Below are 72,089 nucleotides of genomic sequence, written 5' to 3'. Positions count from 1 at the left end.
GTTGTCGCATCGAGCGGAAGCTTCACGCATCGTGGAGAAGAGCGTCGCTGCTGGAGCTGTTGCCATCGCATCGTAAGGGTGTCGCCGCTGTAGTCCATGCATCGAACCGAGAGTTCTCGCATCCCCGAGAAGTGTGCTGCATCGGGAAGATCTTCACGTCTTTATTTCTTTGCACCTGACTTTGCCGCATTTCCCATCGCTGCGACATTGCTTGTTGTGGAAGGGCAACGTAACTTAAGGTATATTGACGCAGAGTGTTTCATCTAAGAACTGGACTGAACTAAGCTTAAATCTACCATCTTAAAGTAATCATAGTGTGTATTTTTGTCGTTTGTGGTCTTGTGGTAACTCTATATAAATAGACTCTTGATTAATTATTTGCAGAGTGCAGTACCAAACTAAGTATAACATCGCTCAAACCTACACAATATCCCTTTAGTATCCTTCCTTCAAGAACTTCTTTTATATCGGTTATAGGTTTTGTTCAATAACCAAATTCACCCTGCAAGTTCAAAGGAACACTGAATGGCAGTCTACACTGCGGACAGCACAGGTCACAATTTGAACTATAATGTCCCTGAAACCTACATATTTCGACAATGTATTCCATACATGTTTCGTCTTTTATTTGAATCATGATTACAGATGATGCAGTCCAGTAGGCAACAGACAATGCTTCCAGTGCAGCCCGTTCGGACCACGCATCATCGCAAGGTGAGCATACGCTGAGCACCAGACGTACCACTAACTTAGTACACCATACATAATCGCCATGTGGCCTTATTAAGGCAAAATTCAGTAGGGAAAAGACATTATTACCAGTGCGGCCTGCCTGGACCATGCATCATCGCAGGCTCCACACAAACCGCCCCTACCTCAGTGCACCACAACCATTGAATCCTTTACGATAGAATCTTCTGTGTATTATTTCACATGTAGTGCTCCTACCTTAGTACAGCAGAAGTCAAAAACCATTTAAGATGGAATATCTGTGTATAATATGATGAATACTATTGTACTTGTTACCAACAGCAACGCAATAAAATGGAGTCGAGCGCACGTGCCTGTACCCACTTCAAATATCTATCTGTGTCTGTGTATTCATTAGGTTTGTAAAATGCTGCCCCTGGGTCCCACCACATTACATTGTGCTGTAAACAGCGTATGCAACCATATTACCTCTGGCTTTAAGAAAAACTTTGGTTATATAACTTTCTCTCGCTCATTCTACAAATACAAACGTAGAAACTGGATCATTACAGTACTGCAAGCAAAGTGTATAGTAAATTTATAAGTGTGTGTGATTGCTCTAGTTTTTTTTTTTGGTAGCATATTTATATAGCGGGAAGTCGACACAAAACTATTTCAGCGGTTTACATGACCACTGTATTTACAGAAAATTTTCAGGCACGCTTAGATTACATGATTTGTCTACAATAACAGGAGGTGGACGCGACTCCGAGGCTCGAACACTGATTTCCAGCACCAAGTTCGACAGTATACCCAAATGACCACATAAGTGTATATATATAGGCTGCCCTTCATGTGCCAAAAACTGCAACCTAAAGCTTTCATAGCCCTGTATTGCTACAGCTACAACACTGCACTGAATGTACAACAAACATTCATATTCGCAGAAATGCGTCATGTCCACCATCTGTTATGTGTGAAACTATGGATGAATATAGGGTCAGTGATACCCCGTACCTTCCATGTTGTGGGACTTCACAGACATAGTGACACATTTGCGTTTAAGATCATGGTGACAGCATAACTACAACACAGACACCGGAATCAGTTGATTTCTCAAATAGCTCACAACTGACCACGCTCATACCTCCGAATTCATTGTTCACAGCTTCGCGCAGCACTGGCATACGTCAGGGCAACACACTCCACTAACGCTTACAGGAAAACACAACAATGCTACATTGCCCAGATTTTCATTGTAGTGATCTGCTAGTTACAAGTCTAGTAGTCAGAACAGTGCACACACTCCCTCATGGCTGGTATACACCCACACCACACCCATCCAGCACAGGCGCCACAAGACACGTGACCCTATCAATAAAAAAAGACCAGGCACACGTGCTCTACGCCATTTTAGAGTAGCTCCCATCGCAAGCGCTGTGATGGCCGGTCCTGGTGGTTCGTACGCCTCATGTAGGCCCGAACCACCGAGCAGGTGGGCCCTACACTACGTGCGTGGCCTCTTTGGTCACTGAGTTAGTGGTACCGCAAGGACTGAGCGGGTGAGGAACCTGCGATGATGATGGGTGCACGAGTATGTCCTTAGCCATGGCTATATCAAGACTCAGCACCATATATGAGACTTCTCGTGGCAGAGCGGGACTGCATGATGTAGAAGGTGCCCTGTCGGCGAAAAGGTGAGCAGTGAGGCCTGGGTGCGCAGCGAAAGGAGTAGATGGGATGCAGCAGACTGGATACAAAAAGACGACGCAGCGTTTTAGGCATACGCTGTTCTATATCCCTATGCTTTCCTGTTTTCAGTTTCTATTTTTGGTAAATTCTGGTGTTTTTTTTCAGTGTTTACCAGTGATTTCAACACCTTAGAAAAACAGTGGTTATCAGTGGTTACACATTTGCGCGCCATTAAAACAACAGGAACAGTGTTTTTCCAGTGTTTATCGAACTTTTTGCTTTTATTATTGCTTGTTTTCTGCACTGATAGTGCATGGTGTATAGACAGTTTACGTACAGTGTATGAGGTCCAAATGTATTTTTACAAATCAAACTTTTTTTAAAAATGTTTTATTTTATTTTAACAGTAAGACAAGAGCAGGCAATACAGATATCAGGTGTTTCGCAGTAAAATACAGAACAGGGCCAGGCGGGGGAAATATACAAACAATAATCACTGTAAGAAGTAAGAGGCCCATCACGGGTGCACATAACGGAAATAGGAAATAAGCAATCTATTAAGCAATCAAAGCAATCCCACCCGCGTGACCTCGTCCACAATGTTACAGGATAATTAAGCCAGCGAAGACACCCGGACAATAAAGGATTCGTGAAAAATAAACAGCCCATCTCTCGTGGAAGGAAAAAGAAAAGACAAAAGGGGCCATAGAACAAAAGAAGGCAAAATAAAAAAAAACCACCCCTAACCCCCCACTCTGCACCCCTGCAATGGCTACGGCCTAACCCCACTAGCAGCGTGCCTGTCACCCAAGAACTACCCTAAAGGAAGGGAAAAGAGAAAGCGGAGGAGGAGAAAGCAAACACACTCCCGGTCTCCCGTACCCCCGCCAACAGCGACCACATGGTAAAATCAATATTTAGCAATTATACAAACCAGTCAGGGGAGGATAAACAACAACCACCCAATTCTCGTCACAATATAGGCACAACCCCGGCATCGCTAAAAGCTATTTTATCGGAACCCGGCGATAAAGTTCAGCCCTGGCAAGTACGGTCCGTCATAAGAGTCTTTGCCACTCGAGCCGCCATTTTGAAGGAAAAGGCAAAGCGTCCACAAAAGGCCTTGTCAGCACAGGAGGATCGAATACAGGATAAAAGTTCACGGCTCGAACGAGGAAAGGTGTCCAAAAACAGCGAGTATCCCAAACCATCACCAAGGAACTCGTAGCCACATGGAAGACCGTCTATAGATGCGTTAGGCGGCAGCAGGATCAGGCAAGAGACGCTAGCGAGAAGCACGGGCTGGCTTGTCGGTAATAGGAGACCGTCAAGGTTCATGAACTCCGGGTTATGCACGGGGACCTCGACCTCTGATGTGCAATGCACCGCTGGTACCATCTCTAGCTGGAAACCAATCGAGGTGTCGTCCTCAGGTTCCAGGATACCGTCCACTTTCACCATCAGTGTCCGGAACACAGCGACTGTGTGCGAATGGAGCGCCCCAATGGCGGCCACAATGGCCTGCAGCGATGGCGCGCCTTCCGTCCGCTCCATCCCCTCTCGATAGGCGACAGAGCTGGACTTGAACCCCGGAGGCCGGCTGCTCCGGAGTCGCAGGCCACGCAAATCTGATATCAAGTAATGGGCGCTCCTCGTCTTACAGAACACACCTTCGCCGTCAGAGAGGGCCCCAGCCCGTCGACCCCGGGAGGGCAGCAAGGTCTCCGGGCACCGGACCCCTACCACAGCAGCTGGCGTGGCACGCTGGTGTGTCCTCGGTGTAGATCGTTCAAAGGATCGTCACAAAAAGTCAACAATTCAGGCACTCTTCGGGAGACCGGGCTCAGTCCAGGTCTCACGGCCGATGTTGTTCAACTCTGACCCGGATAGTCTAGAAATCGAGGCCCCGGCTTCCACACGTTGTTAGGCCGAGAATGGAAACACGGCGTATCTTCGGCAGCCGATGAGGTAGAAATCTCGGGATTGCACCTTTAGAAGCAGTAGACCTTCATAAACAAGAAAATCAGGTGTAAGGTCAGGATTGAAGACAGGATAATCGAGCTGCTGGCGGAGGTCAGCGGAGCCGGGAGCTTACGCGGCCATCTTGATTCGTAGCGTAGCTCCTCCTACAAATCAAACTTATTGTAGTACATCATACAATACTTCATTGAGTCTTTGGCCATGCAGGCTCGCTCTTTCCTTCTCATATAAACTTTTATCTGTGAAAAGGCCCTCTCAACATTGGCACTTGAGACAGGCAACACCAAAATAGCCAGTACACAATTTGCTAACTCTGGCCACTGGCATAGCTTTCCATGCAAATACTGATGCACCTGAAGATTGTGATTCTCTGTGACCGGTTCTGCAACATATACGTTGAACTGGGCACATATGCCCTCAGAGTTATTGAAGCGGTCATAAATGAGGCAGCACTTTTGAAACTCCGGAGAAAATTTCCCTTTTCGGAAGGAATCTATAACTTGTGCAGAGTACCATGGTGAGGCTGCATTGACTTCAAATGCCATGGTTGGTGAAGGGCTATTTCTCATACATTGTAAAATAAAAGTTCCTGAATTGCCACTTAACATTTCTTTGCTTACCAAGTGGCAAGCACTCTAACATGGAACATGTTGCAGTGCCAAAGTCACTAAATGTGTCACCCCGCTACCGCTCTCAAGGAGATGTTTCAGATCTACACGAATTATGCTGAACACTTGGCAGACAAGGGTATTTTCAGACTCTAGTTTTTTTTATCATGTCCACTACAGCAGTCATGCTTTCCTGTAAAAATCCAAGAATGCAGTAGAGTGTACTTTTTTTCAAATTACCATCATTATGGATCCAAAGACCCTCACATTTCTTGCCGTTTGCATCATCACTCAGCAAAAGTTCTGTAAACGGTTGCCACGTGGATAATATAGCATTCATGGCCTCTAGGGCTGGGAACTACCAGCTAAGTGACAGTTGACGGAGTGGTGTGGCTCACTGGTTAGAGGCGGCAGACCCGGAAGCAGTAGTCGGCCCGGGACCAGGGTTCAATTCCCGACAGGGCAGGGTCGTGGACCAGGGTCAGCGGACTCGATAATTCTCGCCTCGGTGCCTACTCTAACCAGGGGTCCCACTCGGCAACTTTGGGCATTAGCTTGCCTAATCTCCACAACGGCCCCATCAACGCCGGGGATGCCTGGCTTCACCTTGGGGACTCCCAGTAGGGACCATCCCACAGGGAAAGCCAGGACGGGTTCCCCAGTGGTATACCGCGCCAGGATAGGTAGTAATTGAGCGCGTTACAAAACAGCTTATAACATAACATAACATAACATAACATTATAACATAACAGTTGGGATGGCTCTTTCTTTGAAGCCACACAAAGCACAAAATGAGAAATATTTGTATTTTAGTTCCCACGCATAACAAAACAGTGCACCAGAATGGACTAAAAAGACAATAGCATTCTTCATTAACTCTGAAGATTGTAAAGATGCTTTCAGATTCTCATCTAACATGTGGCAAGGATCTCTTACAGGGAAGCACTACAGCTCAGATATCGATTTTGACAGGTCATCACACAACTTTTTCATATACGTGGCTGAATCACTGTAAATACAAACAATAGCACTCCAATCTTTGTTGAACTTGGTAAGAACTTTTTGCAGCAACATTCCAAGTGATGCTGCATTCCATCTTTTCCAAAAGTATGGTGTCATGTTTTCACCAGTATCCCAGATGCTTTGTGACTGCACTCTTTTCACATATGCCTGTCACTATACCTTACATTGAATGTATAAAGCCTGGGGCGTTTGGCAATACACCTACTATCAATACTGACTCACTAGAAAAGGGGGGTGATGTATCAGAGGTTTTTATCCATTCTCTGTGTAAACGTGAGGGTACATATTGGGAAAGATTCTTGTGAAAGCTACATTTTACCTATCAGTGAAACACTCAAACATAGCCAAAAAATCAAATATGATTTAGGTATTTCCTGATTCTCTACAGTTTATAAAATAAATAAACACCAAAAACATGCTTCTAACCCCTGCATCTTCAGCCCAAAGACCACAAAACTGAAAAAAGGATGAAGAAACAATATTTTAGTGACATCCCTAAACAACAAAACTCAAGCAGAATAATGTTAGCCCACTCTTTCTTACTGCTACCTTATATAACAGTTACATTGTATTGGCCCATTCAGGAAAAAATAAAAATGACTTTCACTCTCCTTTTCCTTTCTTTGAATGGCATTCAGTTTGTGGTTGTGCAGGTGTTTTTTCAGTGTTTATATGTTTACACTGGGGAGGGCTATTTCCCTTCCGGTGGGGTTTTATTGGTTATAATAGGTTTAAACCTAAAACCGGACAGCCTATATATACCCTGTCTTTTTGCATTTGGATTTCTTTTTCCAATAGCAGGAAAGTTTTTATAGTCGGTCAAATGTCCATCGCTCCTACATGTGTAGCAAAGTACATGAGTATTTCTTTTTTTATACTATGTACCCTTAAATTTACCATCTAATTTTGACAACCTTTCCTTTCTCAATTCATTTAGGAGTCGCGCCTCCGTTGCTGTACGTAGTACAGCTTGTACCTTCGTTGTAGTGCACACCACTGTCCACGCAGCGCGAGACATTTCCTAAGTAAAAAAACGGGGATATGAATCTAACCTACGAATCATAGATACTTGTGCGTGTCAGTTTCCTTCCGTGCTACCCCATTGGCCTTTGCGTGCGACTTATTCTAAAAGACTGCACGCAATTGGTCAGAGGCGGGCGCATTGCTCCCCCGCATTGCTGCGCGTAATAGACTCCAATAGGACAAAGGGTTTCAATTATCGTGCACAGACACGGGCATGATGATTGAAACCACGTGTATGGCTGTGCACCACTTGTTTTCTATAACCGGATGGAAAACATTACTACTCTACTAATTGTTGATAAATCGAAGCCCATTAAACAAGTTAGAACCGTACAAATGGTTGTATTTTTAATGGGGGAGGGGATGTGTGAGAGGGCGTTGTTATTCTACCCCACATTAAGATAGTGGCAATTATCAATCATAACATCTTTCTTCTACTAACGAGCTTCAGGGTGCACGATGTCCTGGCATGTGGTAGGAAACACACCGGTGATAAAAAGGTGAGCTGCGAATATTCTTTTCAGTGTCACTCTCTATCCTCCTCTCTCCTTTGATGAACAAATGACGCACAATCTTATCTTCCTTTTTATCTAACAGATTGTGCTTCACGAATTGGCGTCCCTCACCACCTACCCCCCCCCCCAACACCACCAAAGCTCAACGTCTGAGTAATCTGCGATAATGCGTGGCCACCCTAACAACGCCTGAGAAGGTTGCTTCGGCACACGGTGGACAGTCTCTGAAACACGCCGGTGGCACAAGGTGAGCAGAGAAGCTTCTTTCCGCAGCAGTGAGAAGTCACCTCTGGGTGGTGAGAGTGGATAGTGTGCAGCAACCTGAGTGTGTAGGAATGGGCAATAACCTCCGAGCAGTGGAAGTGGATAGGGTGCAGCAGTCTGTGTGCGCAGGAACGGGCACTCACTTTCGGGCACTGGGAGTGGATGGGGTGCAGCAGTCTGGGTGCCCAGTAATGACAAGTCACCGCTGTGCAGTGGGAGTGCATGGGGTACAGCACCCTGGGAAGAAAAGAGCGCACAGACACCTCCTTGCAGTGGGAGTTGATGGAATACAGCAGGCTGGGTGTGCATAGGCGTAACACAGAAAAATAAGTGTGCAGTTGTATGTACTCTGCAATTACTAATTGTATACTATCTTCCAGATCACTAAATTTGAGGGTGCACTATAACCCGGCACGTATTTGGACACACACCGGTGGCAAAAAAGTGAGCTGTGAAGATTTTCTCCATTGTCAACCCTCCCTATCCTGCTCCATCTCTTCCTTTCTCTCTCTCACACTTTCAATGTCTTTCTTTCTCTCTTCCTCTCTCTCTCTCTCATTCCTCTTTTCTCTCTCTTCACTCTTTCTCTGTCTTCCTCTCTCTCACACTGTTTCTCTTTCTCTTTTCAAGTTATGAACCCTGATGTCCATAGTGCAGATTAATAAATCAAGGCAAAAATCAACGCTGTCCGCAGTATAGATCCAAAGCAGAATTCAAGTTGTGACCTCTGCTAAAAGTAGTGTTTGCAACAGGTAAGCAGAGCGGCCTAGATGCACAAGGCCTCCAATTAAATGCGGTGCAAAAAAACTGTATTGTCCTGCATAATGATGTGATCTCTCACATTATTCAGTCTCATCTCTAAATCATTTTAAAGACCTGCTGGACCATACTGTAGATCTCAGCCAGCGGGCACTTACCTACAGACACCTCTTCAGCGCGAGCCTGCGAGCGGGGTGGGATGCATAAGGCAGACTGCACACATGCGAATAACCAATATTGCCAAGTGTTATGTTAATTTGTGATCTTCACCTCATTCAGTCACATCTCTGTCGCATTTTAAATACCATCTGTACCATAAGATAGGCCCAAGCCTACGGGCAGCGCTGCCCTACAGACTCCTGTTGAGGGTGATTCTGCGGGAGGGGTGCGGTGTACTACCCTGAGTGTGCATGTGAGAAAAAGCGATGTTGCCGTCTTTAATCATGTAATCTCTCACCTCATTCAATCACATTGATCTAATTTTAAGGACCTTCTGCACCGTAGTATAGACCTCAGCCAGCATCAAGCGCTGCTCTACAGACACATGTCGTTGGCTTTTAGGAACACAGTGTAGTTAGCTCCTTACTGAGTGTACATGCACACAGGCTCCCGCCACTGCATTACACGTGAACATTAAGTTTATAGCATACGCTCTATTTCTATGTATATAAACATTAGCATGATATATTATTATTTAACCTTGTGTTTTCTCGTGCACTCCAACTCCTCTTTGAACCACGATTATCAGTAACGATTGATCGTACTTCAAAAACGAGGGATGCACTGAACTCCTATCTTTCATCAAGCTTAAAATAAAGATTTATTTACCTCCACACATTTCCACCATTAAATTACTTCTCTCTTTACAGATTGGCTGAAAGGGGCTGAGCAGGACCTCTCACCTGCAATGATGCCCTGAGCAGTCTAACAACTACCATTGCAGTGTCAAGACACCGTTCCATTGTGGAGACCTGCTCTTCTATACAAATGTACCCCGGACTCGGAGCTTGCACTAACATGTCGTAGGACACCAGTGGTGGCAGGTGAGCTATAAAGCCTCAGTGTGTAAGACCTACAATTGAACACATTGCGAGGTAGGAACTGGGATGCAACACTCTGGTGCACAGGTGTAAACAAGCGATTTTACAGTAAGTACTAATGTACAACTATATTATCAAACAACGGCAATATCATTATCACCACTTTAGCGACAGGAAACTGCCTGTAAAGCGACTATAAAGTATTGATAATATGCCCTTGTAAATTCCCATAGAATTCCAGGTTCACATCAAAACCTGAGCTTCTAAGAAAATTCACAACACCATATTATAAACCCCTTATTGCCGCTTTAGCGGCGGTTTGCTGCCGCTAAAACTGCGATAATGTTATCGCCCTTCCTTCATAATATGGCCCAAAATATCTGGCTTCATATATTTTAAAGACTTCTTAAACCACACTTTATATTGCAGATCCATGCGTCATAGACAAACGACTGACGAACAGTAAACACTAAGGACTGAGTGCAATAAGACGACACTCTATCTCCTCCTGCCTCTCTACTTTTAACTCTCCCTCCCCTTCTCACTTCCACCCACTACCCTCCCTTCCATTTTCACTATGATCCTTTAATTCGAACTAGCTTTTTTTACCTCTTCCACATAGCACACATACTTATGTTTCATTTTTGTCTCGCAGCTTACCTACGCTGCTACCACTGGAGTCCATCCCACGTTTTGTTTATTATACTGTTCTATTAAAGTTACGTTTCTATTTATTTATTTCTGTTTTAATAAAGGATCATTAAAAAAATAACTGAGTGTATACGTCTTCTTTTTCTGACAACATTTGACTATTATTTAGTGTGATAATCATCTGCTTAGAGAAGATTTTAAAGTCAAAACTATTTAACATTACAGTGCACCTACAAAAAATAACGTAAGTAACTCTTAGGCACATAAATCCTGAGTAATTATACAACTACAAGAGTTCTATGAGTGTATCACTTTCTAACACCATAAGTACTGCCCGTGTGATTACAAAACAAATAAGGCACTGCCTAGCACCACTGAGGCTTCAGAGACTGCCGAGGCACACCCTGCATATTAAAATAAAGATCCTGAGTATGACAATCCCCGGACTTAAATTGCCTCGAACTCCTCAAACAATTAGTAAATAATTCTCGGGATGGTGGCTGTCTCCTAGACTACAAAACGTCTCTGTACCCTTCCGCGCACAATTCACATGTGACATTAACAAAGTATTTAAGGACATATTTACAAAGAAGCCGTTAAAATTATACCCCTTAATTTGTAAAAGAATAACTGATGGAGCTCAAACCTTTACTAAGAAAAGAATGGTGTTTATAACTGGAAGTGTAATTCCCGGGCTGACTCTTTACCAGCTCTTCTACCTTTTCAATAAGAGGCTGTAGCTGCGATTAACGGTTCCTATGGAAAATTTTGAAAAGTCAAGCACACTTGCTGTTTGGATTAGCAACATTGTGTGCTGAACTTGTGACCTGTGTGCTCAGTTGAGCGTTCCATGAACGGTTACTATGGTAACAAGCAGTAAGCAGTTTGTGGGTAGGGTTCAAAGTTGCTGGCTGTACAGAAGCCGTTATATTCACCCAGCATCCTTTACATGACAGAGGGGTAAGCAAACAGAGACAACAGAACACTGTGTACATTATGAGCAAAAGTACACAACTCTTCGAATTAACCTCAAGAGAGGGCGCGAGCAATAGCCACTGCCGTTACAAAACCCCATGTACAATTTGCCTACTCTATACTCAACATTGGGCAATTCTTTATCGATCCCAATCAGACACTGCTGTTTCACGTTTCACAGTGTGCACTTCACTAAATACTTCGTGGCTATTTAAATGGGAGACGCGATTGTCGACAATCCAAAACTTAGGGGCATATTTACAAGGACGACATTAAAATTATCGCCGCTTTAGCGGCAGCAAACTGCTGCTAAGGGCGATAATGGACTTGAAAATCCTTTGTTGTCTTACCGGAAGATTTTTTCTACACTGCTGTTTGCTATGGCAGGGTGTGATCCGAGGCTCCCGCCCTGCCATAGCAAACTTGGTTTGGATTTTGAAAGAGATAGCAGGGAAACCTGCTCTCTCTTTCAAAATGCAAAGCAGATTGCTTTTCCCCACGGGTAGCTGCATATTAGCAGGTCCCGTGTGCAAAAGTAATGGCAGCTTCCGAAGGATGCGGGAGCTGGCTGGGACCATAGGGATATTGGGGCTCTACCCATGGTCCCCAATGTTGTATATACGTCCATTGGATGGGATCCCGGGGAAGAATAAAAATTAGTAGAAGGTGACAATTTTTTTTACAGTAAAATTAGGAGTCTATAATGGGCATATTTACAAGGATAGCGTTAAAATGTTCTGGTGTAAACCTGGGCTTCTATTGGAATTCTCAGGAATTCTCAAGAGCCTATTATTAAGCCCATTATCGCCGCTTTAGCGGCACTTTCCTGACGCTAAAGCGACGATTATTTTAACGCTGTCCTTGTAAATATGCCCCCAATATCACGAGAAATACAGCGATAATTCATGTTCGCAGCTGTAAAGCTTGTTAATATAAGACTGTGGACTTAACATATCAATCCACCTCGCATATTAAACATACTTAAGTCTACTTCAGAGCAGATGTTAGGATCCGGCATATGGCGCAATTAGCGAGAGTTTTGCTATCGCTCCTCAAGTCCAGCACCGCCTTCTAAACACAACGCTGTTGTCGTACCTCCCTCTTCCATGTTCTATTGTCATAGGAACACCTACCATGCCTCTGGGAACGCCTACATTGCGCCCCCCCACCAATTTTTTTGAAAGCCCCGGAGAGTAGCGGTCCCCAGGGCTGGAGGTAGCCTTTAAGCCCCCCACCCAAGTATTTTACTGGGAGAGTAGCCTTTGAGCCCCCCCACCCGTTTATTTTCTAGCACCGAGGGATGACCGTCCGCGAGCTAAAGGGCCCCTCTGGATCCCCATCAAATTTCACATTTTAGACCCCAGGATTTGGTCCCCCCGGGGGCTAATTTTTAAACAAGCGTGGGAGGCCGTGCTTTGATTTTATGGTTTTTTTTTACGGCGGATCCGCGCACCATGCGCACATCTTTTCGTTTTTCCAACAAAAAAAATACATTTTTTTTTGGGCCCTAGGGGTCCTTGTGGGACCCCCTAAGCAGGTCTAGATGGTCAGGATATTTCTACCCTGCCCCCTTTATACGTTTTGCACACTTGTTCCACTGATTTCTTGAGCCTCGCTTCTACCGAGGCACAAAATGGCTGCCAACACTTCCTGGTTTGGAATGTTGACAAACAGTTGACAGCCAATTAGCATGCAGCTTGTGATCGTAAGGGTGCACTCATGGTGAGCTCAGGATGCGCGGATCCACTGCGTCCATAGATATATCTATGATTTTACTTTTGATTTTCTCAGCAACTACTGAACGAATTTACACCATTTAACCAAAAGTCACAAGTCTGAATCAAGGTCTACCTCTTTGCCAAATTTGGTGTAATTCCGTTCAGCAGTGCGGGCTGTAGCCGCGATTAACGGTTCCTATGGAAAATTGCATGGGGAACACACGTTTTGAGACCCCCCTTTTTTCTCAGCCCTCGCTTGACAAATCACCCCAAGACTTTCAGGATAGGAGTGGACCGGAGCGGGCCACCAGTTTTGAAAATTTCGCGAAGGTTCGTCAACCGGCACCAAAGTTATTCCAAATAGAATGTTGCGGATTTCCTATGGATAATAGGTCTTAACTATAACTACCTACTGGCAACCACCAGAAGGTAATTAATATATATATATATACACACAAACACACACACACACACACACACACACACACATATACACATCCCATGCTGGTGCTCCACTGCTGTCTTGGTAAGGTTCACAATATAAAATAGTGTTTTTACATAGCATTCTCCTACTCCTTGTGAGGCCCAAAACACTCTAGTACCACTACTTACTAAGATGCAGGATGCACTAATATACTATCAATCAAATAGCAAAGTTGAATTGGGATTTTTCGATAAATTGCTTCCTGTCATGCGGTCATTAGATCAAATTTTTTATTTGAACTCCGAACTGCAGTAGTCTTTTTTTGCTTTTTGTGTGGTCATTATGAAAAAGCTGTCCGAACTTGCTGTTACCAGGGAATCCAAAGTGTCTTGGATCAGCACTGTATGAATTTCACATTAAAGGCCACAGCAGTGATTCTATAGCAGGACCGGAGGCTTCTGATTATGCTTTCTCTATTTCTTTACTGCAAACACAGCAGCCAATGAAAGTAAAACTACAATAAAAAACATCAATACCCATGAGCCTTTAAACCACGCCTCCTTTATCACAGCCAATCACTGCATTATCAAGTATACAAAGTAGAGAGATACTAATCTGTCTTCCTCTTTCTTTGCTGCTCTGCAGCCCAGATAAGTGCCTCTCTACTCTGTATACTTGCACTGTACTGTATTTTGCATACCTCTATATATTCATGCTGTTTTTTGATTGCCATATGTATAAGCTTGCTAACGCTTTGCTTGTGCTTAGCTTACTTGGGGCTTTGTGCTTGGTGCGCGCTGTTCGCGAAGAGCTGTCCCGCCTTCCTTCACCGCTCGGAGTGCGGCTTTCCCTCCCGCTCCGTTGGTTAGGCAGCCCCCGTTACAAGCGCGTGTTGCGCTTTAGCAGCTCCCCGTGCAAGTTTTATAGCTGTCTGCAGCTCCGGATGCTTCTGATCGCCGTACGCGATCAGAAGGGACTTGGCCCCTTCGCAGGGAGTGAGGCGCACGCTGAGGCCTTCGCGGGCTCCCGGCATGCGTCTCCGGGGCTCGCACGTGTCTCAGCATGAGCGTAGCCCCGTTCAGTGCCACCAAAGACGCTCTGCCCCGAGCTGAAGAGGGGATTTGTCAGGCAGCTGGCCAGAAGCCGATTTGGGCCGTTTTCTCGACATTATTAAGGCAGCATTAAGGTCGATTTTGGATCTTCTCCTCCTTCATGCTTGTGGCAGAATTTAACCCCTGACTGACCAGGGTTCTTCAAGCCACAATTTTTGGGACCCCAAACTGTTCTCCAGATAGGGGTTTATACCTCCATTAGTCCTAGAAAGGGACTATTTACTGTTTGAGTGACTTTGGTGACTTTAGTATTGTTTTTTGACTGGCTCCTGCGCCTGGCACTGCTCCCAACTGACGCCCTTATTTTTGGGCTGATAATTAAGCTTCCCTCTGGGGATTTTGACTGGATTTTTCAAATCTGTTGATGAGAATGGCAGAGTACGACTGCTATCAAGAGGAGGTTGCTGCGTGCAACGATCAGGGCCATGAAGAGTATTATGAGGAAGAGTCCATGGAGGACCTCATTGACAAAAAGCTAGACGCAAAATTAGATAAGGCCCTTTCTTCAGCCCTGCCACCCCTCGCTAAGAAGTTAGAGTTGTTGGTCCCTGATTAGCTCAAACCACGTTCATCCACTGTTCCTGGCCCGGCCCCTCCCCCCCTGGCAAATGTTCCCGCAGGTTCCTCTTGGCCCCATGTACTCTCCTATGCTAAACTGTACAAATCTAAAGAAGATTCCAAAGGTGAGGCCCCTGCCCTTCCTCAGTCATCTCTTATCCCGGTGCATGATAGCACCACTGATACTGATACCGACACTGATTCCTCAAATGCTTCCAAGCCTCGAAAGTGCGCAAAAAAGCGTAAGCACGCTTCCTCCCTTGTTAATCCTTCCCCCTTCATGTTCGACCCCATAGACATTATCCACCCTAGATCCTCTGATTGGGTTCCTCCACCTGCGGTGGCTGAGTATTTGCAGACCCACCTGCGTAAAGGTTTTGACAAAGCAGTTAGGGCCCGTTTGAAGTCAGAATGTCCACGCCCATACCTAGCCCATAAGGTAGCCCTTACCCCGGACATAGATACCTCGATGACTACTTTTTTAAAGAAGTATAAAAAGGATCCCAAGAAGGGGATTGATCGCGCCCTCTGTGCGTGCTAAGATAAGGTCCTGGACCTTTCGGGCCCGTTCGCTAAGATTCTGGAATTGGCCCTCCAAGCTCAGGAGACGGGTGACGCTATCCACCCTGAGGTCCTGGCTGGGTGGGCTCAAAGGGCAATCTGCATGCTAGGAAATGCTAACTGCGCCTTGGCTTCGGAAAGACGAAAGTCTGTCTTGCTAAGGATTGATCCACAGTTGGTGAAATTGACCTCATCAGAACCAGGCCCTTTGGCAGAGGGCCAGCTCTTTGGTGACAAATTTATAAAAGACATCGCCAAGTTCGTTAGCACGTTCGCTTCCCTCAACAAATCTCAAGCTTCATTGAAAAGAGTACTACACCAGGTCTCAGGTAGGGCCGGGCATGGCAGAGGACGCTCGACTGGCCGCTACTCGAATACAAGTCCTCAGCAAGGATATGCCCCAAGACGCGGCAGAGGTTACACCCAAGAGCCCGAGCAGGCAGGTTTCTATCCCTCCGGCTACAGAGGCCACTTCAACCGGAGTGTTAACCGAGGGTATAAGTCCTCTGGTAAGTCGGGGCAGATTGTTACATTTTGTGGTCAGTTGGACAAGTCTCACCTCAGATGTGTGGGTTCTTCAAACCGTACAGGGTTACCAGATAGAACTGTTGGACTGTCCCCTTCAAGTGTTCCCCCCCCTCTCCTTTTTTCCCTTCAAGAACAGAGTTTTATAGACTCAGAACTAGAAGAGCTTTTGGCCAAACGGGCCATTGCCGTAGGACCCTTCATTCCCGAAGGATTTTGCAGCAACGTCTTTTTGGTTCAAAAGAAAGGCGGTGGTCAACGCCTGGTTTTGAATTTGAGAGATTTCAACCCTTATGTAGTTCATCGACATTTCAAGATGGAGGGCATCCATCTTTTGAGGGATCTCCTGCTAGAGGGAGACTGGATGGTCCGGCTGGACCTGAAGGATGCTTACCTGACGGTACCAGTTTGCCCCTCACATAAACAATTCTTGCAATTTCAATGGAAAGGGTGATGGTACCGATATCAGACTCTCCCCTTTGGCCAGTCATCAGCTCCGTGGGTCTTCACCAAACTCCTGAAACCCGTGGTCTCCCATCTCCGGGAGATAGGGGTGCGCCTCATTGTGTACTTAGACGACATGAGAATTCTGCCGCAAGATCGGAATCTTCTCCTCGCTCATTTGGAGTGGACAACGTCCCTGTTACAGAATCTGGGGTTTGTTATCTACACCAAGAAATCATTGCTGATTCCGAGTCAACAGATGGAGTTTTTGGGCTTCCTGATGGATTCCATCTCAGCCCAGCTCCTCCTTCCGGTAAGCAAGATCAGATCCATAAAGAGGGAGATCAGATCCACCCTGTCCAAGCAATTGATTTCTCTGAGAGTTCTGGCAAGAATAGTAGGGCTTCTTGCGTCATCGATTCAAGCCATTTTTCCGGGCCCCTTGCATTACAGGGCCCTTCAGAGACTCAAGATTTACTAGATTCAAAAGAGGTTTCATTACGATCATCTTATTCCCTTATCCCTGGAAGCTCGAGAGGAGCTTCAATGGTGGTTGGAGCACATGATGGACTGGAACGGCCGACCAATTTTCAGCGCCGCCCCAGACGTGGTTGTCGAATCCGGCACCAGCCAATGGGGCTGGGGCGCTCGCTGTGGGGAATTTACCACAGGAGGAAGGTGGTCAGCCGAAGAATTAGAATTGTACATACACTGCCTAGAGTTGCTGGCTGGCTCCTTTGCCATCAGATCTATCTCACCCCTGAAGAGCAATTGCTGTATCCTGCTTCGAATGGACAATGTCTCAGCTGTGAGATACATCAATCGATTAGGGGGGACGAAATCCCGCATGCTTGTGAACATAGTGAAATAATTCTGGCATTTTTGCCTGGACCGCAAGATCTCGGTTGTGGCGGAATATCTTCCGGGGAAACTCAACCAAGTGGCAGACTGGAACTCCAGCTTTCTCCGAGATTTCAGCGATTGGAGACTTCTCCCCTCGCTGTTTGCTCAGATCACGGATATGCGAGGCCCTTGCCAGATAGATCTGTTTGCCTCTCGCCTCAATGCCCAACTTCCCCTCTTCTACAGTTGGAGACCGGAGCCGATGGCAATGGGAACGGACGCGTTCCTTCACCATTGGGGGCATCAGAGGAATTATGCTTTTCCTCAAGTTTGCCCTGATCCAGAGAGTGGCGGCCTTTGTCCGTCGACAAGAGAGCTTCATTAGTGTTGGTGACACCTTTGTGGAAGAAAAAATGAAAGTGTTCCCTCTATCTAGGGAGCGACCCTCTGGGCACGGCTGTTGTGGATCGGCAATGCGATCTCTCAAATGTTAAAGAACTCGTAGAGACACTGTATATCAACTAGATTTGAACTGCATGTTTATATTTTGATATGTGATGACAGTTTTATTAAGTTGTGGACCCTTATACAGATATATTATTTTCACAGATTCCCCTGACGAAGTGCCTGTTATGGGCACGAAATGCATTGGGAAGATGCTTTCATAAGTGTTTTCATGGATTTAAGAACATAATTATTTCTATGATGTGAATTACAACACTGGAAATTTATGAATACGATTTCATTGAAATTCAAAATTGATGAACTTTATTGATGAATGCCTTGACAAGTTAATGACAAACACAGATCTTTAACATTTGAGAGATCGCATTGCCGATCCACAACAGCAGTGCCCAGAGGGTCGCTCCCTAGATAGAGGGAACGCTTTCATTTTTTGTTCAAATTCACACCTAAAGTCCGACTAGGTGATACATCCGAGGAACGCGACAACTTACATTTTTGGATTAAAAATAGAGCTTGTGCCCAGTCACGCTTCAACAAGTACCTTTGTGGAAGACTCAGTCGTGGTTTCCCACACTATTGGAGTTATCTGTGGATCTTCCGTTCAGACTTCCTGTGTTCCCGACTCTCCTCCAGGACCCAGTAGGGCCAGGCCACCCACTGGTCCTTCAGAATCAGTTAATACTGATGGTATGGACGCTCTCGGGAGACACAAGAGCATTGCAGGACTTTCACAGGCGGCTGCCAGCTTTATGCAACAAGCGTGGGCTCTTTCCACCCGAAAACGATATTCAGCTTCATGGAAGAGATGGGTGGGTTGGTGCCTTCAAAGGCAGGTGGATCCCATGGGATCAAATGTAACTGAGATTTTGAATTTCCTGTCGGAATGTGCAGAATCAGGCCTTGCTTACAGGTCAGTTAATAATTTCAGGTCTGCTATTTCTGCTGGGCATGATCAGTGTCCGTGTGGCTAACCCTCCTCTGCCCAGGTATTCCACTTTATAGGATGTTTCTAAAGTTCTCTCCCTTCTGGAATCCTGGCCGGATAATGTTGACTTGTCTTTAAAATAGCTTTCTGCCAAGCTTACCATGGTACTAGGCCTCATTTCATGTCGAAGAGTGTCGGATGTTCGAGCCTTAGACCTCGCTGGTAGGATGTTCTCTCCACAGGGTGTCTCTTTTGTGATCACTCGACGGACTAAGACCACGTCTCGTTCAGTGGAGTATCCTTCCTTTCCTCATAATAACAAGTTAGGTGTAGTACTATGTTTGAAGTGTTATGAAGAACGTACTATTGCACACAGGTCTGATTCTTTGGGTCAATTGATAATTTCTGTCCAGAAGCCATTCGAACCAGTCTCTGCTGCTACCTTAGCTAGGTGGGTTCGTTGGGTGATGTCGGAGGCAGGTATTGATATTTCTGTTAATGGTGCCCACTCTGCCAGAGGGGCTATGGCCTCCAAAGCCTATTTGTTAGGTTCCCGTTTGGAAGACATCCTCAAAGCAGCGGACTGGTCTTCTGATTCTATGATTAAAGTTTTTTATTATAAACCTATTCCTCATGTTTCTGATGCTGTGATTGATGAGCTTTGAACCAGCATAATCAAAAGCCTCTGGTCCTGCTATAGAATACAACATTTTCTAGCTATCGCGACAAGAATTTTAGATTCTATTAAGGACACGGAGGCGAAGATTATCCCAACCGTTGGGACAGTTTATGCAACTGTGAAGTTGTTTGATGTTATGTTGTGCTAACAACTTTTTGTGCCCACCCGATGAGAAATGAAGTTGTGGGTTCCGTTTCTCAACCTTGTTTTCTGTTTTAGGAAGAGTTGATTGGCTACTCCGGATAGAGCTACTTGCCTTCCTGACAGAAGCGGATGTCTTAGTTTGCTGTGGATTATTCTCCGTTGAGAATTCTTAAAGGAACTGTTCATCTCTCCGTTGAGAGTTTAAGACTTTGGGTTTGTTCTTATTGGACTGAGTTCACGCAAAGAAAAGAGGAAGACAGATTAGTGTCTCTCTACTTTGTATACTTGATAATGCAGTGATTGGCTGTGATAAAGGAGGCGTGGTTCAAAGCCTCATGGGTATTGATGTTTTTTATTGTTGTAGTTTTACTTTCATTGGCTGCTATGTTTGCAGTAAAGAAATAGAGAAAGCATAATCCTCGCCTCCGTGTCCTTAATAGAATCTAAAATTCTTGTTGTGATAGCTAGAAAATTTTGAATTCTGAAACATAGTCGCAGGAAAAGGCTGACATTATTACCCACTCCAGGCTCCCTGGGTCAATGAACTTTTCCACTGCAGATGAGCAATGAGCTCAGCCCACTACTAGTCTGGGAGCACATCACATCCAAAAATGATTTCTTGTTGTAGTTCATTACAATGCATGCCTCGCAAAGCGAGCAGCGCATGCGCTGCAACGCTAAGCGAGACCTAAAAAGTAGAAAAAGTTCTCCAATATTTTTCTATAAGGTATAACTGACACATGATTGGGGTCCTTGACACTACATGAAAATAAACGATATTAAACAAATATTTTGCTCTCGAGTTATCAGATACCCTGTTGAAAGAAATTATGTTTCCACCATCTATTTAGTAAATTCTTAAATCTCAAATATCAAAGCTATGCGGCTCCTACATTCTTGCTGTAATTTACCACAGCAAATATGATAAAATGTGGCGAAATCCTGAAGGTTCGTGGCAGAAAATATATAGTTGCTGAGGTGCAGTTACAGCTGAAGATGGCGCTCGCAATCCATTAATCTGGGAAATAGTGTAAAAGGAGGCTGCATTTTCCTGATGACGTCAAAGGGAACAGCCCTAAATCTACAAATGTGAAGGAAGGCTCGCGGCCGGAAGTAAACAGAGTAATAACAGGGGGCGGTCTGTGGGAGCACAGGAAACAGAGCACCGAGAGGATCGAAATCGAAACGAGACCAAGAGACTCGGAAGCTAGAAAAGACATTTAAAAGGGCGTAGGAGGAAAGGAGCCAGGGTCAAGCTGAAAAGCAAAACAGAAGGAGATCTTCGTCCTCCCCCGACATCATGGCAGCCCCGATGTCCACCCCAGAGCTGGTCCAGCAGGTAATAAGAGGAGGGCATCACCCTAATCCTTTCAAAAGGAGACTCCGTGTCGTTTGTTTATTAAAACTTGACTGGCAATCTTTTCCACTGTAATTGACTACTTGTCTGTGGTGTGTTATTGTTTTGTCAACCATCCTATACGCTATGATTCTAGCCTTATGTACCCTATATGCCTGCTATTTTGTTCTCACAGCAGTTAGTGTACGCCCGATTACTGATGTCGTCAACATCAGTCTTGATTTTTTGGGAGGGCGTAGCCAGTCAGAACTCCTGATAAAACACTAAACACGCACAGGTTTTATTTTCGGAGGTGTTCCTAACAGGTGTTGCACCCGCTTTTTGTACCACATGAGCATTTTGGTATTGCAGAAGGGACCATAAATGTGTTGCCTCTTGCTTAATACCACGCTGGTGCCGGACTCTGCACCAACGCGATCTCAAGGGGGCTTCCCTCATTCGTATGAGGTCATGGCAGATGAGGGAGACTGCGATCAGTGGACCCGTGCCATGTTATAGATGCAGAGCAAAGAGGAAATGAAGAGGGGCGCTAACTGTGCGCCACATAGAGGGTCGCATAGTCGGTGCATATTCCAACGGCATCCCTTGCAGGGTGAGTGGGTCCATGGACCCTCAAGTCATCCTTCTGCAGTTGGGTGCACGCCTTTACTGCACAGGCCTGCAGTCTACCCCTATTTGAAATGCAAGCTAGACTGACGTTTGAACAATATACTTATGGCAGCTTCCGAGTGTGCGACTGCACTTTGAACAACACCTGCACTCGAAGGGGGTAGGCGACCAACCGTCCGTAAATGTCACGGACCGTCCGTCATTTTGGTATGTTGTCCTCATCATTCCTTTTACGGACGGACGCCTTTTGTCCGTAATTCTGAGCATTTCAGAAGGCTGTGCTGTTCCCTTGTGAGAAGCCCCAGGAGTTAAAGCTTCTCACAATTGGGGCCAGCTCGCACTTATTTTTTTTTTAACTCTGCAGGATGCAGCAGCCCCTCCCCGAGCTCACACAAGGTGTGGACGGCCCATTGTCATTCTGATGAAGGCTGATTATCACATTTAGAATGACAATGGGCCGTCTGCCTAAAACATACCATGTCCAGGCAAGCGAGTGCCTTGGAGCCAGTGCCAGGGGGCTGTTTTTTCGGCATGCAGCACTCCTTTTCCTTATTACGAGACAGAGACCTGTCTCCTTATGAGGTGGTTTCTACAGATTTTTTTCACGATGTTGCAATGATACACCAACTCAACGATGATCCATAAGTAGTCACCACCAAAGAAAGGTTAGAGTTCACAACAAGCAATAGTGAAAAAAATGCAATGATTTTATTGGAAGATTGCATTTGCTACTTTTCAACAAAGCTTTAAGTCCACTTAATGTTAAGATTGGTAATGTTATAATTTTGGAGTAATAGTGATGGATTTAAACCAGGCACGTAAACAAGTAATGGACTTTATAAGTCAATTTGGGGGATATCAGTGGTAAAGGTGGGACTTTGTTTAATATTATGACTGACCAAGATTTTACATGCAGGTTTAGGTTTGTCTGTTGTCATTCCAACAAGCTCGCCTTGGTGCATTGTCTCAGGGCCACCCTTCAAGTTCCTGTACCCTGCTCTGTTATTTGCCCAGCTCTGCAGCCACACAGGGTCATCCTTCCCCGGCCACCACATCTGATGGGGCCTGTCCTTTCAAGTTCCTGCAAATTCCTTCTCCTGTTTCTTTTTACCCTGTTACTATGCCTACTTAGGCAGGCATGTCACTGTCCCAGAGCTCCCTACGCCATGCAGCATACCTAGCAACACTGCCCCTCTTTTCCTGTTATCGTCAATGTTCTATGCCCCCCAACTCCAGTGATGTGTGGTCAGTTTGTTGTCCAATAAGGTAAATGAGTATTGTAAAGTATGGCAGGGTGTGATGTGCTGTGAAGTGGTGTTTTGTTTTGATACATATATGATATAATGGAATGTCAAGTAATGCAGAGTGCCATTTGCTTCAATTTCCTTTTAACATATTGATGAATTCGTTTTTGTTAGATACTGGGACACCCAGAACCATTTTATGCTTAAAATATGCAAATTTACCAACATATTAGCAGCCCCCAGGTGCACGTTACCACATGGTTTGAGATTCTGGAGGAGCTGATGACATGGAAGAACCCCGCTAAACATGAAGGGCTCTGAAACACATCTTATTGTTGGGTCCAAACCAAATTCTATCATCATTTTGCAAAATGGGATCTCACCTGAATACATTTGGCATTCTTACTACATACCCCAAAATAGACTCGGTACTTGGGTTCAATGTGAAATGATGAAGTAAGTTGTGATGTCTATATTTGGTGAGCGGTTGAGTCCAGGTTCTTTCATCCATGTCTCCTAAAAACGGGAGTATTCACAGGCCAACATAATTTGGTGTTGAGAACTATACAAAAGATCTGTTTGGAGGCTGTCAGAGCATCAGTGAACAGGCATGTGCAACTCTCTACAACTCTCATCTCTGATGGTGAAACATGAAAATGTCTCCTACTTGCACTAGTATCCTGTGATGATGAGAAGTATCTCTAACACGTTAGTTTTACATTTATTATAATAATAATAAAGACATTTATAGAGCGCATGGATAATAATACGCCATCTCGGCGTGTCCCCGCGCTAAGAAAAACAGGAGAGAGGAAGAGAAGCTCATTAGGGGGGGAAAGAAACAGTGCGAGGCAAGAGGGCAAACGTAAGCTATAAGGAGAACAGATAAGTTTTAAGTTTACGTCGGAAGGTAGTTTCTAAAGGCTCCAGGCGGAGATGGATGGGAAGTTAATTCCATGCTGTGGCAGCCGTCACTCTGAAGGACCGGCCTCCCATTTTTTTCTCTCCTGTATCGGTGGGTCACAAGCGTGCCCGAACCGCTAGATCTTAGTGATCTGCGTGGTTCGTACCTGGTAACCAGACCTGTCAGATATCCGGGGGCTTTATGCCAGATGATCTGATGACATATGAGGAGTGCTTTGTATTTTATTCTTTTTTTCACCGGAAGCCAGTGGAGGGCATCCAGGGAGGCTTTAGAGTTGGCTCTTCGTGGGAGTCTAAGCACTAGGCGGGCTGCAGCATTTTGTAATATCTGGAGTCGTCCTATGCTTTTACTCGAAACTCCCAGGAACAGGACATTACCATAATCGAGGCGTGAAGTAATTAATGCCTGGGTCATAGTGCGCCTGGCCTCTAAAGGAAGGAGATCTAGGGTTTTGTTGAGAGTTTTAAGGACTCCAAAGCACTTGCCTACTAGACGGTTGATGTGTGTCTCATAGGATAGTGTGGGATCCATCCATATCCCTAAGTTTTTGACTTCAGTACATGGTGTTGGCATGTCGCCTAAACAGTTAGGCCACCAGTCACATGTCCAGTGTCGTTGATCGTCACCAACCACCAAGACTTCCGTCTTGGATCCGTTCAATTTAAGGCAGTGCGTATCCATCCAAGTGGCCAGTGCTTGCATACAGGCTCTGAAATTATTCGCCTCAGCAGCCGGTGTTTGGGTGAGGGTGAGTAAGAGCTGTGTATCGTCGGCGTAGGATACAATCTCTACGCTGAACGATTGAACTAGCTCAGCCAGGGGTGCCATATATAAGTTAAAAAGGGTAGGACTTAGAGCAGAGCCCTGTGGCACTCCCTGTTCCAGTACCCACTCTTCAGACTGAAATGAGCCCCGTTGAACCTGAAAGCTTCTGCCTGTTAGAAACTATTTAAGCCAACCGAGTGCTCTATCAGTCACACCTCCTCTGTTCAGACACTGTAGCAAGGTGATATGTGCTACAGTGTCGAACGCTGCGCTCAGATCTAGCATGACCAGTGCCATGGTTAGTCCAGCGTCAGCTCCTTGACGGAGAGTTTCGGTGGCTCTTAATAAGGCTGTTTCAGTAGAGAAGCCTTTCCGGAAACCCGATTGGGAGGGGTGTAGGAGATTATTCTGCTCCACAAATGCCATCAATTGCACATTTGCAATTTTCTCAGCAATTTTGGCGGTATAGGGCAGCAGAGAGATTGGTCATAGGTTCTCTAGGACATCATGGTTTACATTCGGTTTTTTCCTAATAGGTAGTACAATTGCCTTTTTCCATTTTCTTGGCAGGGTCTGGGAGTCGAAGGATGTGGTGAGGACATGGCGGATGTAAGGTTCTAAAGTGGCTATACTAGCGGCCAGAACCTTTGGAGGAGCGGGGTCATGAGGAGAGCCCGATTTTATGCTAGAGCATATGGTAGCAAGTTCTTTACTTGGTGGGACAGTGAAGCATTCTAGCTTCGGTTTAGCAATTGCCATCGCTGGTTCCTTCATTTCTGTGAAGGTTTCTCCAGCCGCAAGATGAGTGGAGAAAGAGCTGTAAATTTTTTTGACCTTGTTGGCAAAATATGCTGCCACCTTGTTGCATTCCATGACGGAATCAATTTCCGGAGAATTGGAAAGCGAGACGACTGAGATTTCTTTATAGATTTTAAAGAGTTCCCTCGATGAGCAGTCTGCCTCACTAATTCTTTTCCCGTAGAAGGTCGCTTTAGCAGCTCTGACCTGTTTTAGATAGCTTCTCTGGGCTGTTTTGTATTGAAGCTTAGTTTGATCATTCTTATCCTTGCGCCAGAGTCTTTCTATCTTTTTGCACTCTGATCTGACCGAGTGCAGATCTGTATTATACTAAGGTGCCGTTCTCCTGGCTCTGTTTCCTTTTTTGGCCGTGGATAGAGGGGCTACCCTATTCAGGGCGTCAAGGATTCGGGTTTCTAAGTTTTGATTGGCGCTTTCACTATCTATGCCTCCCGGCATCCCACCTAGGCTTAGCATCTCGTTAAAGATGGGTTGTGAAATTTTTTTCCATCTGCGATGTGGGTAGCTATTATTGCCACTCAAAAGGGGGTAGGCTTGTTTACAATGTTAATTTCAATTTCAAAAGGGACTAAAAAATGGTCAGTCCAGGGGAGTGGGTTAGGAGTACTCGTGGTGATGCCCTCCCAGTTGGCGAACACCGGATCCAGTAGATGGCCATGGATATGTGTGGGTGTTAGGTTTTTTTGAACCAGATTCGTGTTTAATAATTCCTGTTTTAGGTCAATGACCTCCTTTAGCTGGATTTCATCAAAGTGGATATTTAGATCACCCATGAGGAGAACCTTCCTATGTCTCAGTGCTAATTGGGTGAGATGTTCTTGTAAGCTAGGTCTAAAATTTCAGAGGGTCCCAGGAGGTCTATAAAGGAGGACACCCGAGATATAGTCCTGAGGGCCAAGTTTCAGTGCAAATTTGCCGGCTTCGCAGTTATCTACTCCAAGAGGTTCAAGAGAGCACACCAGGGGGGCCTTGCTGATCACGGTGATGCCACCTCCTCGGCCTAATGGTCGATCTACCCTAGCTATGCTAAAGTCAGGTGGAAGGGATTCGATGATTTCAGGGTCGGAGTCTACCCCTAGCCAAGTCTCTGTCAGAAAGAGTATGTCAAGGCTCTCTTCAAGGAGCATGTTCCAAATTTGCAAGGCGTGTTTAGGGAGGGAACGACAGTTTAGCAGACCTCCTCTGAGGCTCTTGGTCCGTTTTTTGTTGTCTGTTTGTGTACACGTTTGAAATGGGCAGTGTCGGCATTTATTAGAGGAGATGACCTCCATATTGTGCCTGCAGCATTCATTTAACTGTCTACATGGATGATCACCTATAAACTCTAGGCTAGCATTCCAGTTTGGGCTACCTGAGATCCAGTACTCGCTTCTTCAGTTCTTGAAGTTCAAAAAGAGCAGAGGAGCTGTAAAATATGCAGTTTTTTAGCTTAAAGATTATGAAACATTCTTTCTCATGAAAGCAGATGGATCCCTAATCTTTTATCCTTTCATCGAGGAGTTAAGACTCTTAGTTCTCAGGAATAGTCAACTTCTCCTCTAACAGGACTCATTCCACCAGCTCTGTCTCTTTGTCAGCCTTCTTCTCATACCGAGAGAGAATTTAATTTACAATAATGTCTTATAAATACATATAGAGGGATATGTTGTGGTGTGATATTGAATGGTGAGGTGTGTTGTCTGATCTAGCATGTGTTTGGATGATGTGTTGGTGCACTGTATGCAAGAAAGCGGTGTGGCACAATGTGATGCTCAGGCAATGTGTTGTGGCGTTGTTGCTGAGATGGTTCCAGTCTAGCAACTAAAAATCTGTTGGGGTTCAACGTTGGCAGCACATCCAGTTTAGGAGATCTGTAGATTTTAGTACTTGCTCCGTGTGCTCAGGGCTGTTCGATTTTATTTTTAATCCAACAATGACGAGCAGTTTATGTTAAGTATTTACTTATATACTATTGCCTGACCTCCTCTGATGTGTCTGTAAAACGTACCTTTTGTCTGGAATTTTTGTCCTGAATTTTGACTTTCTGTCCTGAACTTTGTCCTGAATTTTGACCCTTTGTCCTGAATTTTTACACCCACCGTCCTGAATTTGCACCCATGCCAGTTGGTCAGCCTAATAGGGGCACTGTCCTCGTCTGCATCCAGGGCTTTAAGTGGGATGAAAAAACTGGGGGGTCTCTCAAAGGGGTGTGGCCTGTGTAATTAGGCTTAACAAACTTACGCTAAAAATCTGTGTTTAGCATAGTGTGCCGCCCGACTTGTATTTTGCTGTTTCTGTCATTGCATCCAGATATGTGAGACAACAAGTAACATCATACCTACAACAAGTAAGGACTATTGGCTTTGTCAATGGTTATTAGTTGCATAAGATAAATAAGCTGCAACTATGGCTTGCTACATATAATATTGAAAAAGCTTCCAATTAATGCCCTGGTGACCTTACCATAATGTTGCTGCTCTTGCGTTTCAGAAAAAGGAGGAAAATCCAGAAAGAAAATGACTCTTTAAAGTATTTTCCTTCCCCCACAACACTCACCTGGCATGACGTCATGACGTCATGCCGTAACTTCTCCACTAGTTAGAAGTGAGCAGTGTGGGCAGCGCTCATCGATGTGCCTGCTGTCTCGAAAAGGGTCTCTATCGGGCTGTTTTGCGCCCTGGCACTTTTTTCCGGTCTGCAGTGACATTGCTGTCACTGCAGTCCGGAAAAAAAACGTCCCGCCTGTGCCAGGGCTCAAAACAGAGCACGATAGAGACCCGTTTTGAGGCCCCCGTTAAAAAACTGGCGGTGTTCAGACCCCTTGAGACCCGGCCTACTTAAAGCCCTGTCTGCATCATGTAGTTTGTTGCATGCCCTGTCTTTGGGTCTCCGGCCTAGAAGTGATAGCCCAATTGAGTGGGCAGAGGACACAGCCTGAGTTGTAGGGCTTGAGGTATCATTAGTACTGCAGGTGAAGTGGACCCAGGGCTGGGAAGGGACCAAATAAACTACATTCATGATATCCTACATTCAAATCTGTCTAAATTCCCAATAAAATCACATTTTACGCCGGCCCACCCCATCACCGGGTAATAGATTAGACTTATTCTTCACAGCCGTGATGAGGGACCTCGACAAGGAACACCAGAAATAGCTATCTAAAAGGGAAAGCCTTACCTCAAATAGAACACAAAAATGATGAGTGTTAAAGGAACTTCGTGAAAATTGAAATATAATAATTAAAGAAGCCGACAATGGTGGGAATGTGGCCTTTCTAAATAAGGAAGACTATCTTTATGAAGCTTATCAACATCTTGGTGATAATAAGTGCTACATGAAACTTCACTACAACCCAACCTAACAGATACAAAGCAAACTAAGTAAGCTTCTTGACAACTGGTATAGCAAGGACTTACCTTGGAAGAAAAACTATCTTTTTATCAAATATCAAGTGACCCAAACTCTATACTTGCTGCCCAAAATTCATAAGGCTGGCACACCACCTAAGGGCAGACTGATTATTGCAGGCATCGGCTTTATTTGTTCTAATATGGGAAAATATATTGATGCAGAACTTCAGCCATTCGTTAAAGACCTATCCTCTTTATTCATGGAAACAAAGGATATTCTTCAAAAACTCCAGAAGATTGATTGCCAACTGGATTACTTACTAGCAACCATAGATGTAATAAGTCTGTACACCTCAATCAAACATCAGGATGGAGTTGAAACAGTAAGGAAATGTCTGACTACGAGGTCAATACATCTTCTAGGAAGGAACAATAAAGCTTGCAAATAAATACCTGTGAAATATCGGTAGTGTCGTTTTTAGGTCTCGCCTACGCAGTGCTTAGGAAAAGACCTTTAGCAATCGCTTCAGCTTTGCTGCCAAAAACGTGCACGCATTGCATTGCTTTGAATGCAACGCGTGTCCGTTTGGCAATTCCCTTGCGGGAGTGAGCTTTCAAACCATGTGTTAATTAGAAACATATGGTTCCTGCTCGCTCCCGCAAAGGAAACAAGCGCTGGCCACCTCCTCTCTCCCCCCCCCCCCCCCCTGCTGCCTCTTTTCAGCACGAGGCGCGCACGCTTGTTCTTTTTTGGATCCATTTCACAGGGAAGCAACTAAATGAAAGAAGGAAAGAGGTTGTGAACCATTTCTTCAAGTCACGGTTTTCAGTGAGGGCAGATTTAGCTAATCTCATGGGTTCTGTGGGAAGTGTGAGGATAGCAGCCAGCTGATTCACTTACTTTGAACGGGTGCAGCTGGTTTGGAAAACTGATGTATTGCAATGCAGTAATTGGCAGACCCCTACTCTTCCAGGCAGTTGATCTGCTTTGGTGCATGATGGATGGGTCCTCCACCCTTTTCCTTGACTGCTTCATCTGCATGCATGAAAATGCATGCTGTCACTTAACCCCTTCCATGCTGATGACGAGCTGGGCTCGTCATGAGGTAGCCTCCTGGCACGCTGATGACGAGCCCAGCTCGTCACGTAACATGCGCTTTACAAAATCTCAGCGTACGAGCGGAATTCCGCCCGCACGCATGCGGTTAAAGGTCTTCAACTAACGGGCTTTGCTCAAGTCCTCTTGGCAGCCTAAGAAATGGCCACCATCTTGATTCATGCTGGGCATTGCTACTAGTTTGTCTCTTGGTGCCAGGCTGCAGGCTTAAAGCTTTTCGTAGACAATCAGTGCGATGTGTTCTGCACTTTGTGCTGTAGCACTTACCAGGTTTTGGTGGTTTCTACCATGAAATAGTTCTCGACTGTGCTGCGTAGCATTTTAATTTTATTTTACCTGACCATCCTTCTTTGTTTAGATAGCCCATGATCGCTCATTTCATGAAAGGTTTGCTAAGTTTCCTAACTCTGCGACACATTTTGTTCCACAGGGGAACTTACATTTGATTCTGCCTTTTCTCATGGCAGCACCATTTGAATTGATACGAGTTTGTCTAAACTCGCAAAAATGGCTTTTTGTAGGTGGTTACTTTGGTCTAAAGTGTCGTAAAGTTGCAGACCTGGCTGGCCCGGCTGCTGTTTACTGAATTTTTCCCAGACAGCTTGTTCTGTATGCTAGCCCCTCCTTTCTGCCAAAGGTGGAGTTTGCTTTCCGCATGTTTCAGTCTGTTACTCTTCTATTTCCTCTTCATCTTTGAAAGGAGAAAGGGTGGATAAAACTGGGAGGACGGGGTGGGGGCTAAGGGGGGGTGTCGTTAGGTAAGATTAGGAACAACAAGGGACCCCAATTCAGTCAGCAGGAACCTCGGGGAACATACTTTGTACATGCAACACTGGTCCCATGCATACAAACAATTTGAAATAAATAAAATATAGACAGAGTCAATCTATATTTGGAATGACATGTCCAGCCGGACAGTGGTCTTTAGAGTTTACTCAATTTGTACTTTGTTATACCATAAGGAGTACCTTCCACAATTCAGCCAGTGTGGAGCACAAGCCTGTGCCCAGCACTTACAGAACTGGTACAGAGGGTGGATGTAGGGAGCAAAGAAGGGCTTTTTATGGCAAAGCACGTTTTTCTGTCATAAAATGCAATGATACAGAATACTTAAACAGAGCACCATTCAAAACACATAGTAATCACGTTTTTTAGCATTTGGTGCTCAAAAGGTCGACGGCGTTTCGGACCCCCTAGTAAATCACGGGGACCATCATCAGGACATTACATTGAAAGCCTTAACAATAATATAGCCTCTAAATGCCTAGAAGGGAAAGGAAGGAAATATATACATTTAGAACCATAAATTAAAGAAAAAATTATATGAACAGGTGACTTTGTAGTGACCAGTGAGAGACTCGACTCATAGGCGGGTGGAGTTGTTGGTGACAATGTGGTTCCAAACGAGCATGCTGGCGAAACAGTGCACAGTAGGTAGCGCACCGGATAACATGCACTATCTGTGATGAATATTCGACCATGTGGATTAGATCAAAATACCGCGGAGTGGGCGTGTTTGCTATCAAAAATATTGCAGACGGATATCATGGTCAAAAGTACTAGGTGGTTGGCGTGACACGTGCAGGATAACCGGCTAGGCGCAGTCGAGTGTGCCAGGTGGGTAGGTGTTTGTAACAGTCCGTGTCGAGCGTGACTGAAAACTATGGCCATTGTAAAAAGTGCACTTGTCAACGGGGCAGGGTGCAGTATCGCAGCGTTCAGCAGAATAGCGGTCTGCGGGGAGATGGGGAGCTCGCTGGCTTACCGTAAATCCCGGATTGGAACGGCGGTGGATAAAATTAAGTTGCGTGAGCCCTAAACCAAGAGAAAATCATTCAGTACACGGGCGTGCGAGTGGGGAAAAAAGGAAGCTGAAGAGTAGACCCGGTCTTACCACAATCGAGCTCACGATACCGCGGTACACGCTGGTATCCGTCGGGGGCAGGGGAACCTGAAAGAAACCCGAAGGGTTAGAACTAGCCTAAGGCCACAGGGAGAGGTCAGGATGTCCGCTGGTAACTCAGTGAACAAACTTACCGGATGGGTCGGTGTGCAGTTGTGCTCCCTGCCGTGCTCTTGAAGGAAGGGTGAGCCACTGATTATAGACTTCGCTGATTGGCCGAGGACCACGAGGTGAAAGGGGGCATAAAAATAAATGATGGACTAAGCTCGGCGGCCATCTTAGGAGAGTGGGGTGCCCAAGTGAAGTGTATGTGACATATTTAAAGGAACCACAATAATGCAAGTAAAACGTTACAGGATTACAGTGAAGAAACAAACAAGTAGACTCAGAGCCCAAACTAGATCAAAGCAGTCCATTCATCCTGCAGGTTGAGTCCTGAATTGAGACTGTCAGTCTTGAGAATCCATTTAAGTTCTTCCCTGTTCAGTAAACGAGTTAGATCGCCTCCTCTGGGTGGGATGGTGACCTGGGAAATTACAGTCCAACGAATGTCGTTTTCCGTGTGTCCTTTATCCAGAAAATGTTGGACCAGCGGGGCATTAGGAGTTTTACACCGAATGCGGCTTCGGTGTTGGGAGATCCTCAGCTTGATTTTCTGTTTTGTCTGGCCCACATATATCAAGTCGCATGGGCAAAAAATGGCATAAACGATATTGCAACTATTACAATTGGTAAAAGTTTTCAATACATTTCTCACATCCTTATAAACAAATTCTTTACCTTCCAATGAGTAATCGCATACAACACACGTACCACATTTGGAGTGGCCACGGAGGGGTGGTAGTTGCCAATGGTCATGCAGTGTAATATTTCTTACAGTTGGTAATGCCGCCCTTACCAATTGATCTTTAAGGTTTTTATTTTTCTTAAAAGCAAAGAGCGGGGACTCCCAATTCAAAATGCCTGAGTTTAGAATGTGCCAGTTCTTTTTGATACATCGCTTTACTCGATTTGAGACGGGTGAGTAGGTGGTTACACATACCAATTTATCAGATGGCTGTTTCTGCTTGGGCTCGAGGAGTGTCTCACGGGGGCAGTACCAGGCTCTTTTCATAGAATTCTTGATCAGGCGCCTGGGATAGCCTCTCGTTCTAAGTTTCTCAGATAGAGTACTAGCCTCAAGGAAATAATCCTCCTTTTTGAAACCATTTCTCCTCAGTCTTAAAAACTGAGAATATGGGCCTTATCCCCATCTTTAACATTTCAGGGCATACTCTCTCAACTCATGAATCATCTCTTCTACGGAGAGGACTATCCTTTGTCCCTGCTACCTATCCCAATTTTTTGGACCTTCAGTCTGAGTTGTTGGCCTTTTTCCGCAAACTAAGATTACGCTCCTACTTCGAACTGAATCCTTCGGAGCCTAAAACTGTCGTGACTCCCTTTAGACCACCATCCACTTTCTCTCCCACCACTAATATGATCCCGAGGGAAATTGTCACCTTTGAGAAAGTTATCTTGAAAGAAATTTCTGACATTGAAAAAACACACCTCTTCATACCTTTTAATATTTCACTCGAAGAGAAGACTGCCATTACCACCCTAAGAAATAATAATGAGCTGATTATTAAGCCAGCCGATAAGGGCGGCGGCATTGTTTTGCAGGGCATTTGTGATTACAAAGAGGAGGTACAACGTCAAGTCTCCAACACTGACCATTATTGTAAACTCCCCTGTAACCCCACCAAAGAGATACAGACCCTGATTAGACAACTCACCACAGAGGCCCTTTCCAATGGCATCATTAGCCAACATGAATATAACTTCTTGAATATCACCAATCCCGGTTATTTACACCTTGCCCAAAATACATAAAAGACTTGAAAACCCCCCAGGCAGACCGATAGTGTCCGGTTGCGGGTCAGTGTTGGAACCACTTGGTCATTACGTCAATTATTTTCTGAAGGATTTTGTGCCAGTAACTCAGTGTTACATTAAAGACAGTATGCATATGATCAACCTAATTGAGGATCATCCGTATGATCCTGACAACCAGACTCTTTGTACACTAGACGTTGAGTCTTTATATACTAACATACCCCAGAGAGACTCCCTGTTCGTAATGGAAAGTATTCTGAATACCCGACCCAGTCCACACAGGGTCCCCACCTTATTCATTATACAACTTCTGGAGATTTGCCTCACTCAGAATTTTTTCATGTATGACTCGCAATACTATCAGCAGGTACGTGGTACATCCATGGGCGCTATTTTTGCCCCAACCCTGGCAATCCTCTATATGGACTGGCTGGAGACCAACGCCATCTTGTCTCCCAGCAACCCATTCCATCAAGGGTTGCTTACCTGGAAAAGATACATAGACGATATTTTTCTCATCTGGGGGGGTTCACTGGATGAACTACAGGGACTCCTGCACTGGCTTAATAACAATTGCAACGGCCTTACATTCACTCTATCACACAACAGGCAGAACATTTCATTCTTAGACCTGAATATCCAACATCAAGATGGCACCCTGTATACCTCATTGTTCCCTAAACCTACGGAAAGGAATACGTTACTGAGCTATGATAGCTGTCACCCCAGGGCCCTGAGGGATAGCCTGCCATATTCTCAGTTTTTAAGACTGAGGAGAAATTGTTTCAAAAAGGAGGATTATTTCCTTGAGGCTAGTACTCTATCTGAGAAACTTAGAACGAGAGGCTATCCCAGGCGCCTGATCAAGAATTCTATGAAAAGAGCCTGGTACTGCCCCCGTGAGACACTCCTCGAGCCCAAGCAGAAACAGCCATCTGATAAATTGGTATGTGTAACCACCTACTCACCCGTCTCAAATCGAGTAAAGCGATGTATCAAAAAGAACTGGCACATTCTAAACTCGGGCATTTTGAATTGGGAGTCTCCGCTCTTTGCTTTTAAGAAAAATAAAAACCTTAAAGATCAATTGGTAAGGGCGGCATTACCAACTGTAAGAAATATTACACTGCATGACCATTGGCAACTACCACCCCTCCGTGGCCACTCCAAATGTGGTACGTGTGTTGTATGCGATTACTCATTGGAAGGTAAAGAATTTGTTTATAAGGATGTGAGAAATGTATTGAAAACTTTTACCAATTGTAATAGTTGCAATATCGTTTATGCCATTTTTTGCCCATGCGACTTGATATATGTGGGCCAGACAAAACAGAAAATCAAGCTGAGGATCTCCCAACACCGAAGCCGCATTCGGTGTAAAACTCCTAATGCCCCGCTGGTCCAACATTTTCTGGATAAAGGACACACGGAAAACGACATTCGTTGGACTGTAATTTCCCAGGTCACCATCCCACCCAGAGGAGGCGATCTAACTCGTTTACTGAACAGGGAAGAACTTAAATGGATTCTCAAGACTGACAGTCTCAATTCAGGACTCAACCTGCAGGATGAATGGACTGCTTTGATCTAGTTTGGGCTCTGAGTCTACTTGTTTGTTTCTTCACTGTAATCCTGTAACGTTTTACTTGCATTATTGTGGTTCCTTTAAATATGTCACATACACTTCACTTGGGCACCCCACTCTCCTAAGATGGCCGCCGAGCTTAGTCCATCATTTATTTTTATGCCCCCTTTCACCTCGTGGTCCTCGGCCAATCAGCGAAGTCTATAATCAGTGGCTCACCCTTCCTTCAAGAGCACGCCAGGGAGCACAACTGCACACCGACCCATCCGGTAAGTTTGTTCACTGAGTTACCAGCGGACATCCGGACCTCTCCCTGTGGCCTTAGGCTAGTTCTAACCCTTCGGGTTTCTTTCAGGTTCCCCTGCCCCCGACTGATACCAGCGTGTACCGCGGTATCGTGAGCTCGATTTTTGGTAAGACCGGGTCTACTCTTCAGCTTCCTTTTTTCCCCACTCGCACGCCCTTGTACTGAATGATTTTCTCTTGGTTTAGGGCTCACGCAACTTAATTTTATCCACCGCCGTTCCAATCCGGGATTTACGGTAAGCCAGCGAGGGCCCCATCTCCCCGCAGACCGCTATTCTGCTGAACGCTGCGATACTGCACCCTGCCCCGTTGACAAGTGCACTTTTTACAATGGCCATAGTTTTCAGTCACGCTCGACACGGACTGTTACAAACACCTACCCACCTGGCACACTCGACTGCGCCTAGCCGGTTATCCTGCACGTGTCACGCCAACCACCTAGTACTTTTGACCATGATATCCGTCTGCAATATTTTTGATAGCAAACACGCCCACTCCGCGGTATTTTGATCTAATCCACATGGTCGAATATTCATCACAGATAGTGCATGTTATCCGGTGCGCTACCTACTGTGCACTGTTTCGCCAGCATGCTCGTTTGGAACCACATTGTCACCAACAACTCCACCCGCCTATGAGTCGAGTCTCTCACTGGTCACTACAAAGTCACCTGTTCATATAATTTTTTCTTTAATTTATGGTTCTAAATGTATATATTTCCTTCCTTTCCCTTCTAGGCATTTAGAGGCTATATTGTTAAGGTTTTCAATGTAATGTCCTGATGATGGTCCCCGTGATTTACTAGGGGGTCCGAAACACCGTCGACCTTTTGAGCACCAAATGCTAAAAAACGTGATTACTATGTGTTTTGAATGGTGCTCTGTTTAAGTATTCTGTATCATTGCATTTTATGACAGAAAAACGTGCTTTGCCTTAAAAAGCCCTTCTTTGCTCCCTACATCCACCCTCTGTACCAGTTCTGTAAGTGCTGGGCACAGGCTTGTGCTCCACACTGGCTGAATTGTGGAAGGTACTCCTTATGGTATAACAAAGTACAAATTGAGTAAACTCTAAAGACCACTGTCCGGCTGGACATGTCATTCCAAATATAGATTGACTCTGTCTATATTTTATTTCTTTCAAATTGTTTGTATGCATGGGACCAGTGTTGCATGTACAAAGTTAGGTAAGATGGCCCCAATTTCTGTTGCTGAAAGTATCCATCAGAAGAAAAATTTACTTCTCTGATAATGTGACCAGTAGGATCCCGGCAGATTCATGACCACCCTCCCTCAGTACTGGTCATAAGACTTAAAGTTACATATACAATATTGGTATTGTACTATTAATCTGCTGTCGGTACTCCGTTCCTCTGCCAGCCTCTTTTGGGCACAAATGTTAAGTAGACAGCAGTGCTCCAGACTACCGTATTCAGTTTTTTTGTTGTTGAGCATAAGTTTTATATTCTAGGTAGATGGAGCTGTGGCTGTAGTCATGGGATAAACGAAAAGGTGTTAGTGGAATTCTTGCGTTACTCTCAGCTGCTAGTAATTACTCTAAGCCACGTTCCAGACCATATTTTTCTTTTTTTGCCCATACGAGAAACACCTGCAAGCAAATCAGGCTTGCTCCTGTAGTAGTGGTCCAGCCTGAACTGCTGGGCCAGGCCATGTCCTCTGAGTGAGAAAAAAGCAATCCCATCCCAGTATTGGCGTATTAGGCATAGTCCATGGGATACAGCTTGATTTGTACGGCACAGTGAACATTGGACCCACTTCCGACAATACTTCTTGCCTTTTAAAGGCATCTCACTGAGGAAAACAAAAGGTATGAATTTCACTTTCTAGCTATTACTTGCATTTATTTACATCTCCCCACCCCCTTACGAGGTAAGTAATCTTTGCTGCTAGATTAATAAAAATCTTTGCAAACTGCATATAATAAAACATATAACGTAAAACAGTGCTAAGTTGGGGATTGTCAGGTTTAGTTTCGTTTTTACAATTTTCATACAGCGTACAAAACTACAGACTAGCCGAACGTCACCCCCCTCGAAGCAGGCCTTCACCGCCTGTCTGCATGACGGTATTCGGTTTTCATTCAGACGCGGCTTTAGAAGCTGTCTTCGTTCGAGAACTAAGCTCTTACAGAGGCACAATAGATGTAAAACGTCCTCTTCGGGGTTATCGCATAGTCTGAGGGGGGCTGGATGAGTGCGTTTCCATGGCGGTAAATGTGGTTTTGCCGGTAGGATCACCAGCCTCATTACCAGAAGGCTTTCCTTCATACTTCTCGAGAAGCTTGTGCTTAAATATGGCTGCGCAACTACTAGAGTAGCTCTGAATCACAAACCAGCTGTGTGCCCTATTATTTATGTCTGTTTTATGTTTTTCTAGGGAAATGATCTTCACCGATTTGTTCACCAAGGCTTTAAAACTGTTGTAAGGTAGACCGGATCTACACAAGTCCTGTAAAGCGAGTAGCCTTAGTCCTGACTGAAGATAAGCCATAGCAGGGCAGTCAGTTTTTATGGTCATCTCTTTCCACAAGTATGAGTTTAAGGAACCAGAATTTGCATTCTTTATGTTATACCAACATTTGGCGTAAGTGCCCTTCCTTGCGATTTGCTGCTTTTGTAAGCAGAACTCCAGCCTTATTTGTGCTGGAGAAGTGTATTGTGGGAGATTGAATATTATTCTAACAGCTTTGGAGATCACCTTATCCAGAGTTGTTTCGTCGTTCCCTCTCATTGATTCGCTGCCATATGTAATTGGTGGTAGAAGCCTTGCCCGGAGTACTTCCAGTAGAGGGGTGAGATTGGGGCCAGTTATTTTGTGCTTGATGTTTTTTAGCGTGACAGCCAGTATGGTTCCTCTTCCTTGAATAGCCGTTTTTTGTTGGTGGTACGTTCCCATGCCATCAAAGATGATTCCCGCTTACCAGTCCCCTGCCCCATCCCTCACGTGGAGTCATGTGATGCCACGTTGTGGCACTTGAGAGATGTTGCTGAGTTAGTTTTTCAGATCCAGTCTGGCTTCTGGATGATATTCATAAGGTTTAGGAATCTGCGGGATGATTTAGTATCCACCAGCAATGTTAATGAAGAAAACTTTCTGTTTAATACTTTTAGCCTGCAAATGTTTGTTGGTGTAGCTATTTATTTGGTATAAACACTATTTGAATTTGGTGGAAAGAACTAGAGATGTATGAACAGCTATAGTATGCAACATATAATTGCTCTTCTAATTTCCGTTCTATAAATATTTTGAAATACGTTTTTAGGCATAGCTTAGACTACTTTAGCTGTCATGATAGCTACATCATATTCTTATTAATACTACAAACAGCAGGTAGAAGTGTTGAGTCGATCTCATTCAGGCATTGCTCATTTAAGTGTAATCCACTTTTTATTTTTTTAGTTCATTCCGCTGGATAGTATAGCTTGAGTGGGAAACTCGGTCCCTTTCAACCATTGGCTTGTGGGCAATGTCCATTAAAATTTGTTTACAGCTATTCTGGGTATGAAGAACAAGTTACTTACCTTCGGTAACGATATATCTGTAAGAAACAGTAGTTAGTATTAGATTCCTTACCTTAGAATATCCCCAGGCGTCAGTCTGGATCCGGAAACTTTTGCGTAGCAGTACCCCTGCGCGTCGGTAGGCGTCGTCTGCAGGCGTCCCCTGCGGCTCCGCGTCGTCGGCGTCGTGCGCCGTGATGACGTCGCTGGAGTATATAGACGCCGCCTCCGCGCGCTGACGTCAGTTCTTTGCACACAGCTTTTCCGCGCCAGAACACGCAGAGCCATGTGAGAACCAACACTGGTGCCATTTGAAACTAGGGCCCTGAAAGGGATGTCCTTAACCCTAGGTATCAGTTCGCAGAACGGGGAGGATGGGCGGGGCGGTAAGGAATCTAATACTAACTACTGTTTCTTACAGATATATCGTTACCGAAGGTAAGTAACTTGTTCATCTGAAAGAAACAGGTTAGTATTAGATTCCTTACCTTAGAATAGATACCCCAGCAATACCAACCCCGGTGGTGGGTCTGCGAACCAATACAACCTACACCAGAAAGTCCTGGAGGACCGAACGGCCAAAGAAGCCATCCCTCCGGACTTGACTGTCCAGGCAGTAGTGCCTCGCAAAGGTGTGCAGCGAGGCCCACGTGGCCGCCTGGCAAATGTCCTGCAAAGGGACTCCCCGGCCCAGGGCAGTAGTAGCCGCCGTGGCCCGAGTGGAATGGGCCCTCAGCCCAACAGGAGGCTCCTTCCGAGCCAAAGAGTAGCATGCTTTGATGCACAGGACGACCCACCGAGAGATGGTCCGTTTCTGTACCGCCCTTCCCTTCTTCTCACCCACGTAGCCAACAAACAGTTGGTCATCCACCCGGAACTGGCGTGTGCGATCCATATAGAATGAAAGCGCACGTTTTGGGTCCAGACGATGGAGCCGCTCTTCATCCTTTGAAGGATGCGGAGGCGAGAAGAAAGAGGGCAAGGTGATGGACTGCCCAATGTGAAAAGCAGAGACTACCTTGGGCAGGAAAGAAGGTCTAGTCCGAAGAACCACCTTATCAGGATGAACAGACAAGAAAGGAGGTTGAATAGAAAGAGCCTGGAGCTCACTCACTCTCCTGGCAGAGGTGATGGCTACCAGGAAGGCCGTCTTTAAGGTGAGAAGACGGAGAGGACAGGAATGAAGGGGCTCAAAGGGAGCGCACATCAGGAAAGTCAAAACCAGGTTCAAGTCCCACTGAGGCATCACGAACGGAGTTGGAGGATACATGTGCGTGATGCCCTTCAAGAATCTCAACACAATAGGGGACTTGAACAAAGATGGCTGATCAGGTAGCCTCAAGAAGGCGGAAAGGGCAGAAAGATAGCCCTTGATAGTGCCCAGAGCAGAGCCCTGCTGGGCAAGGGAAAGGAGGAAGAGGAGAACCTCAGACAGAGGGGCAGAAAGGGGATCCACAGCCTTCGCTGTGCACCATGCCACAAATCTGTTCCACCGGCAGGCGTATACCGACTTTGTGGAGGGACGCCTGGCTGCCAGAATGACATCACAGACTTCAGGAGGCAAGTCAAATGGCCTCAACTGTCGCCGCTCAATCTCCACGCATGGAGGTGGAGACTGGACAGGTTCGGGTGGAGGACCGTCCCCTGCTGCTGCGACAGAAGGTCCTCCTGAAGGGGCAGGCGGATCGAGGGACCGACTGTCATGCTGAGTAGCTCGGGATACCAGTACCTTCGAGCCCAGTCCGGAGCCACAAGGATAACTTGGGCCCGGTCGCGCCTGATCTTCTTCAGCACTCTGGGCAGAAGTGGTATAGGCGGAAAGGCGTACAACAGACCGCAACTCCACTCGCGCCGAAAGGCGTCGCCGAGCGAGTGCCGTCTTGGAAACTCCAACGCGCAGAACTGATGACATTGCGCGTTCTCTTCTGTGGCGAATAGATCTAACCAAGGCTCTCCCCATTGCTGAAAGAGGCCTCTCGCCACATCCGAGTTCAGACGCCATTCGTGATCCACCGAGCACCGACGGCTGAGTTCGTCCGCCCTGGCGTTCAGAGAACCTGCCAGGTGTTGAACCGTCAGAGTCACGCCCTGACGTTCCAGCCATTGCCAGAGGCGCAGAGCCTCTTGGCAAAGGGTCCACGACCCCACACCGCCCTGTTTGTTGCAGTACCACATGGCGGTGGTGTTGTCCGTGAACACCTGCACTACACTCCCGTTGACAAAGGGGAGGAATGCCTTCAGTGCTAGGCGAATCGCCCGCAGCTCCAACATGTTGATATGGAGCCGGGACTCCGCCGGAGACCAGAGGCCTCTGATCTCCGCCTCTCCCAAGTGGCCACCCCAGCCTTGGAGGGACGCGTCCGTCACAACCACGTGCTCCGGTTGGGGAAGGGAGAGGGATCTGCCCCTGACCCAATCGCGGTCCGTAAGCCACCACTGCAACTGTCTCGCAGTGCCCTCCGAGATCAGGACATGGTCGGATAGGTTGCCCTGATGCTGGGCCCACTGAAACTTCAGGTCCCACTGCAGAGCCCGCATCCGCCATCTGGCGTGATGCACCAGAAGGATGCAGGAGGCCATCAGCCCCAGAAGCCGCAGCGTCAACCTGACCGAAACCCGGGATAACGGCTGAAAGATGGGAATCAGAGCCTGAATATCCCGGACCCGCCGTTCCGGAGGATAAACCCGAAACTGCGCCGAGTCGAGAACCGCTCCGATGAAAAGGAGCTTTTGAGAGGGACACAGGTGTGATTTCGGCACATTGATGGAAAACCCCAGCTCGTGCAGGAGGTCTGCCGTCATCTGAAGGTGGTGGACGACTGTCTGGGGCGAGCCCGCCTTCAACAGCCAGTCGTCGAGGTAGGGGAAGACTGAAACCCCTAACCGGCGCAGATGAGCTGCGACCACCGCCATCACTTTCGTGAACACCCGTGGGGCGCTGGTAAGGCCGAATGGGAGCACGATAAACTGAAAGTGCTCGTGGCCTACCGTGAACCGCAGGTAACGCCGGTGGGCCGGCAGGACGGGGATGTGAAAATACGCATCCTGCAAGTCCAACGCTACCATCCAGTCTTGTGGGTCTAGAGCAGCCAAGACCTGAGCCAAAGTCAACATCTTGAACTTCTCCTTCCGGAGGAAGCCGTTGACGTTCCGTAGATCCAAGATAGGACGCAGGCCTCCCTTGTCCTTCTTGGGTACCAGAAAGTAGTGGGAGTAGCAACCACACCCTACTTCTGGCCCAGGAACGCGCTCGATGGCCCCCTTGGCCAAGAGGGCCGTAACTTCCTCCTGCAGAAGTGTCAAGTGGTCCCCCGACACACGGTGGTTCTGCGGTGGCATGGCTGGAGGAGTGGACTCGAAGGGGAGGGCATAGCCCCTTCGGACAAGCTGCAGCACCCACCTGTCCGATGTTATCGCGCGCCAGCGGGAGTGGTGATGGCGAACCCTGCCACCCACTGGCGTCACGTGAGCCCGAAAGCTCGGACTAGGAAGGCTTGGATGCCGCAGCGGAGGGAGGCGTGGACTGACCACGACGCTGGCCTCTACCGCCACCACGGCGGAAACCACGGGCGCCACCGCGCTGGGGAGCGCTCTGCGCCGCGTGGCTGGCAGCACGTGTGGGACCTCCCCTCCCTTGGCCACGAAAGGGCCGAAACGAACCCGTCTGCTGGCGCTGGGTCGAGAGACCCAAGGACTTGGCCGTGACCCTGGAGTCCTTGAAGCGCTCCAGCGCGTGGTCCGCTTTGTCACCAAATAGGCGACTGCCATCAAATGGCATGTCCATAAGTGTATTTTGGACGTCTGGTGAGAAGTTGGCAGATCTCAGCCAGGCATGGCGACGAATCGCCACCGTAGTGGACATGGCCCGTCCCAGTGAGTCTGTGGTGTCCAGACCACAACGGATCGAGTACCGCGCCGCATCCCGGCCTTCAACCAAGGCCCGGGTGAGCTTGTCCCGCACTTCCTGGGGGCATTGCGGCAAACACTCCTCGACCGTATCCCACAGGGAGTGGGTGTAGCGGCCCAAGAGGCACGCGGTGTTACAAGACCGCAGTCCAGCGCTCAAAGAGGAAAACACTTTTTTACCAAATTGGTCGTACCTCTTTGATTCCCGGTCGGGCGGAGCCGACGGAAATGCGGACTGTGAAGTGGAGGCCTGGATCACCAGACTCTCCGGGGAGGGATGGGTGGACAGGAAGGCAGGGTCGTCCGAGCATGGACGGTGACGCCTGGCAACGTTCCGGTCAACCGGCGCACCAGAAGCGGGCCTGGACCAGGTGCCCAGAAGGACATCCGTCAGGGCCTCATTAAACGGCAGCAGAGGCTCCTGGGGGCATGACTGCGGTTTAAAAACTTCCGTCAGAATATTCGGTTTGACCTTCGCGACGGGGAGCTCAAGGTGTAAGGCCTTGGCAGCCCTCATCAGGACCACCGAATAGGCAGCACCTGCCTCGGACGCCACAGGGGACGGAGAGACAAACCCAGGGTTGGGCGACTCGTCCAGGCCACTGGCATCACCCAGATCACCTACCCAGTCCACATCATACTGGCAGGCACGGGATAGAGGGTCCTCAGACCCCTCCCAACCCTCTCCATACTCCTCCTCATCATACCCATATTCTGGATCGACGATATAGACATCGGGGTCAACGGGCCCCATCGGCGTCGGATCCGGCGTCGTCCGACGCCGGTCCGGCTCCGAGTCCGGAGTCGGGGAGGAAAGGGGGGTGGCGCCGCGCGGCGTCGGTGCCGGGGACCCGACGCCGGCCGGAGCCGACGGCGGAGTCGCTGCACCACGCGGGGGCGGTACCATGGGTTGGCCCACAGGAACCGACGCCGGAGAGGCCGGGAGACCAGCCGGCGACGAACCAGAGGGAACCAGCGGCGCCGGGGCCGGAGCCACCGGCGGCGCCGGGGCAGGAGCACCCGAACCGCTCGGGCCCCCAGACGGGACCGACGGGCCCGCAGGCGCCGAAGGCCCCGCCGGAGAAGACCTCGCCCTCATAGCAATGAGGAAGGCCTCGATCTCCTCACGCGACGCGCCTTCCCCAGGGACCGACAGGTGTGGGGTAGACGGCGTCGGCGACCCATGCGGGACCGCGGGGGTGGGGTCACCCGAGCCCCCGGCCGCAGCACGCGGGCGTCGGGGGGAGTCGGGGGTGCGATGGCGACGCCCCGACTTCTTGTGCTTACCTGACGAGCCGGAGGAATGGTGGCGACTCCCGGAGCGCCCATGGCGGCTCCGCGACCGTTCCCTCGACCGCTCCCTCGACCTCCGACCGGACCGGGACCGCTCTCGACGCGGGGCCGACAACCGGAGCTCGAGAAGCTTGCGGGACCGCTCCCGCCTAGCTTTTCCAGTCAAGGCCCGACAGTCGACGCAGGACTCCACGTCGTGGTCCGCGCCCAGACACCGGAGGCAGAGTCGATGGTGGTCGGTGACCGACATCAGGCGGTCGCACTCGTCACAACTCTTGAAACCGGGCATCCTACCGGCACCGTAAAGATCAATTAGTTAACAAAAAACTTGGTCAAAAGACCGGAGTACTGCTCTTCGGATCTGCGCTAACTGGCGCGGAAAAAAGAAGAACTGACGTCAGCGCGCGGAGGCGGCGTCTATATACTCCAGCGACGTCATCACGGCGCACGACGCCGACGACGCGGAGCCGCAGGGGACGCCTGCAGACGACGCCTACCGACGCGCAGGGGTACTGCTACGCAAAAGTTTCCGGATCCAGACTGACGCCTGGGGATATTCTAAGGTAAGGAATCTAATACTAACCTGTTTCTTTCAGATTGTCTGGTAGTGTCACAACATTTTGTCTATCTGCCTGCTGTCTGCTTCTGAAAGGGTGAACCACTGGTGCACAAAACTGTCACTCTGATCTTGTGAGCTGGTCTCTTATTCTAATATCCCCTTCATGTTGCCCTCTGTTACTGTGACTCAGAGCTGTCTGTTTATCCTCTGCCTAGCCCACACTGCATAGCCCCTTATTTATTTTCAATCCTGAATAACCGGCAATCATACTGCATGGTATGTTTATCACAAGGTTATGCAGTATCAACGCATAATCCTTGGAGTTCTTGATGGTGTAAGTTTCATATGACTCCCACCTATTCCACATATAATCACTATATATACACCACTGCCATACTCCATTCCATATACTGGTGTACAAGTGGCCCGCCTTGTTCTTAACATACCTAAACGTGTCTCTGTTAAATCGGGTATTCGCTCATTAAATTCGCTCCCTGTTAAAAAGCGATTTGTATTTAAGGCTTTATGCCTGGTCTTTTCAGCCTTAACCATGAAGGTTCCAAACATCTCTGCACTTATTAATTGGTATGTTTCTCGCAGATCGCGCAGATCTTTTTCTGGCAATAAAGTCACCCTAGGTATCTCATGGTCAGATGGGGGCGGCAGTTCCTTTTCTATGGCTGCGGCAAGGATATGGAGCACCTTACCTGCCCACATAGCTAAGTATGATGCTTTTGCTGTGTTTAAAAAAAACCTCTGAAAGCATTGGTTTTTTGGTCCTGAGTTGTGATGCTGGGTTTTTATTATCGTGTCCTGCATGGCTTAGCACCTGGATACCCTCATTTTAATGAGCTTTATAAATGTTACTTTAGTTGTATTGTTTGACAGTGTTCTGTGTGCAAGAGTGATTGTGAGCTTACCTCTTGGTTTGTCGGTGCCGGTTTTACTTGTACGCTTGCTTACCAGAGTGGTAACTTCATAGCTGTGAACATACTAGATGCACGTTTTATCTTTATTCCTGGAAATTAGTATATATTTCTGGGACTTAAACGTGATTTGCAAGTTGCTTCTGATAACTCAGTAGCAGGTAAGTAATCATGCTGTGTCGATATAGAAAGTTAATAACCACAAATCCACGAGCAACTGAAAAGTTTAGCTGCAGAATATAACAATTCTGTTAAACGGGGCTGATTCTGAACTAAGTTTTTTGTGGCCATTAATCATTCTACCTTTTTATAGTGACGTCAGACTGTACTATGGTTAAAATTACTGTGTGGGTCTGCATGTTTGTTGCTATGCGCCTGTAATCATAATTCAGTGCTAAATATGCATCAAGTGATATGATCAATTTGGTTGTAATATTAATTATATTACTGGTCATATTGACGCCCTGAAGAAGTAGACACACTGCAAAACGTGTTGGCTGCCCACATCGAACCTTGAAGCCTGTATCATGAGATTTTGATGGATACTTTTACCTACAGATTCCTTACCTGTAAAGATGCCAAGGTGTCAGACTGGATTCGGAAACTTCAGAGATTTGTTACCAGCTGAGGACGCTGGACTCTGTCAGTGCTGGAAGTGAGGTCAGATGATGTCAGAGTCCATATAGCGCACCATCTGGTGCACCGACGTCTGTTAACATTTTTCTGCGCTTTTGATGCAGATCAGCAGCTGGTCTTCTGGGGAAAATCTTGTTGGTAATGTAATCCAATTTATAAAGCACGAACATATAACCCATTAACGTTTCAAGTCGCTGGGGAACGTCGGGGTGGTTAAGTGAGCTATTGCCCAGAGTCACATGATGCTAAGCTAGAGCCGATACTAGGGATTGAACCGTGATCCCTGTGCTCCAGGATCAGCTGCTCTGGCTGCTACACCACGTCTCTCCCACCTTTCATCCCAAATTAAATTGCAGTACCACCTTTAATCAAATTGCAGGTACTGTGATGGTCAAATGGCCATCACCATGCCATTTGTCTATGGTGTCTGGCCCTGACGACACTAAGTTGTGCTCTCTATGCCTCTGCATGAATCCCAGGGCCATTAAGGAGCATGAGGCCAAACTGTTTATGGCTCGAGCAAAGGACGATCAGTGTTGCTGAAATGGTCCCACTGCTCCTGGTCCTCTTCAGGGAAGCAAGGTTGCAAGCACAAGAAAAGACAAAGCTGCCTAGAGGTTGTTCTCCTCATAGTTCTCCCTCTCCAACAGACCCTCGTCCTTGGAGCTTTTCTCCATCCCTATGGAGGATCCTCTGCGCAGCCAACCTCCAGCCCCAATATCTGCATCTCTGTTGGTGCTAGCCCACCACTTATTGGTGCCTCGGGCAGATCTTGCAGCATTTCATAGCACCATGTATGCCATTTTCGCAAACTATCCACGTGCTTAGCGCCCTTTTAGGCCCAATGGAGCTGTAATGCTTCACGATCTTCATAGCCTTTGGGGCTGTCCCTGCAGAGCGGACACCATACTGCTTTGACCAGACACTTCACTTCATGCCGCTGCAACCGGCTCTGGATGGTGCAGAGGAGTCTGAAAGACTTGTAGAGCCTGTCTCAACAATCCCATTGCAGAACACTGGAATTCAAAGATTGTCCTCTGCAGGCGGGCTGGAGATCTCTCCAGAACTCGTAATGGATTATCCAGCAGGGCCACCTACACCAGAAGTTGTCTCAACCCACAAAATGTTGATCAAGGCTGCTGTGGTGCTGATTTCTGAAATTGAAAATCACAGAGGCGAAACAATGCCCTCTCGCAGGTTCTACTTTGGTGGCTTGAGCTGAGCCACTTCTGTTCAACAATACTCTGCTGTATCCAGTTCTAGCAGCATTGGAGAAACCCTCCTTTTAACCATCAGATAATCACCATGTGGCCCACAAGAATCGTTGCTGCTTCTGGTGACATACCCATCTTTTTGACAATCCCTTCAGACAGGGAATCAAAAAGGATGGAATCTTGGTAGAAGAACGTTTTCTCAGTAGGGAGCTTGGCCCGCAAATGGTCTGCTCGCCCCATGCTATGTGAGACATGGATGGCCAGAATGCTTTGTCACATCATTAAATCAGGCTTGGATACTGCCGATTAATTCGCCAGAGTGCTGGCCACCTCCTTCTTGATAAGATGACACGCTTGGCTTTGCACATACATTTTTTCTCTTCTGATTTCCAGGCTGATCTGCTTGCTCTCCATTATGACTGTTAGACTCTGGAAGTAAAACTGATTTTTGCACTGGAGAAGTTTAAAAACTGCAAAGCCACAATGTGATCCAGAGGCTTGCAACGTTGCCTGCTAAGGACTATAGAAGCTTTAGTCGCTTTGGAGGCTTCAAAAGAGGATTCTCCTTTTATCCCTACCAGTACCCATGTTGCTCCTGCAGCAAAAGCAGAACCTGCTCATTGGGTGGTACAGAGGCTGTAGCAAATCAAGAGTTCGAACATTTAGCCTGTAACCCTTCTCATCCACCTGCCCAGCACTACACTCTAAAGAAAAGTATCCCTAGTTCTCTTCCTACACCCCATGCAAGGCATTTTGTACTTGCTTGGCAGGCCATTACTTCGAAGCAGTTAGCCCTACAGATTCTACAAAATGTTTACTCGCTCACCATCCTACAAGTTCTTCCTACCCCAACTACCCCCTTTCCACCCCACCCTGACCATTTGACCATCCTGGTATCAAGGTTGTTATGCACGTTTCTTCCTGGTGCCTAAGGAGAATGACTGTCTCTGTCCTTTCCTGAATCTCGGAAGTCTTAACTGCTTCCTCGGATACTTATAAGGTCCCAAAAGCGAGACCTATTGGCTATGCCAATGCTTGTTTTTATTGCCTTATTCTTACCTTTGGTGGTTTGTTTCATTTTGGTACAGAATATTTTATTTCTGTTTCAGAGACTTTGGGGCAGATTTATGAAGGCCTTGCGCCGCCGGTGCGTCACTTTATTTGACGCAACGGCGGCGCAAACAATGCGCCCTATTTACAACGTGACGCATCTAGGAGAGGCGTCACGTTGTAAAGCCCTGCGCCATAAGGAGGCGTTCCTGCGCAGGGGGGGCGTTCCTGCGCAGGAACGCCTCCTAAAAGTGGCTGAGTGAAATCTATGAGATTTCACTCAGTCACTTTCAGGACAATGCTGCGTCAAAACCCTGCGCCTGCTTGAAGCAGGCGTAGGTCTTGACGCAGCATTGTGGAGATGGGGCACCCCCGAGCCTTGCTGGAGCTGTGTCACGCTTGCGACGCAGCTCCAGCAATGCGCCACCTTTACGGCACAGATGCGTCACGCATCTGTGACGTTTTTGCCCCATGGGAGAGGTGTGGCGCCGCGGCCAGGGCGACTGACGCTGGAATCTGGGGACCACGGTTCGATCCCCGGCTCCGGCGGCAGGTTAGCCCAGCACCATGTGACTCTGGGCAATAGCTCGCTTAATCTTCCCGACGGCCCCCAGCGCCTAGAGACCCTTACGGGTGATTGTGCGCTTTACAAATGTGGACTTTACATGGTGCGCCGCATTGTAAATGCGGCGCACCATGGGTGGCGGAGCAGCGGCGCAGGATGACTGGCGCATCCCTGGGGATGCGCCAGTCATCATAAATCTGCCCCTTTGTATTTAACTGCCTTTCGTATCTGCTGCGTTTTTCTTGATGCCATACCCTTAAAGGGGTCATCTTGTGTTGACAATACCACAGTTCTCACACCCCTCCCTTACATAGCAAACTATCACCCGGAATAAGCATTTCAGAATGTTCTGCTTGGGTTTTGAGACCTACTGTGACATCATTCAATAAAGAGCCGCTTGAAACCAACATGGCAGTAAGGCCAGCTTTTGACTGATTCAACATTGATTGATAGCCAATGCTCTACTAGAAAGACCTTGGAAAATCGAGATATCAGCTTCTTCAAGGATTTACTGTGGATGAAACTGCAGCATTCAGTGAATTAGTCTTTAAGATCAGGAGGGTCGTGTGGACAACTGAAGGATTCCCCACAAAATCAGAACTACCACTGAGATTAGGTGAATTTTATCAGTGAGTTCAGGCAGCTTCTTATGACTTGAGGCAGAGAACAAGCTGCAAACTGATATTGAGCACCTGCCCTTCCCATGATAGATGAGGGCAGTCTGGGAGGTGAGGCGTGCATCTTTCCTGTGAGCAATAAAGCAAGCGTGTCCTCATGTAAACTTAGGATATAGAATGTTTGCCTTTGAAGGAAGTGGACCAAACTGTGAGTCCAGAGGAAACTCTTTGGTGTGTGAGTTGTGCTCCACCTGGGAGGCAAGGCGAGTCAAGTTGTAAGGTGAGACCTGAAAGTGGAGCGGAACCTCCGGGGGGGAGGGGGGGGGTTGAGAATGTCCCAGTGTAAAGGAAGGTGTGCTCTTTTGGGGAATGAACCTAGTTTTCAGAAATCTGTCAGATTCGTGGATGTGAAATGCCATGTAGTCTTGATTTTTTGACAGGGGAGGGGAAAAAAGTCAAGCACAATTGATCTGTGGGAAACCCAAATAATACATTTATTGGTACCTTCGTCTTCCTTCTACAGGTGGCATTTTTGAACTGGCTGCACGATGGCAGTGTGCAAAGTAAAGAGATACTTCAAGCTGTAACTGGTCTGCAGGTGGCACATGAAATCCTGAACCGCCTGACTGGTCAAGATGAAATAGACAAATGCAAGGTGAAACTTTTTTTTTTCCTTCAAAAAAGGAAAAACAAGCATTCTTATTCTTTTCGCCAGTCTGCTTTCTGCCTTATTGAGCAAAGATGGGCGTTGATAGTCCTGGCTTCTGCTCTGCGATGCTTACTTCAACAAACCCAGCAAGTGGTGGTAGGCGCCTGAATCCCTCACCACTAGATAGCTCAATCACACTGGAATTTCAAGACTCCTACTTGGGGTATTTTAGGAAAATCTCTGACCACTTTTAACTGGAGATAAAGGGGACCCTTGGTTGATTATATAGAATGTGTTGTTGACCCCAAATCACAGTTTTCAGGCAGATCAGATGGAAAAGCCTAAGAGACTTTGACCCAGAGCAAGAGAGGTGGACAGAATAAGTAGAAAGGTCAATAAAGAGCAATATGGGAAACAGTGACAAAGTGACACTTGAGAAAATAACCTACCAAAGTAAGATAAAGAGGTAGGAAGCGTTGGGTGGTGGAAGTAAAAGGCAGTCAGGTGGAATCAATATTAGGCATTGTGGGCTTCTGAGAAAAACATTGGGTCCATGCACTTATTTTACAAATGAAATACTCAGGTGAGAGGAATAACATCTTCACTAAACAAATTACCGCATGAGGGTGGAAATTTCCCAAAGAAACCTTATGCAGTGAGACCCTAACACACAGGTCTTCAACCTGTGGAGACGCTTGTAAGTGCAGCAATGTTTATTTGCTGCATTTCCAGGCTATCTTCATTTACTCCGAAGCCCTCAGAGTGCCGTGGGGCCAGAGGCCAGTGAGTGTCCAGCTGGGGGCTCGACTGGGCAGTGTCTGGAGTCTTATTAGGACTCTAGCACTCCCGAGTTTTTCACAGGTTTTTAAAGACCATTTGCATACCTTTGGAAACTGATTACCGAGGCTTAGTTTCTTTTTCTTTTCCAGTACCCCATGGGCCCGACTCTGCCTATTCCTTACATATGTATTTTAAATTTACTGCTGTAGTGTGAAAATGCATTTCATGAAAAGGGATATAAAAAAGGGTTGCCAATATTAAAAATGCCAGCCATGTATGTTTAAAGAGCCTGCCAAGACCCTGCTTTGACACTAAATAGGGTCTTAAATAAAAAAGTATGTATTCATTTGTAATTTGACTTTTTGTCTGTCCCTATTTTTTTCAGTCATGAAACATTCAGGCAGCCCTAGCACACATTTAAAAGAGCTTTATATTTGCTTTTCGAAGTACGCAAAGATAAGTGCTGAAAATAGGGCTTTAGGTGACTGTTTATTTTTGTACCGTCTGCAACATCAAAATAATGAGCTGGCAACCCTAATCATAATACTGGAAGTTTGTTGCAGGATCAGCACATTACTTTTTCCTTCACCCTTGATTCCCTGATTAATTCCATAATAGCAATAGTTTAACTTATATTGAAAACCCTACGCCCGTCAATAACACGCTGATTAACTTCAAGTGTCTGGGAATTCGCCCTGCATTCAGACAACTTTCTCCTTATTCTTACCCTTCACTTTCACGCTCACCATGCACTCAGAGCACAGTTATGTTTTTAAAAAAAATATATATTTTTATTAACATTTTCCAAATGTACTCACATTACATTATGATACGCCGAGGTACAAATATGCAATTAGAAGACAAGCTACTTTCGTATGACAGGAACATTAGGGGTATGAGTCCATCTGACGTTACTGCAATGTGAGTTCGAGGGGGAACTGGGGGAGATAAACTGAGGACCTTGTGCGGGAAGGGGGGGGGAACGGAGACAGAGGCAGGGGAGTGAAATTGTGGGGGATGTCCGGATCGCATCAGCTACAGTCTGTTAGGGGAGTGTCACAGTGTTTACAGGGGCCATCCAATAGAAAGTGCCATCCGACACTACTGGAGGAACAGCGTGCACCAGTGTGCCCAGACTATTGCAGCCAATTTGGGGGCGGGGTGAAGATTACAGCGTGTGAGCCCTATTGTGGTGCTGGCGCTTCCGGGGCCGCAGGATCACTTTGGGAGGCGCCAGGGGTAGTGTGCGTGTGGGTCTGTTTAAACTGGTGGGACAACATGGTCCACTCCAACGATATGGAATGCTTGCGCTGGCCCCTTACTTTCTCCTCCCTCAGGGTTTCCTCCTCCACTTTCGCCCATTTCTGTACCGCTCCTACCCATGCCTCTAACGAGGGTCCCGATGCCGCTCGTCAGTGCATGGCGATGTTTCTTTTGGCTAAAAGCAGGGATAGAGCGACAAAGCGGACCTGTACTTTGTGCGTTTTTGGCCTACGAAATAGTCCCAGAGCAACCGCTTCCCATGAGTGTAGCTCTGCGAGGTCCGTGAATGTGCAAGTAGAGTCGAGTATGGTCTACCAGTATTGCTGTAAAACTGGGCAACTCCAGAACATGTGTTGGGAGTGCGCGTCTGGTGAAGCGCACAGTTACGGTTTACCGCATTTGCTACATAATCCATTGTCTTCTGCATAATTTGCAGATTAAAAAATGCAGCAACACATGTTACCTCACAGTGTAAGGCCCTTTCTAAAGGTTAACTGGTCACCTTTCTGTTGCTTATTGCTATATGTGGGTGTTAATATGGTACTTATGAGGGGAAATAAAGGCAGGACAATGTTAACAAGTGTAAAAATAGCAAAATAGTGCAGTAATGCTATAGCAAAATATCAAGCATAATTCGCTTTTGGTTGCTGCAGAATTTGGTCAACCATGCTGCATAATTTGGCCTTCTCCTGCGCATAATTCCAATGGCTCTGTTTATAGTGCTATGAGGTCCCAGCCTGTGGCAGAAAGCACTGTGAATATGTAAGTCATTATTTTAAAACAGTATTTACATACTCTAAGCTAGGCTGCTGCAATATGATGCCTTGATTGAGATAAAACAAGTTCTTACAAAAAATATTTTTTAGTAATAAGTAATCAAACTGTATCTAATGCAGACATTTTTGTACGTGTCTCCCCTATACCAGATCCCAGCTAATAACTCCTTTACATTACATCTTAAAAAGAATAGATCTTTGCCACCATAAAGCTTTAAGCAGATCCACTGGAATTATTCTGCAGACAAGGACAACATTATGCAGCAGGTTTGACTAAATTATGCAGCAAAAAAAAGGTAAATTATGCAGCACAATGCGCCACATTTTGTGGTTAGCATTACTTCATTATTTTGTCATTTTAACTCACGGTAACGCTGTCAGGGGAAACATTTCACCTCATTAGTACCAATGTAGCACTCAAATACAGCAGTAAGCAACTACAAGATTACCAGTCAATCTTTGCAAAGGGCCTTCCACTGCTCCGGAACACTTTGTCACCCTTCAAGAAACTTTTGTTCCGTTTGAGCTAGAATCAAGTTTTTTTTGTTGCAATCCGCAGATTATGTAGCAAATGCAGTAAACTGAATATTATGAGGAAAACGCTACCTCTGAGAAACTCCTAATTCCATAGTTTATTTTTTAACTTTCTGCACTACCACCACACACTTTGATTTCAGGCAGAAGCATCTCAAAGTCAGTATTAACCATTCTGGGGCTGTTTGTTTGTGAAAGCTGAGTCCATGGGGTGGCAGGTAGAAAGCCTGTAGGGTTGCATTCAGATGCAGCGCCCTAATCCTCTCGATCCTTGAGGCCTCACAGTAATAGTCTAGGAGACGGAGGAAAGAAGCGAGATGCATAGACCTTGTCAAAGAGAAGGCCCAGAATAGGGAGCACTGTAAGCGGACTCATTTTTATGTTTACAAATGGCCAGAGACCGCTTCTTCAGAGAGATACCCCAAAGAAGTGGACAATATAAGTGTTTTTTTTTTTTAAAAGGACCATTCATTAGTGAAGCTGGCACTACTGCCAAGTGTGTAAGTGGCCACTGCTGGTTATCATAAAGGAGCAGATGCAGCAGGACTGGGGCCCAGGGATATGGGGGGCCCACTGCATCACACTTATGACTATGTACCTTTTTTTTTTTTTTAAAAAGGGGGAATCGGAGCTTATTGTCCTTTCAAGCATTAGGACTGAGGTGATGATGCATCATGGTGGGGAAGAGGTTAAAGAGGCAGAGGAAATAGCCTGCTACTCAGGACTGCAGTTATCATTAGTGCAGCAGGTACAGTTGCATTGGGGTCAAAGAGTGTGAGGGGCTCACAACACCCCAATTATGGGGAGCAATTTGTTTGGGATATCTGCTTTTGGATGATGCATTTGCTGTTTTATAAGTCTCATATTTGGTGCAGTTCATAAGCTATAGAAAAAGTATTCCTGAAATCATCTCATAAGCCCTGCTCCCTGCACGCAGCCATGTCCCTCCCGCTCCCTGAATCCTTGCCATAAAGTTTTAGAAGGGGGCCGACCTCAAAAAAATGTTGCTTTGGGGGGGCCTTGTGGGGGGGGGGGGGGGGCTCAGAGTAAAAACGTTTCAAGACCTCTGCCCTAACATGTACAGTCTGGAAGAGAGGGAGTAGAAAATAGTAATTCAGACACTTAAAATTCCATATTGTGTATTTGAGGTGAAGTAGCCTTTCTAACAGAAGTGCTGTTCGAAGCTTTAAAGTGTGACGCAGAAGAATTGCCATCTAGGTGGTTGCTTTAAGAAGAGTTGATGGAATATAGTGGTTGAATAGTGGCATGCAGATCAAGTGCAATTGGCATACTGTTAATTACATATTTAAAGAGAATGAAATGTGGTTAAGGTCAGGTTTTTCCCCCATCGTTCAGAACTCTCTAGACCAAGAGCAAATTACTGTGAAGTGTGTGGTAATTGTCTGTCCAGACTACTGAAGCACTTAAAAGCTGTTACCAGTGGAGAAAGAGAAAAGGTCACATTTTTCATTGCCCTCTCTGCCCTGCAGTTAGGTGCATCAATCAATTTTCAAGAAGTCATTTTACAGCAAGACAGGCCTTTTGTAATTTGTTTTATTAAAAAATTTTTTTTTTTTACTGCGAGTCTACAATCATGGATTCACGTTCCTCAATTGAGGGGCTAAAAGAGAAGTATAACTCCTCCTTGTCTTGGGGACAGGTTCGTCAATTGGGGTGGACAGTCAGGTCGCTTTGACGCAGATCCGGCGCATTTTGAAGCATTGCTCTCCTGTTTGAACACGTTTTTATTATTACAAATGACTTCTCTTCAGTAATGCTCTTTCTAGTGGGTCCTCTGTCTAGCCATAGATTCATCACCAGGCGCAAGACTGAAGCTGGGAATCTTTTCATTGGCAGTGCTGCCGCATGCCAATAAAATGCCAATAAGATTTAGTGATTCTTTCTGGCACCAGGGAGGTATTCTAAGGTGAGTAGTCCGTAGCTACTCCATCCGAATCAGCCTGACTGATTTAGTCTTAGTGGATGTAGCAGTGCCCCCCCCCCCGTAAGTCTTCCTTAATGCAAACTGATTCTTCGCTCCGAAAAACTATGCGAGGCCATGCAATGGTGCAAGCTCCTGGCCCCAACCAGATGCCTACCAACGCTCCTGATAGATCTGCCTGGTGACTAGTAGAAAGTTAAGGCCGGGCCCTGCATAGACACTCAAAGTGAGGCATGTGCAGTAAGACGGGACTGGCAGTGAGTGGGTTCTCAGGCGCTCTGTTACATGACAGGAAGGCATAGCTGCCAAGGTTTCAGATTGCTTATGTGTGACATTTCCATAAATTCAGTGTAATTATGAGTGACATTCAACGACTATGAGTGGCAGTTTCTCGAGATCAAAATCAGGCAATGAGGAAGGGGGAAATATAAGAAATTACACTCATTTGAGCAACGAAAAACTGTTAAAAGATCTTAAACTGCTGCATAGCACCTGGGAACTAAGGACACTGCAGGATGGATGAGTGTGTGTGCCAACCTTGCAAGACCCATCACATTAGTTTCCTTTTTCTTTTCACACACTTTTATTAGTAATGTGACTTGACTAGTAGCGCCACCTCTCAGTCCTGCACAAAATCATACTCCTAACCATTCATATCTGGTGTTTGACATCATGACGAATGAACCAGCTACGTGTGTGCAGCACATAAATTAGTGTGACAAACAATTTATCAAAAACAAGTGTGCATCGATATCCTTACACAAACACAGGGAATCTGATGGTCAAGAGGAAAAAGCAGTAAAAAGGATAAAAGAGGAGATGCAACCACCAATATAGTGCTTTTCTGACAAGCAGTGTTAAATCCAATATAGTATCTTCTAGTACATAACCTATTTCACAATCTGGGAAGTGGCTGTTTGATTTCCATCAACTGCCCTTCGTGGCCAGTGTCATCATCTGGAATTCCAGCTTCCCTTATCACAGCACCCCATTCAGACATGAGGTGACTCTGTGATCAAAGCATATCTTACAGAAAGCCAGAAACCACTAGGTTAATAGTATGTACCAGAAAGCCTACGGCCAGGAAAAGTGCAGTGCAAAATTAGTGAAAATATAAAAAGGATATGGTGGCAAACAGTTAATTTTATTAGAGCTTGCTTCCAAACCTATTAAAAAATGCAGGAGCGGCTGTCAACAAATATGCCGCTGATGTTGGTCAACTAGTTTCAGCCAACTTGGGCAATTAGCCCTGGCTTTCTTCAGGACCGTCTCAAATGTTAAGCTACTGTAAATGGTGACAATAAAATCAAAAGTCGTACACCGTGTGAACATACCTCCATACAGGAAGGGTGAGTTCCACTCCTAAAAGGGAGAATAACACAGTGAAAACCATAATTTAGTAATAAACAGAAAACAATACACACAGCAAGTTGCATTCTTCTATCCTCTTCTACAAATCCTAGGACAGTTACACTCACCTGTCCCATATGAGGTATTGACCTCACCTGGTGCAAACTCAGGTTTTAGGAGACCCCGCCCTATGAAGAAAAACAGTGAAAACTGCTTTCATTAGGGGTCTCTACATCCGCAAAAGCAGAACATTCTTATTACCCAGTCGATAGTTAAAAATACACTTTTGGTGTTAAGAGTGAGCCTACATGGCAATAACCAAGGCCCCATACAGCTCACATCCTCTGCAGAACACAAACAGGAACCAGAAACGCTCCTAGTGCCAGAACTGATAGTAAAAGATACACTCTCCTATTACAGATGAGCGTTTTTGGCGTCTAACACCGAACGTCCTTGATAACCAAAAAACCGACCTAGAGCGAATACAGAGAGCACTTACCTCTCCGTCGGTGCCTCGGTCCCGTCCCGAGTACGTGGGAGGTACGGAGGTCCCGCGGCGAGCCGTCTTAACAACGTGGCGTCCTCTCACACTTCCGTGTCAGGTGACCCTGGCTCCGCCCCACATCTGGGTCATGCGCATAGCCAAAAGAGAACAGAATGACCTCATTGCTGAGTATTCTGTAGTTTTAGACTTAATTTGCGTGGCCTCGGCATTGCCATGTAGGCTCACTCCTAACACCCAAAGTGTCTTTTTAACTATCGACTGGGTAATAGGAATAGCCATGCGCTGCTCGATATACAACATGCAGCTAAGGAGAGGGTTTTGTATTCTCTCATTGTTCTCCTGATAGTTAGGAGATCATTATGAGCATTTAATGAAGCATGTGTGCATTTGCACAAGTATAGACCGCCCCTTTTTGGCTATTATTAGCGTGTAACAGAGCATTAGTTTCCTACATAACTAGTCCTACTGTACTAAGAGGTAGCAGGGGTTCTCTGGTAGACCCTGATATATCCGGAGGACTTGGGCATTGTGATTTCTTCTACTTTTAATAATACTTCCGTAGACCTCTGGATGCCACTAGAGGGCACTTGGATGAAGCTTGAATAGGAAAGTAACCATTGGGCATAAAGTCCTTGAGCTCTGGCTAAATTTCATGTTCAGCTTTTGTGGATGTAGAGACCCCTAATGAAAGAAGTTTTCACTGTTTTTCTTCATAGGGCAGGGTCTCCTAAAACCTGAGTTTGCACCAGGTGAGGTGAGGCCAATACCTCATATGGGACAGGTGAGTGTAACTGTCCTAGGATTTGTAGAAGAGGATAGAAGAATGCAACTTGCTGTGTGTATTGTTTATTACTAAATTATGGTTTTCACTGTGTTATTCTCCCTTTTAGGAGTGGAACTCACCCTTCCTGTATGGAGGTATTTTGTATGTTCACACTGTGTACGACTTTTGATTTTATTGTCACCAATTGCAGTAGCTTAACATTTGAGACGGTCCTGAAGAAAGCCAGGGCTAATTGCCCAAGTTGGCTGAAACTAGTTGACCAACATCAGTGGCATATTTGTTGACAGCCGCTCCTGCATTTTTTTAATAGGTTTGGAAGCAAACTCTAATAAAATTAACTGTTTGCCGCCATATCCTTTTTATATTTTCACTAATTTTGCACTGCACTTTTCCTGGCTGTGGTACTTAGGACTGTAGGCTTTCTGGTACATACTATTAACCTAGTGGTTTCTGGCTTTCTGTAAGATATGCTTTGATCACAGTCACCTCCTGTCTGAATGGGGTGCTGTGATAAGAGAAGCTGGAATTCCAGATGATGACACTGGCCATGAAGGGCAGTTGATGGAAATCCAACAGCCACTTCCCAGGTTGTGAAATAGGTTATGTACTAGAATATACTATATTGGATTTAACACTGCTTGTCAGAAAAGCACTATATTGGTGGTTGCATCTCCTCTTTTATCCTTTTTCTGCTTTTTCCTCTTGACCATGAGATTCCCCGTGTTTGTGTAATAATTAGGTTTGGGGCTTGAATCTGATATAGGTCGGTAAATATGTTCCCTTGGACCCTCTTCCCTTGTGGAATTTAGTTGTGCATCCATATCCTAACAAGCATTAATAATACATTGGTTTCGCCTATGTGATTAATTATAAGCTGTTTTTGTTATAAGTTGTAGCTTGGTATTGCACAACTGCTCACTAAGCTACAACTTATGACAAAAAACAACTTATTATTAGTGTAGAAATGCTATCTTCTCTCAGTTAAAAAAAAATACTTTTCTCCAGCTTGGTCTTCTTGCCCCTCACCCCTGTGAGACCTGGGGTGATGATTACTCCTTCCCACACTTTCCCCACCAGCTGCATCTGGACCTTCAAGCTGTAACTTAGACATTTTGTTTGTAAATCATAATCTGTATACTCGGGGATCCGGTTTCAGCGTGGTAAAATGGCTCAATGAGAGAAGGCGCTCGCAAACATCACCGGGTCAGGCCTCCCTTACGTACTTTCCTCCTCACGAGGTAGAATTGAGGCTCACAAAGGTATGAAGTAGTAGATAAAAAAAGAGAAGGTATTATTATCGGGGACTCCAATGTCAAACTATAAACCACCTTTATCGTTAGTCAGTAAACCAAACGGCCTATTTCTTAGCAACTCACTGTCACCTACGCTAAGAGGAACGAACACCGAGAGGCACAGCATACTGCCTGATCACGCGCAGGCAGCCATTTGCAATTGTGTCATTTTAAAATGCAGGCTGGTACTTAGTTGGGCCGGAGGATGGTGGCGCTCCATTAACTGCAGGCCATTCATACCCAGTGTGTGCAAGGCAGGCTCAGGCCTTGAGCCACCGCGGGCCGCACCAATTCGGATCTGTCGCCCTGGCCCGCCTCAAGTGAAAGTTGTCCGTCCAGGCTCTTCAGGGAGAGTGCTGAGCGGAGCCGTCCAATGACAGAATGTCCTGGTGATATCTGCAACCCTGGTCATCACTGCCTCCTCTCCAATTGCATTTGGCGGGGGGAGTAATTAACAGCCAGGACTAAATATTCACCACTGCCCGCATACCAGTAGCTGCAAGCCGCCTTCAGTTCTATAACAGTTGAAACGCCTTGCTCCCGCAGCAGGATGTGACGTCCCTCGCAGCGCCAGCATTAACATAACCTGACTGAGCCCCGATGATGTCAGGCGCCGCGCCGCAAGGCATCACAAGAATGATACAAATGTAGCACTAAGCAGGGATTGTGAGCCTGCCAGCAGCCGTAGCCTTAGCCCAAGCCTGGAGCAGCGCGCGCACACTCAGGGGCTGTGCACTGCAGCCCTGCCACACTTACCAGTTGGGCAGCACTTCGGTGAGTGTCACAGCTTAAAGTCAGAGACTATGCATATGTGTGACAATGCATTTCAGTGCGGTAATGCGGAGTACCACACTGGAATGCGTGATACTTGGCTGGACTGCGAAGGGAGGCGGAGGGTTTCAGGTGGTTACTGAGCGCCTTCCATAGAACAGGTCAAAGTAGCTAACGGGAGGGGGGTGGGTGGGTTATAAGAGCGCAGGGTAAGGGTAGTGAGATGAAGTGGATACTTCGGAAGTACACATACACTCAGTGGGGTCCTTGCTACGCCACTGCATACAGTAGAGAAAGCCAGCATACTCCAGCAGAAGGCTGGCTCTAAACTAAGGGAATTACTCCTCTTCAGACAAAAAGTGGTAAATGTATGTATGATGATAGTACCCTCTTCCAACAGCAGCGGTACCCGAATTCAGTAAAGTCTCGGACAGACAAGTATTCCTAATAGGAGAGCAAATAGACTGGAGGGCAGGGATGCATTGAAGAGAGGCGCAGTGGCGCTTGCTCGGTTATGAATATCCGTATAAATGAGTGCCTTTGATTGCACACCAGCTGTGTTTAATTTAGTTTATCGAGCCTCTATTGTGCAGAGCTTCTGATTGTATTCTGACCAGGCCCGGTTCTAGCGGGTGGGCCGGGTGGGCCCGGCCCACCCAAAGATGAGCCTGGCCCACCCAAACAGGAGCCTTGGCCCTCGCAGTGAGGGCTTGAAGGCAGGCGTGCAACGCACAGGTCGTGTGTGTCAGCCCGGGGAGACAGCTTCCCGGGCGCGCGCACACACACACACAGACAGTTTAAGATTATCGCAGCCGCACCAAAGTACTTAACAAGTCTTTAAAAGACCGTTAACTAGGCTTTGTTTACTTTTTCACCCCTTCATCTCTGCATGGTGAAAGGGGACAAATCCTTTCTTTGACAACGGTAACCTTTGGTAACCTTTGCCTCCTGTCCTGCTGCTTTGATATTTCTTTTTCTATGCTGCGCAGGGGAAAAGTGGTCTGTTTATTCCTAGTCACCCCCTGACCCCAGCAGCTGCTTATCACATAAGGCTGTGACACAAAGTATGACTAATGGAGTAGGTAAGAGAATGTGTTACAAAAAAAATTTATTTTTAAAATCTGCACAGGCCCAGCAGGACACATACTTGTATGTGCTTCATTTAAACAGTTTTTATCATTTCATCATAGCCGATGCTGGTCAACAATAAAACAATACAAAATGGCAATGCCCAGATAAAGTTGGTGATTAATGATCCTGCTTTAGAGCAATCGTTTGTCTGTTAGTATTTTTTAAATGCAGACGCACTGTATTTTATGTGGGTAGCTCAGTGGGTTACTGCCTTTGTCACAGAGATCCTTGTGTTACTTCAGAAGTTACAATCCTAACAAAAGGCAGTGAACAATGAACTGCCACCAAAGAGCTGCAAACAAACATGAATGGTATAATTAGAACTTCGCTTTTTTTGTTTTGTGATATAGTTAGAACTTCCCTAGTCTTTTCATTATTCTAATGTTGCTAAAATGAGTATGTTTGGGCAGATATACATTTTTATCAGTAAAGCTGACCCCCCATGGAATACTCTTTAAATCCTAAGGTTGTGTTTCCCCAGACCAAACCCTCTTAAAATATACTACCCACCAGAATGGATGACTTATGATTCCTACACCTTGTAATCCTCATTGGCTTATGTGACATTCCCTGTAGACTGATTTACATACTTGCATGATTCATTGTCTCTGTAAGTGTGTGTGTGGTGTAAAGTACTGACACACACTACATTGATATGAGCAGCGTTATACAACAAATTAAATGCATATGAGAGAGGGGATACGTAAACATGAGGGGCGTTGGTGGAGGGTGCCAGTGAGGGAATCCGAGGAGGAGGTAGTGGGAGGGGCTATGGAGCGATGAGGGGCACTGTTGGAGGATGACAGTGAGGGAATCCGAGGAAGAGGTCATGGGGTGGAGGGGGAAGCTAGGGAGAGATGAGGGGCACTGGTAGAGGGTGGTAGTGAGGGAGTCTAAGGAGGAGGTCATGAGGGGGATGGGCTACAGAGAGATGAGGGTGGCAGTGAGGGAATCCGAAGAGGAGGTCATGGGGTGGAGGGGGAGCTAGGGAGAGATGAGGGGCACCGGTGGATGGTGGTATTGAGGGAGTCTGATGAGGAGGTCATGAGGGGGAGGGGCTACAGAGAGACGAGGGGCACTGGGGGAGGGTGGCAGTGAGGGAATCCGAGGAGGTCATAAAGGGGAGGGGCTATGGGGAGATGAGGGGCACTTGTGGCGTGTGGCAGTGAGGGAATCCGAGGAAGAGGTCAATAGGGGGGGCATGGATGGATGAGGTACACTGTTGGAAGGTGGTAGTAAAGGTATTTATGGAAAAAGAGGTTTTTGGTGCAGCGCCAAAAAAGACTTTTGCATCAGCGCTGAAGCCGGCCCTGTCATGGCCTTTCTGTTTTTGTTTATTTAATTAGCAGTCGGGCCATAAGGGCCACTGTGGAACATACTTTAAAGTGCGTGCTAATTATATTTATTGCTCTATTCAATGTTTTAAGTATGAAGGTGATTTTACTAATGTTTTTACCGGGAGATGGTGCCTGACATGGGGCGGGGCCCAAGGTCATCTGTGAGATAAGGTGCACTGGAGAGGAATAGTGGCTAATCAAGCTTGTAAGGGAGTGCGTTGAAGAGTCCGTGGAGGTAGTAATGAAGAGGGATTCTCCCTGAAGGCTCACACAGAGGGAGCCCGAGAAGTGTCACTTGCCTGATACTCCCACCTCAGAAACCTCCTCTTCCCATCAAAGGAACATTACATAGAAAAAACACTTTTTTTGAGTGATAACATTAAAAAGAGATTTGGAAAAGAGTGAGTTTTACTGGGCCTTGTAAGACTAAGAAGAGGTAAAGGAGGGCCCTGAAGCAGGCCTGCCTAGACATATATGCGACAAATCGGGCCCACAGTGGCCCACCCAAATGCGTCCTTGGCCCACCCAATTAAAAATTCCTGGAGCCGGGCCTGATTCTGACGCTCTTTTCCTCGAACAATTATATTTTTGGGAATACTTTGTTGTAATGTGGTGCCCTTTGTGGCAGTTTGTGATTGTAGTTGCTTGCCGTGGCTCAATGGAGCACCGGTGAGCCTATTGAAGCCTCCATCTGTCTCTGCCCCGCAGCCAAGTTTCACATACTTATAAATGCCGAGTTCACTGCAAGGCTCTGGAAAAATGCGATTTTCACAGATATTTGGGGACTGGAGTTCGAATAGTAGTAAATCGTCCTCACATCGAATATATGGGTATGTTTCTATGCCTCGCTCCCAAGTTCCAGAAGAGGCATAGAAGGGAATGGTTAGCCTACCGATCTTACGCAGGGACACTTTGCTTCGCATTACCTTGGTCAGTGTACATGAATTGCCCAGTAAAATGTGTTTTTTTGTCTTATAGAAGGAATGCATTGCATCAATTGCTGATTACGTCTCGAAGCATCCCCGAGCTACTCCGCAAGAACTGAACAAAGTCGTGGAACAGAACGTCGTCCTGTTTGCTGCCAAGATACAGGCTTCCACTTAACACGCCCCGGTATGGACAGAGCAGCAAGGAGCGCTATGCCACCACTTCATTTATCTACGCGGTCTCACTGTCCAGAACCAAAGCGTTCGCCTTTGTTTCATGCACTGCCCGCTATCAGAAATCTGTCTCGCCCGGGAAAAGTTTGGGCAAAACCAGTCACGTCTTTAATTGTATAAACTATTTCCAGTTGTAATGCGAGCAGAAAAAAAACAAATAAATAATGTAAAATGTATCCATTTCGTTATAGCCTGCGCCTGATTGTGTGCAGCACAGCACATTGGGCAGAATATTTTACTTGCAACGGCTGTGTTTTCAATGATTGCATTCCCCCAGACCCTCTTTAATACAAGTGTGAGAAGAGTTACTCCTCTGTTGTCAATAATGTGTTGAGCGGAATGGGCAGATTCGTGCTATGATAAGCGCACAGATATTGAGGGGTTCGGTTAGTCGAAGTAAGATCACAAGAAAGGCTTAGGTTTGAGGAAGAGGAGGGGATTCCGAATAGTTGAGAAACTGGCCGTGCAAATCATTCTCCCCAATCTATTTTTCCCTCTCCATGGGGAGGTGCCAGAAGCCTGGATGTGTGCTTCCGGTTGTTGTACTCTGCAAGGACAGGACACCACTTTTCTGCATTTGTTTCGGTTTCAAGAAAATGTCCTTGAATCCCCAAAAAATGATATGTGTTTTAGCAATTTTTTTTAGGCTAAGCCTATCGGACAGCACAAGCTGTCTGGTTGCCAAAAAAACAAACTTGGGGGCTTACGAAGAATTTACAGGGGCTTACAGCCCACGCATTACTTACCACGAGTTGGCTTTGTCAGTTTTCATTTGCTCTTTTCATACTAGATGGCTTTCCTTGCCCATCTTGTTTTTGTCCCTCACCCTAGACATACACTTTATCTGAACGGCTGCCTTCTATCCTTTTGCTGCTCACTTTTAGGGAAGTACTTTTTTTTTCTATTTGCTTAAGCAGTCAATGAGTACATTTGTTTTCGTGCTCTCTCCCTTCTGTTGTTCTTAACTCCCTGTCAAATACCTGCTTTGTTGTTTCCCCCATGTTAAAAGCTCTCCCATGTGCTTATATCAAACCAACCTCTCTCCCTCTGCCTGCACTCATGTGCTTCTTCCACCCTTCGTTGCACTCCCTCGTGTCCTTTTTTTTGTTTAAAAAAAATAAACAAATCTTCAGCTTGCATAGGGGAGTGGGTGGGTGGGACTAGACAGCAAATTTACGCAAGTCGCAGCACGCCCCAAACAGCAGTTGTTTGGGATGACCCAATGATTAAGCATGTCACCTAGGGGCAACCCTGGGGGACTGAGGGGACTCACGAAAATAATCATCTTTTCTCTGGACAGGGGGTCTTGTTTTTTCACGCATTCAGTGGAATCCTCATTCCCTTGGTTAGGTTTTTTTAATCTGACATTTACAGATTATTTGTGAACTGCACCAACACCTTCGCCAACCCCCTCAAAAACTGTTTTAGCCCTACTTTTTCATTTGGGGAAAAAATATGAATAATCATCCCCGATCGATAAATAATAAAAATTTTAAAAAAATCGCTTCACTTTCTAGGCACGTAGCCGTAATGACATGTGGGCGTGTACAAAATATGTCCACTTTTGTCCAGCTTCCTTTTGGTCATGCTGCTCAGCATCACCTAAAAGGCATTGAAAACGCCAATAGGTCCCAAAGACAAGACCTGTTGGCTTTGCCAATGTTATTATTTATTTTTACATTAGTGAGGGCCAGGCAGCTCGTTCGAAAATAATGTTGGACATAAACCACCATTACAATTAAAGCATTCACAATACCAAAAGGCTGGCAGTCAGCACCAGACCTATAATTCCAAAATGCTAGGGGGCTAAATGCATATCCTGAAACAGCTGACTAAACACCTGGCTCACCAAGGGAAGAAAGTGCCTCATCTGCAGTGGTGGCTTGGAGGGCAGCTGAAGTTCTAAACTTCTAATTACCCACCATTGAGACAAGGACAAATGTACTGACAGATTCATCAACCAGGGCCAGCGTCATCTGATATATCACTGCCTTTCAATGAAGCATTTACCCATGCCCTTATGGCAGCAGGATCAAAGACATGCCCACAAGTCATTCGACCTCTTCTAAGCGACACAAACTGGCTGCAGGTGATCTGTACTTCCTAACCAAAATCTCACACCGGAAAGCCTGATAATTCAACACATAAGGTGAATTCAAATTCCTTTACAACAAATCCTGCAGATATAAAATCAACACAAACTTATGCCTTCAGACACAATGTTCTCTTAGGGCTCCTGTAGCCTTTAGATCTATTGAAGCAGTTTGTCTCACGAGTAGGCAGTCCCCAATGATCTCATTGCCTCTTTTTCCCAAAAGGTATAAGATGCATCCACGTGTGTACTGTGAGCAGGCCTAGAAACTCCTGATTGCATAAGCAGAGCTATTGTCATTAGTGTGGTGCTCAATTAACTGGGTTTCTAGGGGACATGAAAGCATCCTTAATAGACATGCCCTGTGAAATTGTCAGGCTATTTGGTGAAAAAGGTGATTCAGCAGTGGGACAATGTTACTTCTACAACAATATAGGAAGGTTAGGGGCTACTCTAGGTAGTTTGGCACCCAGACAACTCCAGCCTACCCAACATGTACAACAGCACTCAATCCAGCAATTTTGAGACCAAGGGAGTGACTACAGCTGAAATGGTCTACGCCACCAGGGACAGCAATCAACCATTTCTTCCTCCTTTGCTTTAGTTTGCACTCCCAGTCAGTGCCTGCCTGACAGTAGACTGAATATTACATTTCCTACCTGGTTGAAGATTCATCACAGGTGGGCCTTACAAACTGTTCAAAGGGGCTGTGTCCTGTCTTTCATTTCTTCCCCCATCCCATTGTCTTCCAATGCCAGAATAGCTTTCAGAGAAGGACTCCACCAGGGTGCCATTCAGCAGGCGTAGGACTCAGAGGGCAAGTGTTCTGTTTGTGCTATTTCCTCATTCCGAAAAAGGGCAGAGGCCTCGGACCCATCTTGTAACACCACCCACTGAATGCCTTTTTGAGGCAGACAAGTCAAAATGATCATTTCAGCTCAGGTCTTTTCAGAGCCGGACCGAAGACACTGGATGGTTCACTGGACCTGCATGACATTCCTTTCTATAGTACCATCATGCAGTCCTACCAGTGTTCTCTGTGAGCCTAGAACACTTTCTTTGTCAGGTTCCCTTTTTACCTTCCCTCAGGTGGGCACAAAAGTGATGGTGTGGTCGCTGCCCACCTTCAGATGCTGGTGATCCATGTATTTCCGTACATCGGCAACTGGTTGTTTAAGACAAGCTTGATGCAGTCAGTAACAGACCACCTCCAGACGAAGGCTAAATTCTTTGGGGTTTTCAATCAATGATCCAAAGTCACACCTGTGCTCCATCCACACCTTTATTGAGGGTTGTCCTAGGTACAGTGGCGTTCAATGCCTTTCAAACCCACAGTGAGTCTGGGGCATTCAGGATATGAACCCGATGTTTTAGGCTCATTCCTGATTGAGGATGGCACTGACGCTTCTTGGACTCTTATTCCCATTATCCCAAACTCCATATGAGGACCCTGCAGCAGAACCTCAGGTTTCAGAGGAAACAGCATCAGAGCTGCCTCTCTGACACCAGCCAGATCTTGCAATAGACAACACAGCGTTTTCAGCGGTAGCAGACAAACACTGACCTGCAGCAGACCACTGACCCTTTCCCCACAAATACTTCATGGTTGTGATAGGCATGTCACTGCACGGGGGTGTCTCCCCTGGGAGGGGTGTCAATTTGAGGGACTCTGGTCTCTGGCAAACAGCCAGCCTCACATCAGCCTTTTGGAACTTCAGGTGATCTGTCTGGCCCAGAAAGCCTTCCTATCATCCATCAAAAGGAGGCTGGTGCAGGTCCCTACGGACACCATGCTTACTATGTGATACTGCAACAAGCAGGGTTCGGTGTCGGAAGTCTCTAAGCCTATGGAGGTGGCTGGACCAGCAGCAAACCATCTGGCAGAGACTCAATGCCAAAGCAGACTCAGCTGGCAGATCATGAGTGGCATCTTCACCCCCCCCCCCCCCCAAGGTGGTGAGGTTCTTCTTCAATCTGTGGTTGTACACACCATTTAGATTGCCACTAGTGAAAACATGCATTGTCAACTGTACAGTGCAGTATAGTTTCATCCGATAATGTCACTCTGAGAGGCACACTGACTGAAATGGGACATTGGACTCCTGTACGCATTCCTGCCTCTGTCTTAGTACTGACCATATGGCATCTATCAGGTGAAAGTGTGCCAGAACCTAACTTGGGACCTCATGATGTCCAGGAGTCCTCTTACCAGGATGGGGATATGGTAGGTTTCCCAGAGTGCTTTCCCATGTACCTAAAACATAATCTATCTCAGGTGTTCTCCGGGACCTTCACTGGCTTAGAATTGAGAGCCGGACTAAGTTTAAGGCACTGTGCTATATGCATAAAATTAAAATAGGAACACCTATCTATGTTCATTAGCCCAGTCCTATTGTCCAACTCGTGTACTTCACTCCTTATCACAAGCCAAATTTCAAGTCCCTCAGATAAAACTTTTTCCGCATGGGTGGACGCTCCTTCTCCTATCTAGCGCCCAAACTATGGAATTCGCTACCCTCATTGCTCCGGCATGAAATCAGTCACAAGATTTTTCGTAAAAGCCTAAAAACCTGGTTATTTAATCAATAGACGTGATTCCATCTGTCGTGCGTGGACCTATGGCGCCGGGAAACCTCCGGGTAGCTGTGCGCCTTATAAATTGAATAAATAAATAGGTTAGAGTATCCACCAGAAACGGCGATACCAGAGGTAAATATGTTGTTGTTCTGATGGATACTTCTAACATCAGATTCCTCACCTTTAGAATAAATCAATAGCAGTACCTATATAACGGTGGCAGGACTATGTAGTTTAATCATACCAATAAAGTATTGAAGGACCAAGCAAGCAAATTGTTCCTCCTGGCAATTCTCGCTGTCCAGGCAGTAGTGTTTGGTGAACATGTGCACTAATGCACAAGTTACTACTTGTGTAACGATATATCTGTAAGAGACATTAGTTAGTGATCGATTCCTTACCTCAGAATATCCCCAGGCATCAGACTGGATCCGGAAAATTTTGCGTAGCAATTCCCCTGCGCGCCGGGAGGCGTCGTCCGCGGCTCCGTCGTCCGCGTTGTTAGCGCCGGAATGATGTCGTCGGAGTACTTAGACGCCGCCGATGCGCGCTGACGTCAGTTCTGATACACAGCTTTTCCGCGCCAGATACGCAGAACCATGATAGAACCAACACTGGTGCCATGAAACTAGGGCCCTGAAAGGGGATGACCTTAACCCTAGATATCGGTTCGCAGAACGGGGAGGATGGGTGGGTCGGTAAGGAATCTATCACTAACTAATGTCTCTTACAGATATATCGTTACACAAGTAGTAACTTGTGCATCTGAAAGAGACACGTTAGTGATAGATTCCTTACCGTAGAATAGATACCCCAGCAATACCAACCCCGGTGATGGGTCTGCCAACCAATAATCACACCAGAAAGTCCTGGAGGACGGAACGGCCAAAGAAGCCATCCCTCCGGACTTGACTGTCCAGACAGTAGTGTCTTGCAAACGTGTGCAGCGAGGCCCACGTATCTGCCTGGCAAATGTCCTGCAAGGGCACACCCCGGCCCAGGGCAGTTGTAGTAGCCGTGGCCCGGGTGGAATGAGCCCGCAATCCAACAGGGGGCTCCTTCTTAGCCAAGGAGTAACATGCCTGGATACACAAGGTGATCCACCGCGAGATGGTCCGCTTGTGCACCGCTTTCCCCTTCTTAGCGCCCACGTAACCAACAAAGAGTTGGTCATCCACCCGGAACTGGCGTGTGCGATCCAAGTAGAATGAGAGCGCACGTTTTGGGTCCAGACGGTGGAGCCGCTCTTCCTCTTTAGAGGGGTGCGGTGGCGGAAAGAAGGTTGGCAAAGTGATGTACTGCCCGATGTGGAAGGCTGTGACAACCTTGGGCAGGAAAGATGGCTTAGTACGCAACACAACCTTGTCCGGATGGACAGAAAGGAAAGGAGGGGTACAAGAAAGATCCTGGAGCTCACTCACTCTCCTGGCAGAGGTGATGGCAACCAGGAAGGCAGTCTTCAAGGTTAGAAGACGAAGGGGACAATTGTGAAGTGGCTCAAAGGGAGCGCACATCAGAAACGTAAGAACAAGGTTCAAGTCCCACTGAGGCATCACAAACTGAACAGGAGGGAATGTGTGTGTGATGCCCATCAGAAATCGATTTACAATAGGGGACTTGAACAAAGAAGGCTGATCAGGCAGCCTGAGAAAGGCTGAAAGGGCGGAAAGGTAGCCCTTGATAGTGCCCAGAGCAGAGCCCTGCTGGGCAAGAGAAAGAAGGAAGAGAAGAACCTCAGAAAGAGGGGCAGCAAGAGGATCCACAGCCTTTGCTGTGCACCATGCCACAAATCTGTTCCACCTGCAGGCGTATACCGACTTAGTGGAGGGACGCCTGGCTGCCAGAATGACATTACAGACTTCAGGAGGCAAGTCAAATGGCCTCAACTGCCGCCGCTCAATCTCCAAGCATGGAGGTGGAGACTGGACAGGTTCGGGTGGAGGACCGTCCCCTGCTGCTGCGACAGGAGGTCCTCCTGAAGAGGCAGACTAACCGGGGGAATCGACTGACATACTGAGTAGCTCTTGATACCAGTACCTTCGTGCCCAGTCCGGAGCCACAAGGATGACTTGGGCCCGGTCGCGCTTGATCTTCTTCAGCACTCTGGGCAGAAGTGGTATAGGCGGAAAGGCGTATAACAGACCGCAACTCCACACGCGACGAAAAGCGTCGCCGAGCGAGTGCCGCCTTGGAAATTCCAACGCGCAGAACTGATGACATTGCGCGTTCTCTTCGGTGGCGAATAGATCTAACCAAGGCTCTCCCCATTGCTGAAAGAGGCCTTGCGCCACGCCCGAGTTCAGACGCCATTCGTGATCCATCATGCACGGCTGAGTTCGTCCGCCCTGGCGTTCAGAGAACCTGCCAGGTGTTGAACCACCAGGGTCACGCCCTGCTGTTCCAGAGGCGCAGAGCCTCCTGGCAAAGGGTCCACGACCCCACCCCGCCCTGTTTGTTGCAGTACCACATGGCGGTGGTGTTGTCCGTGAACACCTGCACTACACTCCCCCGGACAGAGGGGATGAATGCCTTCAGTGCTAGACGAATCGCCCGCAGCTCCAAGAGGTTGATATGGAGCCGGGACTCCGCCGGAGACCAGAGGCCTCTGATCTCCGCCTCCCCCATATGGCCTCCCCAGCCCTGGAGGGACGCGACCGTCACAACTACGTGCTCCGGCTGGGGAAGGGAGAGGGATCTGCCACTGACCCAATTGCGGTCCGTGAGCCACCACTGCAGCTGTCTCGCAGTGCCCTCCGAGATCAGGACATGGTCGGAAAGGTTGCCCTGATGCTGGGCCCACTGAAACTTCAGGTCCCACTGCAGAGCCCGCATCCGCCACCAAGCGTGATGCACCAGAAGGATGCAGGAGGCCATCAGCCCCAGAAGCCGCAGCGTCAACCTGACCGATACCCGGGATAAAGGCTGAAAGAGTGGAATCATAGCCTGAATATCCCAGACCCGCTGTTCGGGAGGATAAACCCGAAACTGCGCAGAGTCGAGAACCGCTCCGATGAAGAGGAGCTTCTGAGAGGGGCACAGGTGTGACTTTGGCACATTGATGGAGAACCCCAGCTGATGCAGGAGGTCTGCCGTCGTCTGGAGGTGGCTGACGACTGTCTGGGGCGAGCCCGCCTTCAACAACCAGTCGTCGAGGTAGGGGAAGACTGAAACCCCTAACCTGCGCAGATGAGCTGCGACCACCGCCATCACCTTTGTGAACACCCGTGGGGCACTGGTAAGGCCGAAGGGGAGCACGGTAAATTGAAAGTGCTCGTGGCCAACCGTGAACCGCAGGTAGCGCCGGTGGGCCGGCAGGACGGGGATGTGGAAATAAGCGTCCTGCAAGTCCAACGCTACCATCCAGTCTCCTGGGTCCAGGGCAGCTAGGACCTGAGCTAGTGTCA

At 46.7% G+C, this 72,089-nt stretch overlaps 1 long non-coding RNA gene across 1 annotated transcript; it reads left to right on the top strand.

Moving 5' to 3' along the window:
- Positions 1-20,707: 20,707 nt before the first annotated feature.
- LOC144781875 (uncharacterized) lies at positions 20,708-64,192 on the top strand. The gene is made up of 3 exons (XR_013601079.1): positions 20,708-20,958; positions 50,266-50,397; positions 63,835-64,192. It is a non-coding gene; the product is annotated as an uncharacterized LOC144781875 (long non-coding RNA).
- The last annotated feature ends 7,897 nt before the right edge of the window (positions 64,193-72,089 follow it).

The sequence above is a fragment of the Lissotriton helveticus genome, chromosome 9, assembly GCF_964261635.1.
Source record: "Lissotriton helveticus chromosome 9, aLisHel1.1, whole genome shotgun sequence".
NCBI lineage: Eukaryota > Metazoa > Chordata > Amphibia > Caudata > Salamandridae > Lissotriton > Lissotriton helveticus.
The sequence above is the reverse complement of the archived record's forward strand: the minus strand, read 5'-3'. Positions and strand labels throughout refer to the sequence as shown.